We start from the raw sequence: 72,089 nt of genomic DNA on the forward strand, positions 1-72,089 counted from the left end.
AAAATCAAAATAATATCGGTACTCAACATTTTGATAACTCTCTAGTTTCAATTTTGATAGGGCCCTATTTTCAAAGTTCTGGGGAGGATTTTTTTGGACTCATCCAACTTAACAGGTTTTTTAGTTTTTGTTAGTTTTTTCTCACGAACAATACGTTCAACTGTTGCTACCGATACTCCTGTTAAAAAAACAGCGACTAACAGCTTTCGTTAAAAGTAATGTTTTTACGTAGATTATATACCTTTCACATAAATTGTTTTTTTTTGTCTTGTGAGACGGGTCTATGACGTGGATGTCGTGAACTTATACCATTGGTTAAATCTATTTTTATTCTACAAAAAACTGATGGAATATACGGCAAATCGTGTTACTTTAACTTAATCTGTTGTCTTACTTCAAAATAAAATAAAAGACTTCTTAACAAAATAAGTACGAAAATTATTAAGAAAAAGCAATTGAAAACAAAACTGAACACAGCCGATGCTATAACAACAATAAACACTGACTGCAAAAACTGTTCGTATGTTTTAAATAACATTTTTGCCGATTGATTGTTCATTTACCTGTTATGCAAATCCCACTAAGATATTCAGACCATTTAATTTTCAGTAATCAACAAAAATGTAATACAATGACAAGTATGAATTTCACGGTAGTACATCTTCGCTGTCGTAGTACATAATTTACTTGTCGATAACAGTTCTTGGATAACACGAAACATTTTTCAATGATATGTGTGGATTTAAGAAATTTATTCGGTAAAAGCTTTAATCATAGGAAGTCGCATACCTATATTGCCATAATAATAAGGTAAGATCGGGTAATTACGAAATTCACAGAACGACAAAGGCCGAACAGAGACATGATAGAATTAATTTAAAATAAAATAACTTAATTCTAAAAAAATAATGAAATAATTACGCCGCTGTAGGAATTGTATGATTTTACAACATTTACAACATTGACTTCACCAGTGGGCTTTTGTCATATATGTCATAAACAAACAATCGCATTGAGCAATCAACAATGATTAATATTATTAAAAGGATTTTAAATTAAATTGGGTTACTTAGATTTGATTTCTGGGTGCTTAATTAAATCCCGTTACAAAATTAAAAAACACATTTTCTAAAACAAATAAAAGCTGTTTATTATGTCACAATTGCAAACAGCACATGATTTTACACACAATTTAAAATGGACAGTTATGCTGTTATGACTGAATATAATAGAATGTTTGTTATTCATAAAGACCACTCATGCCTTCATTACTTGTTCGACTGATTCGCTCAAGTATTAGAACTCGTTTCATGTAATTAAATTACACTTTCTGTCAATCAATATATTGGAAGTAGTCAACGTTAAATTGCAACTGTAGAGAATCAGAGAAATAAATATGTTTCCAGAATAAAAGTTTGTTCATTTAAGTTGAAAAATATAACGGCAAAGAGTGAGAATGAGAAAATAGTTGTTGTCTTTTACAGAAGAGAAAATATTCAAAAATTCTTCAAAAAACTCGTGGCATATCTGAGAGATCTCCTGATTTGAGAGATAAATAATAAAATAAAAATAAAATACTGCGTGCTTTGACTACGAGTATAGGGGCCGTTCAAAAATATTTGCTTTCCATTTGAGGACTAAGAGATGAGTGTTAAGAATTTTGGGCGTCAATACATGGAGAGGAAGAATTAGAATATTCAGATGAGTGTGAATGATAAGTTGATGGAGGAAGTGAAGTGTGGAGAAGCTACAGTTCCGATATTCCAATATTTAAAGAGATTCGATTTACAGGCCAATTAATCCATTGAGGGAAAAAGTTTGATTACTGTTTTCCACTTTTTGCTTTAAACAGAATATTGTAGATTTTATGCATACCGTGATTATTTTTATGGATAAATCTCCGTAAACTTTCTCTTGTTAGCATTTGTTTCTAAAGATTGCAAGATCTGTTTCACAGATCTCTGTCTTTTTTTTACACGCTTTTGGAAGTGGTTTAGCTTTGAAAGATGATGTTAAAAAAATAATTTCTAAATGAGAACTCTAAATAGGTGGGTATGTCTATTTGTTACATGAAAATTTCTGTCTTCTTCGCTCTCATTTAAAGTATGAATATCGTTACTTTTCAATAATTATTTATTATGTAACTAAAATTAAAGCTGTATGGGAAAAAAGAAGGCCTAGAAGTTGGATATTACTATAGGTAATATACACATTAACCCAAGGGGAAGTTTAGTCTTGGAATATAAGTGTTTGGGAAAGTATTTAGTATTTACTTTTATATTTTACATTTAATATTTTGTTTTACTGTACTATAATATGATCTTATTTAATGGTATATTCTAACCACTTATTTACTTTAAAAGATATTATTTTCTGCTATTCAATAAAATCTCACTGTCAAACTGGTTAGCACATTTAGTCTGTTTTTAAGTTCAAAGAATCTGACTTCCCCTTGTTATTTGGGTCACTTCCCTGCAAACCATAAAAAACGCTGTAAGGTATCATATTACTGTGACCGTTTAGTTGAATTATCGCCATTCAAAGCGCTACACAACAGAGTTGATTTATGGGATGCACTTGCCCTACGAACCGTTGACTACCTCTTAGAAGTTGTAGGATTGTAGAGTTATCTGACCGTTATTAAGAAGTAAGGGTTGAAGAGTTTCTTTATAGGATAATGCTACTGTATTATCCAGGTTAAAAGAGAGTAAATTAGAGTCGGACCAGGCTTTTATTTTAAGAAAATCAGAAGTTACAATTGCATAAAGAGTTTATATTGCAATATTAGAGTTCTTCACAAACAATGTTTTTGTGACTAGTCAGTATCATTTGCTCTAACCAGTTGTTTTCTCTTCTTCAAGTAAGATTGGAACCAATTCAAAGAAATACCTCGAATTCCATAGAAATTTAGTTTTTTTGTCAAAACGTCGTGATTTACACAATCAAAAGCTTTGGCATAGTCACAAAAAACAGTGGCGGTATAAAGAGTATTGTTAAGTGCTTGATAGACTTCATGTAGTACAGAAAACATAGCATCTCTGGTACAGTTATTAGATAAAAGGCCGAACTGACTTGCTGATAAAATTTTGTTTTCAACGAGAAAGGACATAAGTCGGACTTTTATAAGTCTCTCAATCAAATTGGATGGGACCGGTAGTAAGGCAATAGGTCTATAGTTGCAGACATTAGATTTTCCACCACCCTTATAAAGAGGAATAATAATGACTGTCTTTAGGCTCTCTGAAAATATAAATTTTTCACATGAATCGTTAATTAGTGGGACCAGAACTTCCATTAGTACTACAGGAAGATTTGCTTTTGATACCACTGATTGTTTAGATTTATCAACTGGTCTTGTAAAAAATGAATTCGAGACTTTTTTTAGTTGTATAGGAAATAGGATCTTGTCTAGGAAAAAAATTAATGATCTTACTTACATTCCGATAAAAGGATTATTGATAAATGTTTGAAAAAAAAATCGTACAAAAGTCCGTTATATTAATCTGAAGACAGGTGATCATCAGTTTTACTGGACTATTTGACGAATATCGGAAAAGTTTTTGAAGGGAAGAGTGATATTAAAATTAATCCATATATGGATGTCATAGAAATTTAATTTCATTGTTAGCTTCAAGTACATAAGGCACTGAAGATGATCTGATTAAATAGAAAACGTTATGCTGCTACTGTATAAATTTTGACGACACTTGTAAAAGTTTTAAAAAGTTTTAACTACATGTTTATTTTATATAAGTACCTAAATACAATGGTGAAGTGTTTTAACTTCTGTATGTTTTTTTAAACGATGGTATACAGCCAACTACTGGGATTTTCCATTAATTTTTTTTTAAAATGTGTAATTTTAAATACATACAACAAAACATCTGATGAGTTAAACACAAAGAAGGGCTGCGAAGGTATTACTAAATTCACTGCTGAAGCTACAGGTAAATTGTTAATTAATAATAATAATAAGGTATTAACAGATCATCTGTTTATAATATTTTAAAAGAACATCGCCAAAAGAATGGTGAATTTAAACCTCCAAAACCTTACCAAGGATCTAAAAAAGTGCTTGATGAAATTAGCGATGAACATAAGAGCATTCGATGAACAATTCGACGAATTGTTCACAGTTTCTTTTTACCAAATGAGCTTCCAAGGATTCAAAAAACTATGCAAAAAATTTCAGAAAACCTAAACATTCCAAATTTAAAGAAAACTACTTTGAAAAAGTTTTGAAATTAATTAATTTTCGGTGAGTACAATTTTAATACGAACTAAATAATATTAAATCTCATATAAATAATAATAAACTGGCTGAAAGACTTCGCTCGATGGCCTTTTGGTACATAGTATCAATAAAGTATACTTCTCTCTCTAATAATAAACCTTTTATCTGGACTGATTCATTCTTGTTTTAGGTTTAAGAAAAGATGTCGAAATAGTGTTTTAAAGATAAAAAAATTAAATTATATCATGGAGGCGACGATACTTGCAATCCATAAAACAATATATGCAGGAAGGCCATACTATTTATTATTTTAATGAAACTTGAGTGAACGCTGGTCATACTGTTGACAGAGTCTGGACCGATATATCAATCACCAGTGCTCGACAAGCATATGTTGAAGGCCTTTCTATAGGATTGAAACATCCTTCTGGGAAAGACAAACGACTTTCCGTTTGTTTTACATATCGGATCTAAAAATGGATTTGTGGAAAACGGACTACTTTTGTTTGAATCCAAAAAAATGGCGACTACCATGAAGACATGAATTCCAACTTTTGGAAGAGTGGCTGCAAAGGGTTTTACCAACTTTAGCTAAAACGGCAGTTATTGTCCTAAATAATGCATCCTACCATAGCAGAAAATATGAAAAGATACCAACTAGTGCTATGCGAAAAGCTAATATTCAAGAATGGTTGCAAAAAAAAAAATATTATATTTACTGACGACATGGTCAAAGTTGAGATACTAACGCTAGTAAAAAGTCATCTCATAGATAAAAAGTATGTGGTAGATGAAATTATTAAGTCTTTAGGTACATGAGTGCTTCGATTGCCCCCTTATCACTGTGAGCTAAACCCCATCGAGCTAATATGGGCACAAGTAAAGGGTGAAGTTGCAAGAAATACCACATATAAATTAAATGACGTAAAATTACTTTTCAGCGAAGCATTGAATAATGTTACATCGGATTCCTGGAAAAATGCTATCAACCATGTAGATGGCACCATATCCAAGATGTGGGAACTAGATTTTATCGTAGAACAGTAGTTAGAACCACTGATTATTAATTTAGGTGACGACAAATCTTCATCCGAGGACACCGATAGTAATTAATTTATTAATTAAGAATAAAGGTAATTATTCCCAACTTGAAAAAACTCCAATTCAGTCGAATTCGGGCCAAGGCTGAAAAACAATACCTGAAATGCGGGACTTTACTATGAAATCGGGCCATTTTTTTTTTAATATAGAACTTTAATATCATAATTTTATTGAATATTTAACTTGCATTATTTGCGACTTCAAACTGATGACATAAAATAAATTTTTACATAAAATCATATTGAAACGCAACAGATTTTGATTTTGGTTCAAAGCATGTAATGGTTTGGAAATAAATAGTTCGATGGGATTGATTTTAACTAGCGCGAAAGAAATCAAGAAGTTTGTTTACTTAAAATGGTTGACAAAGCCGAAACAAAAACATTGATCAGCAATCATTACACCGTTGTATGCAGTATGCCTCGTAATACAGATGATTAATATGTATACATAAATTGTTATTGTTTTTGAATGGTCTTTTCAGAAGACGATAATTAAAATACAGAAATTTCAATTTGATCTGATTTTTCGGACTAGTCGGTCACACTGTTTATACTACATAATCAATGATAAATTATAAATATCAAAACTTCATTATTACCATGACAAATACAATTAAGTTTTCAATATGTATATTATGTATTTTATCGCATTCACTGCGATAATTGTATCTCTCTTCTTGACATAGTGTAAATCGTGATGTTGAAAACTGCAACTCGTAACCAGCGCATGGTGTTCCCGTGACTATTTCACTGAGTTTTCAAGAAACTCTGTTTCGTTTAGTAAAGTAAATCGACAGACTTTTAGCGAAAATTGAATCACTAGTGGTATTACTATTGATAATTCTATCTATTCGGCGGCCCAACTATAGTATCTGTACCAATTTTGATAAGAATGTATAAATATATTACTAGGAAAAAAACCAAAAAAATGTGTCCAAATATCCCCACTCTAGTATATTGCCCAATAGTTATAACTCACTTTGTATAAGTTAACAGTTTTTCAGAAGCAGTGAAATTAGTTTCATTAAAAGTTTGGTGTTTGTATTTAGCTAACATTCTACAGACCAGTTTTCGAAAATTGTATTTAAAATTTGTGTCAGAAAAGCTGTTATTTTTACTCGTTCAGAATCGCTGGCAATATACATTCATACACACATACTGTTAATTCCTATTTGCCCATAATTAATTAAACATCCTTTTAGAAAGCACTACGTGCTTATGCTAGAAAAAAGTTAAAAGCTTACAGAAGTGGCAAAAACTAATTACTTTCAAAACTCACTTACGAACCGACAGAATCCGAGTCACAAATTCCTACTCATAAATATTTTCTTTGCGAAGCAATTTATCTTGTGCTTATGCATCAATTTAAATACTATCTTATCTGAAAATACACCATACAGAAAACCTGTTACAAACTTCTTGTAATTTTCTATCTTGTCGTCTTCGTAAATTCCTTAAAAGGGCACAGCTGTCGTTTCTAGCTAAACTATTGAGTTGTAATATCGCCGGCGCCTTAATGCCCGTATAGTCTTCTTACTACTCCTTTTTGTCGTGGGATAATAAGTATTCCTATAAACTAGGAAATCTTGAAAATGTTCTTTTCAGGCAGTGCTGTTCACATTAGGTAGTTAGGTATTAAGGGGATAAAATAAACTCGTGAATAAAATCAATAAAAGAACATATTCTTTTCGGGAGATCTTACGAAAAGATACAAGGAAATATTGAGTTTACAAAATTCTAGAAAAATCTATTTGAGGTTTTAAAATGTTTCACGCATAAATGGCTAGTTCATTGCGTTTTTTTTAAGTATTGCACGCCAAGTAGGAGACAAAGCAAATTTAGATAATTACAGACCAATTAGCCTCCTCAGCCATATCATGAAACACGTGTTAGAGAATGGTAAGAGACTCAAATTAAATCGAAACGCAATCGTCTACGTATATTTATATATATATTTGCGGCGATTGCGATTTAATTTGAGTCTCTTACCATTCTCTTACACGTGTTTCTGGGTATACCCGTCATCAGAAAGAGTTTGTAAGAAGGCTCAAACCAAATCAAAACGCACCGACTACTATGGCAATTACGAGAATATGCTACTAGAGACCTCTAGTGAGGAAAGATGAAGTTAAATGTAGATAGCAATTAAAGTAAACTGTATACAGTTAACTTTATACATGAAACTATGCCTACACGAAACCAATTTCAAACAAAATCATAATATTGATCTTAGGGGTTATGAAGGATATCATCACATAAGAACAGAATGTCTCAGAGCAAGTAGAGGAACCTCAATTTTTGTCGAAAAATACGTCTATTCAACACATTTGTCTTTAGTTACCAACCTAGAAGCAATCGCAGTAACAATATGGTGCCCTAAAAGAGTAACTATTTGCTGTATATATATTCCACCGAGTTACATTCCTACTGAAGCTGAACTGGTAGACTTAATCTTTCAACTTTGAGCACCATTTGTAATTGTCGGAGATTTTAATTCCCACAATATTGCATGGGGTTCACAAACCGCGTACCACAGAGGAAAAATTGTAGAGAACGTACTAAACATTACCGACACTTGTTTTCTAAATAATGGTTCCAACACTCATTTCAATATTTCAACAGGAAGTTTCTCAGCGATTGACCTAAGTCTATATGATTCCAAAATATATCCTTTTCTAACATGAAATTTTTTAGATAATCTATATGATAGTAACCATTTTCCCATTCTCATAACAAATAATGAAGAAAAATCACCAGGAATAGTAATAAAGTGAAAGATTTCTAATGCTGATTGGACAAGTTTCAGAACTGCAGTAGACCGACAAGTGAAACAAATTTTCTTCTCTGGAAATATAGATAATGATGTAGATAATTTTAACAAATGCATTATATTCCGCTGCTAACATTTACGTCGGGAAAAGTATAATAACGTCTAAATGAAAATTAACACCTTGGTGGAATGAACGTTGCGCAACTGCTGTAAAAGAATACAACACTACTCTGCATGAGTACCGCCGAAACAAAAGTAACGAAAACTTACTTTGTTTTAAAAAACTTAGAGCCAAGGCGAGATATATCTTAAAACAAAGTAAGAAACTCTCATGGAAAAATTACATTTCCACTTTAACTCATAATACTGTCCCTTCTCAAGTATGGAAGAAAATTAATTAAATGTGGGGAAAAAATACGCACGTATTTTACACGCACATGTAATTTAGTAACCGATGATCAACAACTCGTTAACGTAATCGCCGAAAATTTCTATCAACGATTTAAAAACAAGAATGTACTCAATGAAACAAATCCTCCTGTACAATATCCTTCCCAATCTCACAAATTTGACTCTACTGTCCTAAACACTCCATTTACACTACAAGAACTCTTAAATATTCTTCCAACTTGCAAGAATTTAGCTGCAGGTCCCGATAATGTCCCCTTCATAATCATCAAAAATCTTCCCATATCTTTCGTAAAAAAATTGCTTATACTGTACAACATAATATGGACCAATCAGAAATTTCCAATATTATGGAGGGAATCTATCATTATACCAATCAAGAAACAGGACAAATCCTCAAATAATCCAAATTCCTACCGTCCTATTTCACTGACATGCACCTTGTGTAAGCTGCTAGAAAAACTAATAAACAAAAGACTTATGTGGTATCTAGAAAAACACAAAATTTTAGACTCAGCTCAATCCGGATTCCGTCTATCACTTATGCCTTTCACAATTCACCTCTATGCATACAGGAGAGCTGTACGCCATCCTACAAGCATTAAAAAGCTTATTTAATCAAACTAAAGCCAAGAACACTGCAATATGTACAGATTCGATGTTCTCCATCGACTCAATTAAAAAGACTTTCTCCGAACATCCATTGGTTCATGCCATACATGAAGCAACAAACTGTCTCACTTCTTCTGGAACAAACATAACATTAATCTGGATTCCTTCAAATGTTGGCATTTTAGGTAATGAGACTTCTGATACTGCTGCAAAAGAAGCAATTACAACCAAATCACAGAATCACACATCAAATCTGTTCAACTAGAATCAGATCTGAAACTACTTTTTAGGTCCCAAATTAGAATTAAAAAGTCCTGGCAAATCCAATGGAAGAATTCAACCTCGAAATTACATAAAATACAACCTACCATCGAAATCTAAGAATTGGTCACACACGGCTGACACATAGACACTTGATGGTTTCGGAGAAATCACCTGTTTGTGAAAAGTGTAGTGAATTAGGTATTAATCGTTCAACATATTCTAACGAAATAGCCGATTTGCAGCGGGTTCAAGACTGCAGGTATTGAAGACTGCAGCGGGTTCAAGAAGATACTCCAATAACGACTGAAGACTGTTCTCAACAAGAATGGAGAAGACCCAGAGACATTCCAGTTCCAGTCAGCAAAAGAAGCAGTTTTAACGAAAATAAAAAATGTGTCGCAAATGATTGAAGAAACCTCTAAAAAAAAATGATGATAAATTCGAGAATGTTTCCAGAAGATTCGACGAAGTATGTATTCAGAACAATGAGAAATTCGAAGAAGTTTCTAAAACATTCGATAAAGTAGAAGAGAAGATCAAACAGTTAGAGAGCATGATAACCAATACAAAAGTGCTACTACCAGTTAACACAGTAGCCTTAGATCCGGTAGTGAAAGAAGAATCACCTAGAGACGAAACGACACATATCATATGAGATTCAAATTGCCACCATTTGATGGAAAGTCTTCTTGGTCCATATACCTCAGACAATTTGAAGTTATTGCGACAGCCAATCATTGGACAGAACAAGAAAAAGCTGTTTCCTTGACTGCTGCTTTACGAGGTGATGCTGCAGATATCCTAAGATCGATTCCTAAGGGTCAAGAAAAATGTTACCAGACCTTGTTCACTCGACTAGACAAACGTTACGGAGATGCCCATCTACAACAAGTCTACAAAGTACAAATAAGAAGTAAAATCCAACGAGTAAGTGAGAGTTTGCAAGAATTTAAAGCAGATGTTGCTCGTATAGCGCTGTTGGCCTATCCAAAGGCACCAGACAACATATTGGAAGATTGTCAGAAGCATGCTTGAAGTGATCTTCCGAGAAACCGGCGTACGAATTACTGTGTGTTGTAGACTGTTATTTCTTCTTGAGGGGTTCATGCAAAGCTGGAGAGCTCTGTAGATCCCGCCATCCTGGGCCTACATCTGGAGTTGCTGATCGGGACGCTCAGATCTAAGAGGGGAGCGGTGTAACGAAATAGCCCATCTCCGATACGTCATAATTCTTAGAAGGATAAATCTAGAAAACTCAAGAATTGGCATTTCAATACCACCCGTCTTCGATGCGCTTTCGATGAGACGAATTAGAGGTAGGACTACCCCAGAAGATTCGAGAATAATACTTTTTGGTATACATATGTAACGATATTAGGAGTAGAGTTTAGTTGTCAAGATATTACCGAACTGTAAACTTATATATTTATATAAATTCGAAGCGTTCGTTTAATCTCGCTACAATATTCTTACACAGTGTGTGAAATACGAACAAGAACAAAAAAATACTCTATACATAATCTTACAAATGTTATCCCCAGCCAATTAGAACTTATTCAGAATATACCAGATTTCCTAAATAAAAAACCTAAATATACCTAATGTAATGTAAAATGTATAGTAACAAAATTGGCCCAGTGTCAATAACCTTGTAGTTCAGGCAAAATAAACTAAAAAAAATCTACAAATTTAATTCAATATATTACAATATATTTTACTTAACTCTCTAGTGCCTGTTTTATAATTTAAAGTTTTTTTTATTGTTGTTGATATAATGCATTTGATTGATTTTATATAACACCAATTATATTATTCATATTAAAACTATGTATTAACTATGTATTTTTTATCTTAAAAAAGACATTGATGTCTAATATGTTACAAAGATAATAATGTACATAAATTATGTCTGGAACCGCAACCACATATCCTCTAATTGATTTTGAAAATCAACTTCAGCTTTGTTTTATCGACCGTATGATACAAAAAAAACACGCAAATCATTACCACTAAAGCACAAACATATTAGCCTCACGTGTCAGTCAACATTAGCGTAAAACCTAGTACATCGTTTTGAGCTAACAAAATACAGCGAACTCAACTGCAAATCCCTTTTCTCCAAGTTTCCTAGTTTCACCATTGTTCCTCCAACTTTAAGATTATAGCAGATAAAAACCTCTGTGTTATCGACTTTCCTGTTATCTGCACGAATTTCTGGAATAAAAAACTTGGCTAATAGCGTTTCCTTTGTTTTTGTGCAAATCAAAATTGCAAAAACTGTTTTTCTCCTTTCTAGAGAAATGAAATAGGCTGATTTATGAGAACATAATTTTGTAGTTTCAGCATCGACTTTCGCCTCGGTCTCGATAATTGCCTAATCGATCCGGGCAAAGATAAATAGTTAGAAAAGTTGATAAGCCGAAGTGTTAATGGTGCCAGGTGTACCGTGAAAATAATTATTGGTGTGGGGTCGAAAGTGTTTACTTTCGAAAGTTGCTAACCTATTTATTAAACAAAATCTCAGAACTTTTTGTTTTATTCATTCCTTTGATTTCAAGGAAAATAAATTAAAAAGTGTTCCCTAGTGAAATAAAATATAGATGTCATAGTTTGCTAACAATTAAATTGATTTTATCGTAGCAAGTAAATATAACATTTTTGTTTTAATAATTTTAGAATTGTATTGAAATAATATTTAAAATACACAAAAAATAAGATACAGAAAAATAAAAAAAATTAACATTGTACATTTTTTCTGTTTTCTCTATAAAATTACAATTAAGTTGTGATTATTAATACTGTGTATTACCACCTCTAATGTGAATTACACTCCTCATTCGATTTGGCATTGAATTGATCAAATTCTGGATGTCGTTTTGAGGAAAAGCTTGCCATTCTTCCATGAGCGCCAACCGAAGCTGCTCACGATTTATCGGAGCAGGTATTCTGTTTCTTACCCTTCGTTTGAGTTGGTCCCAAACATGTTCAATCAAGTTCAAATCTGGACTTTGAGCCGGCCAGTTCATTTTTGGCACACCGACAGTTTCCAGATATTGCGTTACCATCCTGGCTACGTGTGGCCGCGCGTTGTCTTGCATAAAAATAAAGTTTTCGCCGACAAACATAGCAAAAGGTATTACATGCTCGTCTATAATTTCGGTAATGTATCGGTGTGCATTCAACGCTCCTCTATCAATAAATACGAGATCAGTACGGCCCTGAGCTTGCCCAAAACATTAGCGAATCTCCTCCAAAAGCAACACGTACTCGTCGAACACAAGCAGTATATCGTTCCCCACGTCTTCTGTATGTTTTGATGCGACCATCTGAGCCATAAAGAACCATCCTGGACTCATCACTAAACAAAACATTTTTCCAATCTTCTATCGTCCAATCCTCGAGGTCTCTAGCAAACTGTAGTCGGCGTTGTCGATGTGCTGTTGTTAACAAAGGTCCTGTTGCTGGACAGCGAGCCCTTAGACCAAATTCCCTTAAACTTCTACTCACGGTAGAAGTGCTTAAAGTCCACCCGTAAGCATTTTGAAAACGGTTTTGGATTGATCTAGCCGTAAAGAACCGATTTTGCAAAGAAGTGCGTTGTAAAGAACGGTCTTCTCTGGCCGTCGTGATTCTTCTCGGGCCTGATCCTGGTCGTCGTTTGTAAGATCCAGTCTCTACGAATCCCTGGTAAATTTTTTGGACCATACAACGACTGACTCCAAGCTATCTGGCCACTTCTCTTTGACTCATTCCATTACCAATCAAAGTAACAATTTGAACAGATCTAGCAAATTTCTCAGCCATAGTTTTTAATTTAAAAATTGCACAAGTTTACTCTTCGAACAACTGTACACTAGTGAAAGGTTTTTTAAAAGCAGAATAGCCATATTCCAAGAAAAATAAGGTACAAACAACTTGTTCTTAAATCAAATTCTTTATCAGCTCTCCTACTACTTTTAAAATTATATGAAAATCCACAGTACTTTAAAAGTCTCGTAAAAGTCTACGCGTGATCTCTTAAGCTATCGTATCATTTTGCTGTCGCTATGACTTTTACAAGGAAGCGTGTCAGTAGCGCAGAATTTATTTTTTATTTAGCGTATGGCATAATACGAACACTTAATACATAAAACAAACGAACATCTAATATATCAATATAATCTAAAACTTTTTGGTCACGTTCAGTAATTCCATCTTCTTAACAAGAGAAGTCATAAGATTTCCTACCTGGCGAAACTGAATTCAAACCTTTACCACTATGCTTTCTACAACTTGCAAAGCAAACAGATTGATCAATTGGTCGGCAAGGGAATCTAAAATATACATTCCACAAGCTTTCATCATGGTCAAAATTCGTAGTGAATTCAGTTTCTGGTACTCCAAACAGAGTAAAGAAATAAAACATAATGACGGTATTAAATTTTAGGCTGTTGTAAGGTCAAGATAATGTCGATGGTCTGCCAATATAAGGTGCTTCTTGGGGATGTTTCAGCGAAACATGTGAAGTTGACTAATTTATTCTGTGGAAATTTAACAGAGTGGTTTATTGTATATGATAGAAACATCAAACGTATATTCATAAACATCCAAGATTTTTATTATTGTTTCGAATTTACTCCTCTATTTAAATTTTTGAAATAAAATATTTAACGAGCATTTCCCGTTTCAAAGGAGTAAAAGAAACTTCAGTTAGTTTAAAAACAGAAATATGAGTTAGTATCATCCATCTTTATTTATTTACTCTCCACTTTACACGAATATTTCTAAGATGTAAAACTTTATAAACCGGATCTCGTAACTTGAAGTGAAAAAGTTTTTTTAAGTTTGGCGTCTTGTTAAATTGTATGAAATCGATACTTTCGGAATGCTGCAAATTTGGGAACCAAATTGAGATTAATGCTACCAAAAGTTTCTACCCAACTTGTTAGTGATGTTATGCACATTTAAATATTTCTATTATAACGTAAGTAATTCGGCAATTTTTATGCGAGAAAAGTATATATGGGGATAATAAAATCGTTCTTGGATTATTTTGTTAAATATTAAAAGTCAAAGCTAGAAGTGAACAATGTTGAAAAATAGATTGTATTGACTCATTGTACACACAGTTACTGAGAGACTTCCAAACTAACTAGAGATTGCAGAAAACAAAGAAATATATTGCAAATTTTGGAATTTTCATTTGGACCCCCATGACTTATTATCGAAGCATAGCATACCTGTAGTGTTCCAACGATGCGCCATCCGCATTTCAATTTTCGTTAGATTCTTCATTACTTACGATATTTTATCTGTGGGTGTAGGCGGACGATAACCGAGTTTTTATAACTATTTTGCGCTAAGAACACTTTACGATTGCTATATTTGTTGCAGTTTCGCAACTATACATAAACATTTATATAACATTAACAGACTTTGTGGTAGTTTTGATTCTCCCGTATTTCAAGATTACAGTTTACAGCCCGTACAAAATACATCTGTCTTAAAAACTTCATATTACGAGACGGACCATCTGCAAATGACACATATGTGTATTTGAGATAAGAATAGTAAGAGTCGAATTTTATCCCTCAAACCATACAGATGTGTGTGTCTGTGGGTTAAGGGTACCTGACACACTTGGTATCGATCTTGTGATCGAGAGAGTCGTCAAATGCAGTATGGTTGCATTATCAATTTTTGTGTGGTTTCTGTACGTCGCTGAAGACGATTTTGCGATAGCGGTGGTGCTATCATTTCATGGGGTAAAGTACACCTTATACTATTTGTTGCCAAAATTACATTGCTGCATATACGTTTACTTGGTATATAGATGTGATATTTGCTTGGAACTTTTTATCAGTTGTGTCGCGATCGCGATTGAACTTTATTCAGAATATTTTATTACCTTTACGTAGATTTGTACATTTTTTGTATTGTAATAATTTCATTCTTTTGTTTTGTATGTATATCACAGCTTTTACGTGATGAGTTTATTAATTGCATTTTATTTTACTATTAATTAATGTGTATTTTATTACCGATTATACTTTTGAATTGAGTTTATTAATATTTGTATTACGTACATATTACATGTAATGTATCACGTAATATATTACAATAATATATTGAATTGTTTGGGATTGCATTTTGTGTGTCTTTATTAACAAGGCTGATTCATTTTACCACCGATTAATTATATGTATCGATGTTTTTATTTTACCAGTTCTGAGATTTTAGTCTTTTGAGTGATTTTCGCTTTTCTTATGTAAATTTATTCTTGGCTACAAATAAATATTGATTTTAACATATTTGTCACGTCGCAATTAATTTGTAGCTCGTTATAGTTTTATTATATTTTACCGTATGTATATTTGTCTTTGGCTTTTATTTAATTGCAAATAGAGTTTTATATAGTCGTCTGACTTTCATTTTTTCTTATTTTATTATACAAAGCTAATGCGAAAGGGGGGAACCAGCGAGTTCTGGATTAAACCGAATATCTTCCCTTCCCTTTCTGATGATCCCAATTGTTCAATTGAGGTCATCGTATGTGCAGAACGCAACAATATTAGCTAGGCTTCCTCCGTATAGATACTATTTAGCGCTTTGTAAAGAGTACTACTATTTTAATTAATACATATAAATTTATGTTTGATTATCATAATAGGTGCTTCTTTCCATTGTGAGAAGAATCGGACACTAAATATAACTTCTATTGCACCGTAAGAAAAATATTAATTTTGGTTGGCAGTTTCCGAGGACTGTGGTGGTTATTCCATAAGGTCTTAGTGCCTTCTTCACAGACTTCTATCCTACGTATCGTATATCTTTTACAATTAGCACCGATGATAAATTACAGTGACAGTTCATCGTATGACTTTTCAACTTACTCGACAATATCAAGAACAATTAAAATCTTCGTCTTGTTGGTGGTCAGTATTCACTCTCTTTCGAGCCTGCGCATCATGACCTGCGCTTTATTGTTTAGAAAAAGAGCTTTGCTGTTTTTCTCTCGTATTGTAGGTATCATGTAATTATCTATCGGAATTTCTGCCGTTTTAAAATACCTGGTAGGTATGTTTGTTGTTGAACACAATTTTCCCATGTCTGCTTTATATGGTATTTCACTTTAAGGCGGGTACACATTTGCGAGCAGAACTGTTCGCGAACCGTTTGTGAACGCTATATTCGTTAATGTGTACGGCAGAAAAAACCGCTTGCGTACTGTTTCATCGTGACTCGTCGCGAACCAAATTGTTGCGGTTTATTCCACGACTTCAAAGGAAGCTCGTCTTTCAGTTTGGACGGCGCTTACTAGACGCAGCGAACATTTTTATTGTCTCATCAAATCGACATTGTGTGAATGACGTGTTCCTTGTAAGAAAACAGTAAACTGATTATTGTACATATTTTTATTTTTGTTAAACAAGCAAAAACAGAAACATAAATCAGTACCCAAATTATAAATAAAATGAATCATTTCGCACATGTGTGTTCGTTGTTGGTTTGTCGCTTTCCATGGATCGAGATAAGTATGCGATCAGTACGATGTAGAATATTTTTCAAGGATCTGTACGCGTACGGTACGTATACCGTTTGGCTCGCATATGTGTACCCGCCTTTATATTTGATCTTTTTTATTAAGTCAATTTCCATACCTTAAGTGCACATAAAATTAAAACTAAATTGAAATCAAAATCTATTCGTAAATAGAAGATTATGTTCAAAAGTTTAGTAATTAAAAAAACACATCCGTAGGCAAAATGACTATTGCAAGATTACACGACAGTTGTGTGCTGGCATCGATAGTGTCCACATCAATTAAGTGCTAATTAGTTTTCAATTTCTAAGCAGTTAAAGTTTAGTTTTTTAAATAGTAAGGAATAATAAAACAAGGTAGGATTGTTCTTTATATTTAAAAATGGATGATTCTTCGGGTGGCGAAAAGCCACCCCCTGATAAAGGTGAAAATATGGAGGCAGTAAGTGCCCGTTTTGATTTAAATAATAGGTATAAATCTTCCGATAAAGGCCCGTTTTTTGTTTTTGTCGAGTCCATCGACCCAAATATTTAAACGTTTATCACCAGTCCGAGTAGGTCATTATTTATTCATTAATAACTTTTTTAAGAAAGATGTTGTCGATATTAAACTCGTTGGTAGAAATAAAGTAAAAGTTATTTTTAATTCTTACACTTGTGCAAATAGTTTAGTCAATCACGATATAATTATTTCTAACAAATTTATTGCTTATATTCCAATTTTTTTAATCACAAAAAAGGAATAATTAGACAAGTTGATACTTTTTTGGACGAAAATTATATGATGAATAATATTATTTCCGATCAAAAAATAACCGAGGTAAGACGTATGAAAAGAAAACTTATTGATTCAGATAATGAAACTATTTTTGTTTCTAGGCAAATGGTAATTTTAACATTTGAAGGAAATATTATTCCTCAATATATTACGTTAGATTTGGTAAGGTTTCAAGTTGAACAATACATATACCCTGTAGTACAGTGTTTAAATTGTTTTAAATTTGGTCATACTCTCAGACAGTGTAAGTCCACTTCCAGCTTATGCAAAAATTGTGGCAAAGAACACGAAGACAACTCCCGTTGTAGTAACTCACAATATTGTCTTCACTGTAAAACAAACGATCATACGACTCTAACGAAACAATGCCCAGCTTATCAACATCAATATAATATTAAAAAAATAATGGCGATTGAGAATACTACATTTAAAGAAGCTGAGTTTTTAGCAAAAAATCCATCCTATGCCAAAATCACGACACATAATAAATTTGAATTGCTTAGTAACTTAAATAACTTTCCCCAACTCCCGACTGCGGCAAATGACCGTACAGTAAACAATTCATTCGTTCCTAAACCTAAACAAACTTCTAATCCTCTTAAACGAAAAGCCATATCCCCGACTCAATGTAAAACTGCCTTACAATTTCCTTCAACTTCTAAAACAAAATCAGTGTCACATCCTATAATTCCTAACCCATATCGTAATGAGTTTATAGCATATAAAGAAAAAATACAATTACAAATTCTACAAGAAATTCCATTTGCTTTAGAAAGAATAATTAAACAAATTGACCCCAAACTAGTCTCAGTTGAATTCCAAAAAGTCACTCAAAATGAAATCAGAAATATACTTTCTTGTTTATCAGACAACGATAGTGATGGGGAATCATAGAACACTTAATATTCTTCAGTGGAACTGCCAATCTATTATAAAACAAAAGACTAATTTGCTTAATTTTCTAGAAAGTCATACAATTGATGTCATTCTTCTGAACGAAACTTGGTTGTCACAAAATAAAAATTTATATATTAAAGGTTTTAATAATGTTAGAGTTGATCGACGTGATGGCTATGGAGGCGTTGCTGTTTTAGTTGCAAACAACATTTCCTTTTCAGATATAAAATTCAAAACAAATTATAATCCAAATATAGAGGTTTGCGGTGTTTTTCTAGAACAAGTAAAATTATCAATACTATGTGTTTACAAACCTCCTAAAATATATGTCTCATCCAAAGATTGGGAAAATTTATTTGGACAAATTAAAGGTAGAGTTTTAATTGGGGGCGACTTTAATAGTCATCACTGTAGGTGGGGTTCCATACAGGATAGTGCACAAGGTAATATTTTAGCTGACGCTTTAGATAATACTAATCTAATTTTACTCAATGACGGAAGACCAACCAAAATATCCAGACCAAACGAACGTCCTTCAATGATAGACTTAACATTAGTATCTCCTCATTTAACAGGCTTTACTACCTGGAATCCTCTAAATGACTCACTAGGTACAATCCACATCCCTATCCAAATCACCCTAGATTTGAAATATTCTCCAAGAACAATCCATACCTCCACAAAATGGAAAGAGTCTTCAGCGAACTGGTCTATATTTGAAAATTACTTAGAAAAATGCCTTCTAGACACTCATTCTATAGATGTTACATCTTTGGAAATGTTTAATAACTTAATAAAAACAATTAGCGAAGCTGCAGACTCTGCTATGATTACTCAAAAATCATTTCAACCAAAATCCGGTCTTCCCGTATGGTGGGACGACGAATGTAAAAATTTAATATCGTGTCGAAAAAAAGCTTTTCGAGAGTATAATATTGTCTCAAATCTTGAAAATTATCTAAAATTTAAACACATCCAAGCCAAATGCAAAGTTGCTTTTATGAAAAAACAAAAAACATCTTGGATCAACTTTGTAAATACTATCAATAAAAATACACCGCTCAACAAAATATGGAAATTTGTTAATAAAATGGCTAACAAAAATTATCATTCAAAGACACAACCAATTTCAACAGAGCTAATAGAAGAGTTACTTGACAAGTTCGCTCCACCATACGTTCAAGACCAATTAAAACACGTATCAATATGCAATTCCAGTAAATTCAAATTACTAGAAAATCCAATAAACATCCAAGAACTGGATGCAGCTATTAAAATATCAAAATCTACTGCGCCCGGGAACGATTATATCACTTATTCCATAATTAACCACCTTCCCGATAAGGCAAAAAATCATTTATTAAAAATATTTAATGATTGGCTTTTGAAAGGAAATTACATTGACAAACTGAAAGAAACAATTATATGTCTTTTTATCAAACCCAACAAAGACAAAACTCTCTCATCGTCTTATCGACCTATTTCTCTATTGTCTTGTATAACAAAAACTTTCGAAAGAATTATCAAAAATCGTCTTAACTGGACAATCGAACACTATAATCTTTTGCCAAGCACTCAATATGGATTTCGATCTGGTCTGGGAACACTAGATGCAATAAGTCACTTAACAACAGATATCCAACTAAATTTTTCAAAAAATAAATATTTAGCATGTTTCTTTCTAGACCTTAAAGGCGCTTACGACTGTGTTAATTTAACAGTAATGCATTCAAAGTTATGCAAACTGGGGTTGTCCACAAATTTATCCGCTAATATAGTTAATCTTTTTAGCAACCGAACTTTATATATCAGAGACCATAGTAATCAGTTATATGGTTCACGAATAACTCATACAGGATTACCACAGGGGTCTGTATTAGGCCCAATTCTCTTTAACATATTTTCGGCAAGTATACATGACATTTTTGTTGATTCCATAAAATGTATACAGTACGCCGATGATATATGTATTTACTCCATCCGTGATTCATATGACGATTGTGTGGAGGTCCTGGAACACATCATGAAACTAGTAGACAATTGGACTAAAGACCACGAACTTACTATATCCCCAGAAAAATCTGCCATTATGATATTTACAAGACATAGGTTACGTACGCCTGATAGTCTACACCTGTCAGGATATGATATACCCGTTGTCACTGAGTATAAATATCTTGGTATAATCCTAGACCCCAAATTACTATGGTCTAAACATGTCCAATATGTAAAAAAAAGATGTGAGAAAGGCATTAATCTCCTTAAATGTGTCACTTGCAGGAAATGGGGTGCTGATCCCAAAGTTGCATTGATGTTTTACAGGACCTACGTGCGATCAATTTTGGATTACGGATGTGTGTTATACGGATCAGCAAGCAAAACACATTTACTAAAAATAGATCGTATTCAGTTTAAAAGTTTGAGATTAACTTTGGGTGCTATGAAATCAACACCATGCCCCCTGTTACTTGCTGAAAGTAATGAAGTGCCATTAGAAAATCGTAGAAATTTATTAGCAACAAAATATGTATTAAAATTAAGGGCTAGAACAAGTGGCCTACTAAATATGCTGTATGAATTATCCATACAAAATCTAATAAACAATTATTGGAGAATAAAAAATTCACCACCATTAGCAGATGCCTTTCTGGAAACTAATGATTTACCGGTTACACTTTCAACAAATTATATTAAACCATCTTATAAATTAGAATTTAATACAATCTTCAAAAAATTAAATATTAAATTTCCGAAATATTCAGATTCACATCAAATAAATAACAAGCTGTTGAATTCCATATTGAGTGAATATACTAAAAAAACTATAATTTACACAGATGGCTCTAAACTGAACGATGGGAAAGTAGGGTCTGCAGTGTATATTCCTTCCAAAAACAAATCACTTAAAATAAAGCTTCCTCCACATTGCTCTATTTACACTGCAGAAGCGGTAGCTATTAGGAAAGCTCTGGATTGGCTAGAGCACGCAAATTTGCAAGATGCTGTGATCATCTCAGACTCTAAGTCAATTCTTAGTGGACTTAATAATACTGAGTTAAACCATAAAACATGTGAGCTGATATGTGACATTAAACAAAAAATGGGAAACAAAGATATAACATTTATTTGGGCAAAAAGTCACTCCGGGATAAAAGGTAATGAAATAGTAGACGAGCTCGCTAAGGATTCTACTCATTCAGGTATACAAGAACATATTTACACAGTATCAGACCTAATCAATTTTTATAATAAAAAAATAAATTTTAACTGGCAAGACAGATGGAAAATATTGGCGAATACTGCAAATAATCATTATTACAAGATCCATCCTACGTTACCATCCCTAACAGAATTACCACACATATTCCATTATAATATATCTAAACGATCAGCAGCAACCATTACAAGATTAAAAACTAGTCACGGTGCTGTTCCTGCTCACCTGGCTAGATTAAACATTATAGAATCAGGAAAGTGTTTATGCGATAATATTTCCCAGTGTGATGTTAATCACATCCTGTTTGGATGTATTAAAAATAAAGCACTCTCATCTACGTTTTGTGAAAACCTAGTTAAAAGTAATGTGCAACTTCCAGTAAACATAACCCACCTACTGTCATTGAATCAGAAATCCATATACGAACTCATATGTAATCACTTATATGCATCCGGATATATAATATAAATTTAGTACAATCAAGTTTTTAATTGATAAACATAACACAAATATTTAAAAATCTGTGGCAAAAGGACTAGTATCCATGCCAAACACACTATCATCATCATCATCATCATCAAGATTACACGAGACAAGCATTATTTGGGAGCAGGTTCTTTTCAATGTTAAGCAGTTACGAGAGTATAAAAACACATCTTTACTTTACATAATCTATATTTATTCTGGCTTGTTAAACGAATATAAAGTGGATTTTTCAAATGACCCTATGATGGCTTACTCAAAATACCCTTGACTTGGATAGTCGTGACATAGGAATATCAAACATAAGCTGATATTTGGATTATACACTTCTTGATCCAATTTAAGTATTAAAATAATATTTTATACTATTTAATTTATATTGTAACATAGTTTAAACCTAGGGTCGCAAACTAAACCATATCATTCAAAAACTGTAGATTTTCAGAAATTGAATAAAACTATATAAAAAATAATTTTATATTACTTGGCTTAGAAACCCAAAGTTCAAAAAAGCTGTAAACTGTTAAAAAATTTAAAAAACAATATATATATATATATATATATATATATATATATATATATATATATATATATATATATATATATATTTACATTGCATTTAGTATGTATGACATATTTACTAGTACCTAGGTCATGCCAACCCATGCCTACGCTTTTGTACTGGTAAGATAGAAATCAAGCCACATAAGTAAGAATTCTGTTCATTTGTGTTCGCTAACACGTTAAATTTATCAATTATGCTATCTCTAGTCTCAAAAAGTATTGTATCAAAACAGTTTTTCTTGCATTAACAGTTGGATCCTTATTCGTTACTCTGCACCCTAATTTTCTTAGCTACATGTCGTATTCTTCCGAATCCTTTTCTTTTTCTCGACGAACTTTGAACAAAAACTCCACCACTGTCACTTTCTTCTGCATGAGAGTCATTCATTTTTGATTAAAATTAATAATACTATTAGCAACACTATCTCAATTTACACTATATACAGTAAACATGTATGATCTTGACTAACTCTGTCAAATAAAACACTGAGACTCGGTGTGACTGTGTGTGGCCTACAGCATTTTCAAAACAGCACTGCTTTAAAATAAGTAAGCGTGATTTTGGTCAGTGACTTGACTCTTTCTCCATGACGCTTGAACTTGATCCTTTCTTTCCGCTAGGGCATTATTTATGATATTAAAAATAGATATGAAGTACTCAGCCAGATCTACCAAAATCCAACAAAAATTTTTTTTATGAAAAATAGCTCTCTACCTCTTCATTTGTACTTTTTCACATAGGTCAACTTGTGTTCTTTATAATGTCTAAAGATTTATAGGAATTAAAAGGTTGAAAATCTAGAAAAGACCGAATATTTAACAACAGAGTAAGAACTAGTGAGAAAGATTCAAATATTTAGGATTCATACTCTCAAAAAATGGAACCACCGAGCAAGAGATAACCAGCAGATTAGCACAGACAAGAACAGAAATGAAAGGGGTACTGTGGGATAGACAGATTAGCAAAAATACAAAGAAGAGAATTTATAACACCTTGGTACGCAGTATAATGACCTATGGAGCAGAAAATTGGGTAATAAATAAACGAAACAGGTCCAAAATCACAGCAACTAAAATGGAGTTAATGAGAAGAAGCTGCAGAGTGACAAAAATGGATCGCATCAGAAATGAGGAGATGAAACGAAGAATGGTAGTAGAACAAGACATACTAAGCTACATCGAAGAAAAACGTTTAATTTGGTATGGACATGTGAGAAGAACAGATCATACAAGGTGAAGAGGAAAGATTTCGGATTGGAGCCCAATAGGAAGGAGGAAAAGAGGTACCCCGAAGATCATGGAGGGATGAAGTGGACGAGGCCATGGAAAGACGAGACCTTAGAGATGGAGAATGGCAAAACAGAAAGGACTGGAGACGTTGGCTGAAAGAAGGAAGGCGGCGACAGCTGTAAAAATCCTTATATAAATAGAGATAGATAGAAAGGTTGAAAAAGTACGCTACTTAAAATCAATGTGAAATAAACATGTATAACTTATGTGCTTGAGTCGGTCGTTGGAGAAAAAATATAAGGACATGTGCATGTACGAAAAGAAAAATCGGTTTTGTTTGACCTATGTGCTTTAGTCTGCCGGCCCCAGATTACAATGTGTAATTTTTATTATATCGGTACCTTCTTTTTTATAAAGCGTTCTCCTGTTATTATTAATGTATAAGATTCTTTTATGATTACTTATCTTAGTTTTTTATCACTTACATTTTCGTTAATTTTTATCATATATAACATTATTCTAGCATTAGTAATCTTTTGTAATATTTAGTAATATTTCTCTCTAAATTAGGATCCCATAATATTTTGTTATCTTCTTCAATAATTATTAACTCCTTTGTTATTCATTTTTTCTTTGCACAGTTCTTAATATGGTTTACATTTCTCCTTTGAAGTATTACATACAGTAAAGCATTTTGCTCATCTTACATACAATAATTTAAATTCATAAAAATGTTAAAATCTCGCAGCTACTTCTTTGACTCCTATTTAAATTTTTGTAAATAACTAAATAACAATGTGTCTTGTATGTGACAAAAGTTTCTTTCTAGTCGAAAAGATGTTAGTGCCGAACACAGTCTCATTTCTTTGAGGACTTTAATATTTTGATGTGAAATAAACCAAATGTTTTGTAATACAATTCATTGTATAACAGCCTGCCTCTGCCCCCCCAGTATTCATTTAAATGAAAGACAGGAAATGATTTGGCATCAAGATAGCTCACCCCATATAACAAAGATATATAGCATACAGCAACTGAATATTCGATTTCTACAAAAAGTATTGTAGACCACTATGATGGCCCCTTCAATTTCCACCCTTCATGCTCGTATTTTTTTGTGCCGGACTATTTAATAGATGTTTTTCTATTGCAGTTAATATAACAAAATAAATATGCTTGAGAAATAAATTAAAATTCGTACATAAATTGTACATTCAAAAATTTAAATACTTAATTGATTGTTTATACACTGGAATGCAAAATTAACTGGACACCCAGATTTTTCCTAAAAACTGATGTTTAAAAATATTGAGCATGTTCCTAATTGAGTGTTTATTAATTAACAAAATTCAAAAGTAACATTTATTACAAAATAATTTAACAATGAAAAAAGGATAAAAAATTAAAAATAATTTAAAAATCTTCAAAAAACTTCAAACTCATTTTTTTATTTTTAAAAATTTTTAATGAAAGATGATATTTAATAGGGTGTATTACCACCATGAGCCCTAATTACGGCTCTCTTCCCAAAAATTGGTCGCATTGCTCTTGTAGTGATCCTGTCCCAAGTTGACATCCTCCTTTTCTAACTTGGCTGCACCGTACTAAAGACGACCAATAGTCAGAAATAGGTATATACGGTTGCCTTCCATCGATATACCTTTTTTTGGTTTTCTGTTTTGCGAGACATGCCAATACATTTTACTTTTATTATTCACTCGCATTATCCTTTTCCGTTTGTTTTAAACGTTTCAACGTTTGGCATTCATTTCTCCAGGTAGCTGTAGCTTCCTCCATGGTTATTGTTAGTTGTTGCCCTGGAAACCATCAGAGTCTTCTAACTCTAATGCCTTAAAATGGACGCATTGCTCCTGTAGTGATCTTTTCCTAAGTTGACATGCTCCTTTTCTAACTTGGCTGCACCGTACTGAAGACGACCAATAGTCAGAAATTTGTATATACGGTTGCCTTCCATCGATATACCTTTTTTAATTTTCTGTTTTGCGAGATATGCCATTACATTTTACTCATATATATATATATATATATATATATATATATATATATATATATATATATATATATATATATATATATATATATATATATATATATATATATATATATAATATCTATATTTAATAATTTTATCTTTTATATATCTCGTCTTCTTTTTACAAATTCTAAGAAGCTATAAAAAAAGAATTTGTTTCTGGTTTAGCACTTATCATCTTATAATTTTTTTCTCTTCAATTTTATTTTTGTTTATGGATTAGCGGGAATGTCTTAAGAACCACCTCCACATCTCTTCCGATTCTGAGCAACGCGACCTCGTTTATTTTGTGTGCCTCGAAACACTGTCCGCCGTTTTGTTGTGTTTCATTACATTTACATCAATTGTTTTTCTACACAAAGGATTATATAAGATATTTAGTGTTTTGGCACAGCACATCGTAACTATTTTTAAACCATAATTATTGGTTCTTATTATCAATAATGAAGCATGTTTAAAATTTCTTTAAATTATTCCCCTTAGAAAATTACTTTCAAGCCACCTATGTCTATATATTTTGCTAGGAACCTTAAAAATAACCCAAAAGTAACGAGTGATTTGTCATGCCTTTTTTAACAACGAAGTAGTTCGCCAAATGTTCCCTGCTTTTTTTATCTTTCATTTGTTAAATAGAAACCCTTCCTCTTAACAAAGAAATTAGTTTCTATTGTCGAGTACCCGGCTTATCTTCTAAGAAAAACGGAGATGTTGGTTTTCGATGAAATAATCTTTCCTGTCGAGAGAAAGTGGTTAGGTTACAAATACGACCACACTAGCCTTGTCATTTAAGTATCATTTTCGCGTGGCACTCTTCGGCCAATACTCCCACTCGTTTTATCCTTAGCTTGTCTAAGATTAGAATTCGAGCTCATTTCCAAGTTGGTTCATGTGGCAAGAAGTTTGTCTTCATCAAACGGCGACGTCTTCCAATTCGAGGACACGAAGTTACTTCTATTTGTCGTATTTACTACTACCTATATTACTACTAGCTGTATTACTACTACCTGTGTTCCTACTACCTGTACTTCTACGTGCTCTTCTTGTTCTTCTGCTTCTCTTTCTTCCCTTTTCTTTCTGCCTACATCAATTTGAGAGATTACAGATTGAAGCCACCGTGTTTCGTTACCGTACCTGAATCATCCACGCCACTTGAGCAGCCTAAATGTACCTGTTACAAGGACAACGTGTCAAGTGCTTTTATTGAGAGCGTTCTATAAAAGAACATCACTACCTGTGCCTACCTGTTGCCTGTTGTATTGTGAGTATCTATATTTTTATTGACTAAAGCTCATCTTCGCTACCTAAATCGTTAGGAGTTGATTTATGACTCCAGTTCAGTTTACCTTACTTATTTATAGTTGTTTACTTTAACTCCAACCGAACGAACTATTATAAGTATAAAACTACGGTATAATATATAAGTACGTATAAATTACGAACGATTTGTTTTATATGTAGGTTATATTTATGATAAATTCTATACACATATTTGAGCTGATCACGATCAAACATTTAGTAACTTCATGTTTACGTATTCTCAAGGAGTAAAATCCCTTATTTGCTTTATTTTAAGTTATCAAATATTGACGTAGATACTATTATAATATTCCTTGCTTTTTTCCTATTCTTGAGAATACTACATTATTCATAATTATTTTTTAAAAGGATATCTTTTGATGTATTCTTTTGCATTTACTTTAACTATACCTAAATATAACTTTGTTGATGAACTATTTGCCTTTTATTTTTTTATTATGAATAAAAATTTATTTTTTGTGCATGGTGTATCTCTTTTTTATCTATCTATCTATCTAATTAGCCTTCTTCGGTCCATCTTTGGACATAGGCCTCCCCAATCCTTTTCCATTCTTCTCTGTCTGTCGCTATAGTCATCCACCTAGAGCCCACGTGCTTCTTGATATCACCTGCCCATCTCATTTGGGGCCTTCCTCTGCTTCGTTTATATTCCCACGGTCTCCAACTTATAAGAATTTTGTTCCATCGGTCTTCTTTTTGTCTTATATTGTGTCCTGCAAATCTCCATTTCAATTTTGCAACTTCTTGTCTAACATCCCTCACTTTTGTTTTCTCTCTTATCCACTCGTTTCTCTTTTTATCCATTAATCTTATGTGCAACATTTGTCTTTCAATTGCTCTTTGGGTTTTGATGCTTTTGTTCATGTTTGCTTTTGTAAATGTCCACGTTTATGCCAGTCTAACTCGTCTTTTCATATCTGCTGTTTGGTTTTCTTTGTTAAGTTTTATAGTTTGACCCAGATATATATAATCCTGAACTTGTTTATAATCCTGAACTTGTTCAAGTATCTCTTTTAGATATTGTTATTGATTTATATTACTATTTGATTTATCATAATAACTTTTCTCTCACGGTTTATTTTGTTCTCGCGTGATTATCTTAGCTGTACCTTACCTTTCCCGCTATCTTATGTTATATGTCGTAGGTTTCCCTGTTCCTCTAAAAATAGGGTGGTGCCCAATAATTTCCCTTCTCTTCATCTTCTAATTTCTCTTCTCTTTATCTTCAGTACTTCTCTAACCGATTCTTTGTATTTGAGCTGTAATAAGCGCCCCGACCAAGAGACCTCTACCAGACTGAAGCCTAGTACCTAGTACCGTTCTTTGTGTAACCTCTACTCTGTCATTAAAGTGGGTACAATAAGATACGCGATTTTTATAGTTTCCACGATATTTCAACACCATTCCATCTTACCGTATGGTTGTTATGGTATATTATTTATACCTCATAGTATTCCACACATCGATATAAGAATAAAAAAATATTAATTCAAAACAATATAAAACCCAAGCTCAATAAATCAACTTAATATTAGGAAATAGTACAAATGCCATCTGCGGTTTATTGGTTCAGTCGAATACCGTTGAATATTGATAGCGTCCGCCGTAAGCCACATTAATGTGTGGTGTTATACGATCAATCTGGACTCGCTCCGGATCTGAAAAATAGAGATACATTCCCTTTGAGCATTTTCTCAAATTAAATGGAATATTACAATTTAACTGCACATGGCACATAACATTTAATAGGATCTATATTATTGGGTAATAAACACATAATTTTAATGATAAATAAAAATGGACCAACCGCTGGCATATTTATAAGCATACAGTATAAGACAGTGAAGAGCTGAGATAGTCAAAAGAGTTAAAAAAAGTTTTAAGGGTTGTTGCCAGATATAGTTTGATAGTTATATGTTTAAGAGAATAGATGTTTTCCAGATATATAGGGAGGGATTCTACAGCTTCTGCCCCATCCTGTAATTCAATCGTCACGTATTTATTTCTCTCCTAGTCAAAACTTTTTTGGCCATCTATGTTCGTCCATGCGTCTCACATGCCCATAACATATCAATTGTCTTGTCTCTATTCTTTCAGCTGTCCCGTGTATTCGATTCGTGCGTCGTCTAACTTTATTCCATAAGTTTTTCACAATTGTTCAACTGCGTTGAATATTACACTCAGTTGAACCTTATATAGTGTAACGTGTCCAAAAGCTGATTGTTCTATCTGGGCTAAGTATTTGCTGAAGAAATCATTCTAATAAAATTCCACACAATACTGCTACCATCCAGTAGCGCAGTGTAATTCTCACCCAAGAATTCTAACATTTTCAGTCAAATTCGGAAACGATATTTTGCCCAAGAAAAGTTCCGTTGACAAAGGTCGATTTTGTCTATCTAGAACGATAATAACCGTCCTTTAATTTATTTAAATATTTTTCTACAGAGAGGCCTACCTTCTCTATTCTATTCACCCCGTTTGAAAACAAGATGTAAGGACATTCGATGTGTATTTCAAGACACCTTTCAGGGGTAAAATTACTTTTGTAGCTTTTGTTTTTTCCGCTTATTTATTTTTGTGTTTTCTCACCTGATTCATGTCCAAAATTATCCCATCGAAAATCAAACCTTCTCTAATTCAGAGGCCATTTTTATCCCATTGAGAGTCCAAGTTTATCCCATCTTAGTCTAAGTTCCTCCTCAATTATCTTCTTCTTCAAGTGCCATCTCCGCGGCGGAGGTCGGCAATCATCATAGCTATTCGGACTTTTGAGACGGCTGCTCTGAAAAATTCATTTGATGTACATCCGTACCACTCTCTCAGGTTGCGCAGCCATGACATTCTACGCCTCCCTATGCTTCTCTTTCCTTGGATCTTTCCCTGCATAATCAGTTGGAGCAAGGTGTATTTCTCTCCACGTGTAATATGTCCGAGATATTCTAATTTCCTTGTTTTTATTGTATTTAAAATTTCCATTTCTTTGTTCATCCTTCCCAGAACCTCTTTGTTTGTGACGTGTTCTGTCCATGATCTTTTCAGAATTCTTCTGTACACCCACAGCTCGAATGATTCCAGTTTTTTCATTGATGTCGCATTCAAGGTCCAAGATTTCATTCCATAAAATAAAGTCGAAAAAACATAGCACCTCGCCAACCTAACTCTTAGTTCCAGTTTTAAATCCCTGGTACATAGCACTCTTCTCATTTTGTTAAAATTTGCTCTAGCCTTTTCTAGTCTTATTTTGATCTCCTGATTGTAATCGTTTGTGGAGTTAATCATTGTTCCCAGGTATGCATATTTGTCCACTTGTTCGACGTTGGTTCCGTTTATTAGAAGATTCTCGTTATTTCTTTGAGTTTTCGATATTCTCATAAATTTCGTCTTCTTGACATTCATTGTTAGACCATACTCTTTTCCATACTCTGCTATTCTGGTCACCAGTCTCTGAAGATCTTCTCACTCGCAGTCATGGTATAAAGCCCCCTTTTACTCAAAATTTGACTGCGTCGAAGGCCACTGATTTATTTCTGATTTACTTGGTAAGTTGAATATTTTTTATATTACATATATTGACATATTTTATTGCAACGCTTTGATTTAATGTAACCTTCTACAAGTCCAATTTCTGTCTATGTAAATCAATATGTTTCCTGTTTTGACGGCACCTATCGTGGGATTGTACAGTGAGTGTCGAATTCATTAACATGGAAATTCAAAATGGATTTGCAACCTTTAATTATATACAAGTAGCTACTTCAGTTGTTATAAACACAGTTATCTTTGACATACTGTATATGGGATACAACTGTATATTCTTAACCAATAGTTATGCTAATGAATAGACTGACGCATCCTGAGAAACTATCGCAAACAGTATGTGTAAATCTGGACCATTTCACTATCAGATGGACTGACGTTAATGAGAATTAGACCCAGCAGGGCTGTGAGGAACTCTGGCAGCGAAGCACAAAATGAAAGGGCCAGAAAGTTATTAAACTTCCTGTTAGAAAACTCCATAATCTCATGAAAATGTAAGAAGGATGATTCACATAAGCGCTCAAATGGAACAATATTATACGGGATGTCCTAAAAATACTTAAGTTATACCACCAGTTATACCACTCTCACTAAGGTTGAAAATAATATAATATTGTTTAATTTAACTACATGAAAAATTGTACTTAAAATAAACAAATCAAAAATGTCTAAGAAAACAATTTTTTTTTCTCATATATACTACAATTTTAATTGGATTTTAAAAAGTCACATACCATTAGAATTCCTGATAAATTAGCAATAAATTCAGCTTAAACTGAAAAGACAGTCAAGATTTGATTTCACGTACAAAGCGTCTATGTATCTGTTTATACGTATTTCGCCCTAATAGGACTCATCAGAACAGATATTCATAGGCGTTCTTAACGTGAAAAATAAATCTTTTCTGTCTTTAAGAAGCATCACTAAAATGGCTTCGAAATGCACGCAATAGCGACATCTGATAACAAATCCGTAAAATAGTTTCGAAACACAATTCAGATTTCTGCCTTAATCTGAGCCATCTAAAAATTGCAAGGCAAAGCAGACGTTGATAAAGATGTTAATAGAGACATGGGGAATCTAAAATTTGCATTCCACCAGTTGAGGAGACATGTCGTGGAATGCAAATTTTAGATGCAAATCTTGACTGTCTTTTCATTTTATTCGGATCTACTCTGTATGAGTACAAGAATCCAATTCGCTAATGATTTCTGCTTAGTTGAGGAGACATGTCGTGGAATGCAAATTTTAGATTCCCTATGTCTCTATTAACATCTATATCAACGTCTGCTTTGCCTTGCAATTTTTAGAAGGCTCAGATTAAGGCAGAAATCTGAATTGTGTTTCGAAACTATTTTACGAAATTCAGCTTAATTTTATTGTACTGCGGTACTGTGGTGTAAGTCAATATAAAATCTAAAAATCAATAAAACATGTATTTAATAATCTGTTTCCTTCAGCAGCAATAATTACAGTTTGACAGCAACTTAGCATGCTTAAAATTTAATTATCAATTTCGTTTTGAGGCAATAGGATCCAGTCATGTTTAAGAAGATCTTGAAGCCCTTGTCTAGTATAAATATTGTGCACATGAGGAGCAATCTGTCTCTGAAGCATATCTCATACATGCTCGATGGGATTGACATCTGACGATTGTCCTGGCGACGGTACAAGTTTAATATCCTCATTATGAAACCAACCTCTTACTGTTGCATTATAACATACCTACATATCATAACTTGTACACCAATATATCGACGAACACCCTGTACATCCTGAGTCTTTTTTTAGACGAGGTCCTCTTTAAACTCTCACTCTTCTTTAATCAAAATAAAGACAAAAGCTAGTTTCATCTGTGAATAACTTCATTCTTGTAGGTCCCACTGCACATATTCTTGTGCCCACCTTAATCTAAGTCCACGATTTCCGTGACGTAATATGGAAACCCTCAGTGAACCTCTGGCGTGCAGGTCATCATCATCATCATCAGCCCATAGTCTCATCATCATAGACATAGGCCTCCTCGAAAAACCTCCATTCAGATCTATCTTGCGCTGCTGCAATCCAGTTGGTACAAATCCTCTTTATGTCGTCAGTCCATCTTGTGGGTGGTCTTCCCGGGTTTCGCCTATCCGCTCTCGGTCTCCACTCCAAGATTTTTTTGGTCCACCTATTATCCTTCATTCTAGCTACGTGTCCTGCCCACCTCCATTTAATTTTGTAAGGACAGGCAGGATACACTGATTAAAGGCTCTTCTTTTTAAGCTGATAGGTATATCACCTGTAAAAATATCACGCAGTCTTCCATATATTGCCCATCCCAGTGTTATTCTTCTTAGCAGCTCAGCAGTTTGATTATCTCTGCTAATTTTTACCGTATGTCCAAGGTATATGTAGCTGTCAACAATTTCAATTTCGACGTCTTCTACCCATAAAGGATGGCTTGGAACTAAATTAGTCATCATTTTTGTCTTTTGGTAGTTAATATTTAGACCTACTTTACGTGCTGCATCGCTGAGTTCATTCATCATATCACTGGCAGCCTTTAGGTCATCTGAAATCAGAACAATATCATCTGCGAATCGTAGATGACTAAGCATCTCACCATCAATATTTATTCCTTTACTTTCCCATTCCAGTGACTTCAAAGCATGTTCAAGTACAATAATAAACAACTTAGGCGACATAGTATCTCCCTGTCGAATACCTCTCCTGATATGTATCTTATTGGTAGGACCGTGCAGATTTATAGTTGTTTTAGCATTTTTGTATATATTTTCTATAATACTGGTGTACCTATGATCAATTCGACACTCTTCCAATGCCTTTAGAAGTGCGGATAGTTCGATAGTATCAAACGCTTTATGAAAGTCTATAAATGTTAGAACTAGAGGTCTATTGTATTCAATTGATTTTTCAATCAAGACTTTTATGCACTGTAGGTGGTCTTGTTCTGTAGGTGGTCATTTGTACCGTAGTTGGGGCGAAAACCAGCCTGTTCTCTTGGCTGATATAGCTCAAATTTTGCTTCCAATCGATTGGTTATTATTCTGGTGTATAGTTTGTATAAATGGTTGAGTAGAGAAATTAGCCTGTAATTATCTAGGTTCATGTTGTGACCCTTCGTGCACTGTCGTGCAGGTCAGTATCATGTAATATGTTCCTCAAAGTTTGGTCACATACAGTAATGTTGTGGGTATTTTCTAAGGTTCCATGTTCCATAGAGTTCACGTGCAGTTATATGGACATCATATCCATAGCACTTACCATTTGAACATGTGTTAAATATCGACGCAATATGACTACTATCTTTGCGTTTAATAATCTTTTTTTAGTAAAATTTTAATGTAAACAGACTATTTTCTTCAATTTGAAGCACTATCTCTGTACAATCTGAAGCAATTAGTCGTACGAATTTGAGGCGCTGGCACTTTTGCCCTAATAAAACAGTGCAATTGACAGATTAAATTACATGGCATATCTTGATTTGTTAAGAACAAGTTTTCAAATCGAATGGTATGTATTAACAAAAAAGTTTTTAAGTTTTTATTAAAAAAGTGGAATAATAATGTGTTACTTAGACATTTTTGATGTGTGTATTAGATTTACTGAAGGATTAAAGTAATAAGGATCTAAGTGCCATTTTCAAAATTTTACGGAAATTGAGTTTTTGTTGTACTTAGTTGGTACTTACTTTTGTTTATTAAAAAGATTTATAAATTAAATTCAATGAATTTTATAGTAGTCTTATGTGTTCTAAAATTAAAAAACACACCAGAAAAAGAAGTCAAAAGCCAGAATATGTAGTTAGTCCCTGTGTCCACAGTATTTGACGTCATATACTCTGTAAGTGCTCTTGATATTTAGATCACTTTTTATGTATGTTCCACTTGTTTTGTCGCTAGTAAAAAAGGGATACTAAAAGGGGAGAAAGACAAAATCGCCCTATATGCGCACACTAATAAGAAACGTATCCTCGGTTGCTCAGTTCAGAAGAGATATGGAAAGTTCTTTAGAAAAGCTATTGATCAGAAAATAACATATGTAATTTTAATATATTTTCAAAACAACGGAATTTTAAGATAGAAGTCTTGGGCACCACCTGAATTTTTAAAGATCTAGTGGGAAACCTAATTAATAATACAAAAAATTTATAATACTACCACACGGTGAAGGAAATTTATTGTATTCTTTACGTAACAACACAATTAACAAATTAATATATCTTATTTATAAATATTCTGGAGAATGTCTTCAGGCAATAAGAAATTACTACATAAGTATTTGAAAGAGACGATACTTATATTAAAAAAAAACGAACCTACTTCTTTAGTTTATTAGTTAATTAATGGAATAGTTAATATTCACCCTTAACTCTAAATTATCTAGAGATAGAGTAAAATGAGCTTATCTTATTTCTTATAACATATATGTTTATAAATAAAACTAAATATGGCAATATATTTACTACACCCTACCGTGGTCAAGCAACTATGCACTATTGTGAATCAAATAAATAAAAAAAATTAATGAAGCGTTTGTTCATATTAACCATTGTCTAAATTAAAAAGACACCCTTCACAGCTTTAGCACGGCAAAATATTTTTTGACCAAACCCAAAAATAAAAATGTAGGCCGCTGGAGAAGTCCACACGGCGAGAAATACTTGGGACCACACCCAAAAATGAAAGCGTAGCCCGCTGGATGAATCTATATTGAAAGAAGACTTATTAGTGGATATGTTTACTTCAATGTCCAGCAAGCAAACAAAAAAATGATCCAAGCATGGTTGGTACTGCTTATGTCTTTTCAGAGATTATTAATAACTTTATCCAGGGCCCAGGGACAAAGGTTAAAGTACGTTTATTGACGTTTCAATTTTCACTTCGGAAATCGTTCTCAAAATACACACATTTGTATTATTTCTATGTGGATTTACATACCCAATGCGAAAGGGGAAAACCAGCGAGTTCTGGATTGAACAGAATATATTCTGTTGGTGTTGATTGGGTTTGATTGCTTTGTCTGTTGTATGACTCATCATTTTCAAGTGGTAGTTGTGTGTTATCTCCAAAAGAACGGCGGTTAGTGCTGAAAGTGACAAGTTATTTTAATTTAAAACAAAATAACATTGGTCAATTCACATCTATTATGGCAGTTCAGAAACGGACATTCCGGAGAATTAACAGCATGAGTGATGATGAAATAAGTAAAGTAAATAAGAAAAATCGGCGACATCCGAAAACTTTAGATTTGCCCCAGTCAATATAGTTAGCAAAAAAATATTATATACGATATGTATAAAGTTAATTAACATGTAACTAAAGAATGTTGTGTTGCAAAAAACAAAGGATAAGAAATTTTCTGATAGTAGGTTAACCAGTTTATCGAGAGTACTGAAACATTTAGGTTTTCGATATAAAAAGTCAAATAATAGACAAGTATTGTGTGAACTCTCTAATGTTGTATCAAAACGATGGTATTTTTTTAAGAAAATACATCAACAATAAAACTTGTGACAATCAAAGTTGTATTTTTAGACGAAACTTGGATTTTCGCTAAAGGAAATACGTCAAAATCATCCTGGCAAGATAGCACCACGAAATGCTATTGCTCTAGCCGTTCCAGTAATGGTAAAAGTTTCATCATATTTCATGTCGGAAATGATGAGGGCCTTATTCCCGAAGCAAGCTTAATTTTTTCGTCCACAAGGAGTACAGACGATTACCACGGAAATATGGATGCGAATATTTTTGAATAATGGTTTAAAGAGAATTTGTTAAACAAAGTAAAGCGACCATCCATTATTGTGCTGGATAATGCATCTTATCACTCAAAAGTAGAAGAGAAAATTCCTTCAAGCGGCGTGACAAAAGAAGAACTAAAGGTGTGGTTAACAGAAAAAAAATTAATCACAGTGACATACTTTTAAAAGCCGATTTACTGCAAAGGTGTAAGCCAACAAAATTCAAAAGAAATTTGTCATCGACCAAATGGCTCTTAAATATGGCCATAAAGTTCTTCGACTTCCGGCCTACCATTGCCACTACAATGCAATTGAGTTGGTTTGGGGCATTGCAAAAAATTACTATGATGAGCATGTATCCACAACAGGTGATGCTAGCGTTCTTAGTTTATGGAAAGAATCGTTAGACAGGACAATGGCAAAATTGTATTAGACACACGGAAGATCTAATCGTTCAGTAAAGTGGAGTATCAGATATTGAATATAAGTATTTTCATTGGGTGACGTTATACGGTAAAGTAACACCTCTAGCCACTCCTACTCAATTCCTATCCTCACCTCCAAGAAGTGTGACCTAATCACACGGGTAAACCCCGGCAAACCTGAGCAACCCTACCGAAAATTGGGTAACCAATCCCAGTGGAAGATAGGGCCAGGGCCGACGAGGAAGGGAGAAATGGTCTCTTAAATGAGTGGAGCTTAAAGAAAATGCCAAATAATACATAGGGAAGTAAAGTTCAAAATATATAAAACCAGGCCAGGTAAAAGCGTTCGTAAACACCCCGCCATTCATCTCCCTTTCTCTCTTTGAACATCCAATAGACAGGACGAAATTTTGTTTGAGTGGTCTCTTGACGAGGTAAGCCGAAAAATTCCTTTTCTGTTTTATATTTTCAAATAAATATTTATGTTAGACCCTTATCAGCTATGGATTTAGATATGTGTTCTAACACATCATCGTCGCCCAATTCTATATATTTTTATGGTGTACATTATATTTCTGCTGCCGATAGATTCAAAGTTCTGAAATCCCAGTTTAATACCTTAAACAGAGACTATTTATTCCTTTTCTGGGATGACGTAACCTTTTAACGTAGAATCTTTTAATAAAATAATAAAGGTTAACTTTGTTTAAAATTTTTCATTTTATTTCTTTGTCTTAGCTCGTTTCCTTATGAGGGTAAACTATAAAGGAATGAATTCATTTTAATTTTAAATATAATACAAACAGCTTGTATATGAATTTTGAAAGAACCACACCCAACCTCTTTCCGACACGAGCAGAAGGGCCTAGATTGTTTGTGTACATAAGTAGATAGTTTGCGTACGTTACACACTTATTAACTAAACAAACTACAACGTAACCAACAAGAGAACTGACAATGATAACCATGTTAGTTAGTGATTTCTTTGTTTCAGAGCACGCTTGAAGTGAGATCCCGTTTAAGGTTACCTGGCTGGCACATATACCGAGCGCATTCTGTTAGCAACTGCTTTAACTATTAGCTGGTTTTAGCACTTAGATCCTATTTCATGTTACTGACATTGTCACATAGATTCCATTTACACTTTAAAGTTGTTTACTTTTGCACTTAATCCCTATTTACTTCAAGCATTTAACTATGGCATTAATAATTTTTACGAATTCCACTGATTGGTACCTCATACGAAGAATGTTAGTAATAAAAAAAACTCTAAAAATGAATCATAAAGGAAATTGCTGTAATGAATATTTTTCAGTTTTTTGAAAAAAACTTATGTAAATATAATTTATAAATTTAAAATTCAATTTACTTTATAAATTAAGTACGTAACTATTAAATAAGGGCTGGACAACAATATTCGATGTTCTACGATCTTTAGTATTTGCGTATCTCTCTTGGAAGTATCTGCAACTTTCACATCTTCACTAATTTGCTAAAGCGTACTTCAGTAAGTTTTAGTTCCAATTCAGGCATGTATGTACATGTATTAGTCAAATATTTAGTTACACTAGGAGTGCACCAATGGGTATTTAACTTGGTAAACTGTAATTATTTATTAACTAATATACACAACATTCTACGCATAATCAAGCTCATTACTGCTATGTTGTTGACCAGAAACTTGACAAGGAATTTTAGGCAAGCCTATATTAATATACATCGTAATAATTAATATTACGATAAATATTTAAAGATAAATAACAAAATAAAAATATATTATTTAATAAGATAGTTTAATTTTTTATCGTTATTACGTGAAGAAACCGAAAAATCCGAAAATAAAGCACTTATCAAGTCAAATCTATTATGGAGCAATATTGGTTATACATAGAAAAATACAGAACCAATGAGGCAAACGTTCCTATTTTACCCAGTATGTACCTTATAAACGGGTCTCAACAGGTCTTCTGGGTGCACTGCATAAGAAAGAAGTTCTCGCAGAACGTGTAAAACTGGGGGGAGATATGATGATATAGTGTTAGGACTATAACACATCAAACGATATACAGTGTTTCGGAAAGTGTAATATGAAGAGATGTGGGTGTGATTCGTTGGATCATTCTTAGTAGCACATAAATAAAAGAAACATTGGCAAGAATAAAAATACTTTTGCTGCCCACAAGTCTTCCAATAGTCACCAAAAGTGTCTCTCGGAAGAAAAATTCGTACATAGAAACGATTTATTTGGTGTTATCAAAACTGCATAAACAAACACGCATAGTATGTCTCTCTGTTCGAAATTCCAGTGTTATTTTTTTAAGGGTTTTTTATAACGCAACTTAACACCTTATACAGGGTCGCATAAAAGTTATTTCTTTCTTAATTAAATAAAATTTATAAAAAATTAAAAGATTTTCAAATCGTTACTTTTAATATGAGGGTAGAGGATAGAAAACAGCGTCATGGTTCATTAGCTATGTCTACGGAACAAAAGCAAGTTGTAATCTAGCTAGAGATATGTGACTAAATATGTGTCCCGAAAATGTGTTGTGAAAGATCTTGAGTTTAACGTGGTTCGAAGTTTAGTGGAAAAATAATGCAACAGTTTGAAAAAACAGAAATTTAAGCATATGGACTATATAATATAAAGGAAAGTAATGTTCGTTATGCATTATTTCGGATCCAATATGCTGCACCTTTGGCCACCACCATACCAATGACGTATATTTAATTGTTAGTTTTACCACCATCTAATAAAATTACCACCAATTAGTATATGTCTGATTTTAAACTCCAAATTTTACATAAAAGCGTCTAGCTACCGTAGTCTACTACATGGTCACCCCTCTGTTGATTATTTTTTCTATCTGCTAATTCCACGTAAGACTCAGGTCTAATATTAACCCAAGATGCTTTATTTAAAACATCAGATTCATCAGGCTAATCCCTCTAAAGTAGGGGTTCCCAACGTTCTAGTATCTGCATATCAAAAGTATATGCGTATCTCTTGAAGGTTTTTAAAGATTTAGGCATACCAATCACCAGATGGTCTGACGTGGCGGTGTAAAGTAGAAAAAAGCTCTCCTGATCCTATATTGTTTATAAAAATATTTTCTATCAGAAACATAGCCATTGTTTATTTTATTTTTATTAAATGAGTAATAAAACTTCATAAATAAAATTCTTGTACCCTTCCATTAACTCTCTTAACATTAAGACAATAAAAAATAAAACAATAATTGTATATCTTTATGACACTTTTATTTAATACACTAAAAACGAGTTATATGATTGGTACAAACAAACAGCTAATAACCCAAATCAACAAAGATTATTGTGTATTTTGGTTAACGTGAAGCTTGTTACAGTTTGACTGTAACGAAATAGTCAATCGCATGAGGAATTACACTTAATTTTATCCTTAACTCTTCTTCAACACTGGTTACTCTGTTTATATATTTTTTGTACTTTGTATTTGATATAATAGTTTGACCTAAATAAAAGATTGAAAGAAACTTCAAGGCCATTTAGTGTTCTTAATCAGTAAAAATCAATTTTATATTAAAAATAGAAAATTTGATAAATCTCCAATGAAAAATATGGGAATATGAAGATATAATTCAATAGAACAATTCATCCACAGTTTTAAAGGCAACAGCTAGTAAAAAACAAGGAAAATTAAAGAAGCCGCTCTTATTTTGTTAAATGAAACTTTAATTCTGAGTCAGGTCAACTTATATTTATTATTCAGTGTTTCATGTCGTCAAATTTAAATTTAAAAAAAATTAGAAAACAATATTTCTTTAAGGTACTATAAGTACAAATCAGAAAATTAGTAAATACATATTTTCAAAAAAACTCAGCTCCTTAGACAAGTAACCACTTTTTAGAAAAAAAAAGTCAAAACATTAATTTTGACATGCAAACATTGGTAGAATAATTGATTTTTTTTAACTTTTTCTTCAACTGTTCGCCATTTTGTTTTTAATTTTAATTTTTTAATACGTGTTAAAAAGTGGAAGGACAGTAGGGAGCTATATCCAGTAAATTTAATGAAGAATTGCAAGAAACTACTAATCAACGAGGTCAGGTGAAGCAGAAACCACAACTCATAAATAAGTATAACGATTTTATGTCGGGGGTAGACCATACTGATTGTTGCGTTCTGCACATACGATGACCTCTATATAACAATTGAGGTCATCAGAAAGCGGAGAAATATATTATGTTCAATCTAGAACTCGCTGGTTTTTCCCTTTCGCTGCGCTTAACCCAATCACATATCTGTGTCCGTTTCCAGATAAAACTCGACTGTCTCATTTGGCGTATGGAACTCATCTCTTAACTCTTACACACACGTCTGTGTCATTTGCATATGGCTCGTCTTGTAATGTGTAGTTTTTAACACAGTTGTATTTTTGTACACGGAACCTTGGAATACGGGGAGAATTAAAACTACCACAAAGTCTGTTAATATTTTATAAATGTTTATATATCGTTGCGAAACTGCAACCTAGACCAAATGTTATCTTACTACAGATGCGAGCATAAAACTCTTATTTAGTATAAGAAAGTTGTTATCCATATCTGTCAAATCATGCTCTTGAATTCTGGTTTCTATATAACGGCACAATAGTTCAAACAAATTAAATGACTACGACTTTCGGCCTGCGGTCATTGAAAAATTACTTGGACCACCACCTGCAGAGCCCATCTCAAGATTTAAAGTATACCATCTGCGAGAATATTGCCCCAAAGGTGTAAGTGGAGAGGCGAAGAGAAGACGATGTCAGGTATGTTGGACTAATGGTAAAGTCAGGAAGGATTCCATTTACTATTGTTTCCAATGTCCTGAAGGTATTTTCCATATTTCATGGAAATATATAGCAGTATGTAGCGGGTAGTTTCAGTTATTTTGTATTAGAATAATGTTTTCGTTTATAATTTTATTATTATCCTGTTGATTACTGTGTCGTTATTTATATTTTTAAAATATATTTTATGATGCATTTTATTTGTACGTTAGTCCTGCGGCACTACAGTTCACAAACATTGTCCAGTGCCGACAACGCGCCTGGCGCGTTTTTTTTCTGTAATATAAATTGTTAAAAACCAATATAAAATACTACTCTGAGAGGTTATAATGAAAAAACTGACAGCTACAGTAAAAAAATAGAACTGGCTCACGGGTATAACTCTCCCGTCCAAGTTGATAATGAATGTGTTAATATCCCGAAATGTTTGTCCGTCAACATTTTCCTCGTGTTTTTCTCTTATTATATTCCGATCATACTTAAAAATATTTATTATCATTGGCAAATTTTCTGACATTCTTAAGTAAATCACGAAGTTGCAGCCTGCTATTTTTCTTCGAATATTTAGCATTGGACAGTAGGCACTAGGGTTATAGAATACACTATATTTATACAAACGTTTATTATAAATTTATATATCTTTGTATTTTCATAGGTATCACAGAAGAAGCGCATATATTATCCCTTACATGGAAAGCACAAAGCTGAAACTATAAATTCAAGAATAACTTGCCACAAAAGTCACTTCTGTTTATATTTACTGGCAAGCAGACGTGCAAAATAAATTTACTATTAGGTAACATTATAATAATACGCGTTCGAAATGTATGTACTACATCGCAAGTTACCTTTGCTTTAATTCATCATTATTAAATATCGTTAAAGGATGAAATACTCCAATATAGTGATTGTTCTCAAAATTGCGTTACGGAGACGTTGTCTTTATGTACCTACCTAAGCTGAATTAGACAGAACAATTAAGCATACATGATTTATGTAACTTGATACATGGCTCAAGCGTTTGCATTTGAGAGAACCACTGATATATAGAGCGCAACATTTGTAAAATACCACGATTTCAAAAGATATATTGCACACAATACACCGAGTTGTGGAATAGGTAATAAACGCCAATTTACCAGTAATTATCTTCCACAACTTTTAGATATCTTTAAGGAATACTAAAAACTACGAAAAATCATTTTACACTGCAACGAGCTATTTCCATGAGAAACTATACCATGTACGTTCTTGTAGATATATATTAGATATTCCTACTACAGTAAACTTCACGAATTTGATACTGTTTTGGATTAGGGATGAAAGCTTCGACTTACTAGGGAGGTTCGATAAGTACTTAACCTACAAAAGAAAAGCGAAAATTTTGGAAAAGTGGCGATTTATTTCTAAAAATAGTCTACTTTTAGCTCGATACACTTGACCCGGCGATGCTTTAACTTCTTTAACCAGTCTGAAAAATACGTTTTCCGTGGCTTCCCTGGCGGCGATCACCTCCTATTTCGACTTAAATTTCTGCAGGGCGAGTGCCTTTTTTAAATTTGGAAACAAAAAGAAGTCACACTGGGCCAAATCTAGAGAATATGGTGGATGGGGCAACAGTTTGTAGCCCAATTCGACGAATTTTACCAAGGTAACGGCGGAGGTATGAGCCGGTCGGTTGTCATGGTAAAAGAGCACTTTTATCTTCGCTAAATGGGGTCGTTTTATCTACAATTTGGCGACGAATCAGCCCAATAATTCGGCGTAGTAGAGCTTTCCCTTCTCCAGGTAGTCGACGTACATTACCCCTTGTGAATCCCAAAAAATGATGGCCATCACCTTTCCGGCCGATACACAGTCTTCGTCTCCGTCGGATCACGTTCGCCGAGTATAGCACAGTTTCGACTGTTTATTGGTCACTGGTGAGTACCAATGAATTCATGTTTCGTCAATGGTTACGAAACGACGTAGAAACTCCTTCGGAATACGCTTAAATAACGTCAAATACTGCTCTGAAATAGAATTACGGTTAAGCTTGTTGTCTGGAGTGCACAAATTCGGCACCTATCGCGCGGACAGCTTTTGTTTGCCCAAAATTTAATACAGGATATTACATACGCGGTCTTTTGAAAATGACGACTGTCTATCTCGCGCACCTTCAATCGACGGTCTTCCAAGTACGGCGAATAGTAAACGCGGCAATAATCGCGTCGAAAGCTTTCTCATGCCCAAAATTTCAAGCAGGATATGACACACTCGGTGTTTTGAGATGCCCACTGTCTCAGTTATCTCGCGTACCTTCAGTCGGCGGTCTGCCAATATGAGATCGTGGATTTTTGTCAAGTTCTATCTCGAAATCGGCTATCCTCCGTGATAGCCGATTTCGAGGCACCTGAGCGTGGCTCATCAAAAACCGACATGCGACCACATTGAAACTCGTTAAACCCATTTTTGCGGGTAACCACCATTACACTTCACACGCATTATAAATAAAACTACGAGTCCAATTTGGCTAAAAATTTGCCAATAGCCGTCTACGAGAATTTATTACATGATAGTAGATTTCTCTTTAGATAGCGGCACCATCGAGCGGTGAGGATAAGTACTTATCGGATTACCTAAGTAAACAGTCCACTGTAGACTTTATAGTACAAGACTTTTTACTTGTTAGAAGTTAATTACATACTTACTTAAAATATCTTTTTTTTTTAATAATGCTTAAACAATTTTAGTTTGACGGATACTACAATTCGTTGGGAAATAGTTCCCTGAGTAATATTTTAAAGTATACCCTTTTTCTGGGTAGAACATTGTGTTCTTGTTTTCATTGAGAACAATTTCTCATGTGTGTTCGAAATTTTTCTGATGGGTGGTTGGTATGTGTTCTTCTTCTTCTTTTTATGTAGATATGACTCTGTTGATGATGTCTGTTTTTCAATGTGCCTCGAGTAAGTTGTCGTTTCATCGTTTTCGTGGTATTCCTACTGATCGTCTTCCTATTGGGGAACCGTCTCTTGCCGTCGTTACTAGTCTATTTGTTTTCATTCGGCTTATATAATTGTTCTATTCTACTCTTCTATTTCTTACCCAGGTCTTAATCTTCTCCACCTTGCATCTCGACGGATATCTGTACCCATAGTGCCTTGCCATCAATTTTTTAAAGTGTTTTCATCTCTGCTGTTTCTAATATCCTTTTCGTTCTCTCTGTGCCAGGTATCTCTGTGCCATTATTGGTCTGATAATTGTTTTGTTAATTCTGCCTTTCATTTCTTTCCCAATATTTTTATTTCTCCATACTGTTTCATTCAGGCAATCTGCGGCTCTGCTCTTTCTATTCACTTGATCTTTCACTTCAGTTTAGAGCTTTTCGTAGCTAGATAATGTGATGCCTAGATATTTAAACTCCATCACTTGTTCTATTATCTGACTTTCCAGCTCCAATTTACATCTTAGTAAATTTGCTGTTTTTTGCTGTTTTGTGTAACCATGCATTTTGTCTTTTTTGGTGAAATTAGCATGTTAAATTTTCTGGCGGTTATATTAAATTGGTGCAGCATACGTTGTAAATCGTCTAGATTTTGAGAGAATAGTATTGCGTCGTCTACACAGCAGATAATTTTAAGTTGTTTTACTCCCATTTGATATCCTTTTTTAGTTCTTACGTTTTTTATTATTTCATCCATAATCAGGTTGCACAATAGAGGACTCAGGGAAACTCCTTGTCTTATCCCATTATCAGCTTCAATATGGTCCGTTAGTTGTTTTTCCACTTTTACTTTTATTGTGTTGGTTTGGTAGTTATTTTCGATCGTTTTCGATATTCCTAAAGGTATTACATACAATATGTGGATAACGTCCTTTAATTTGACCCGGTCAACTGCCTTCTTAAGGTCCACAAAACATAGATATGCCGGTTTATTGTGTTCTAATGATTTCTCTTGCACTTGTCTCAATATAAATATAGCGTCGGTGCATTTTCTTCCCGACCTAAAATCTTTTTGTTCTTCTGCTAGTGTTATAATTTCATTCAGTTTATTTGTTATCACTTTGGTTGTTAATTTTAGTCTTGTGTTTAATCAATTAATTCCTCCGTATTTTTCCGAGTTCGATTTGTCTCCCTTTTTGAAGAGATGTATTAGGATGCTTGATCTCCATTCTTGAAGATCAAGCATCCTGAGAAATTCTGGTTTGTTGTATTATTTTTTGGATTAGTTTTAATAGTTGTTTGGTCACATCTAGTCCTCCGTACGTTAGGAGTTCGTTCGGTATTCTGTCCTCTCCTGGTGATTTTCTATTTTTTAATTTCCTTAATGTTTCCTTTACCTCTTCCTCCTCAATATTTCTTTCTTTTTCTTTTTTGTGTTCGGTAGAAGTCGTGTTCCATCTGTTTTGAGAAGCTCTACCAGTGTTCCTTTTTTATTTGTCTAATTAAAGTATTCGTTTCATTTCTGATTCGTTTATAGTGGTTATTTGTCTGTTGTATTTGTTGTGTTCTGTATTGCAAAAAGGGTTTCTTCTTTTTTTCACATTTTGTCTTCACTTCCCCTCTAAACCATGGTGTTTTCTTTTTTGATAGGTTAATGTTCGTTTACTTTCCTCTCTCCTAATGATTCTGTTTTTCCCAGTTTAGTCCCATTATTCCGTGGATTCCGTATTTATTCCGTATTTACTTTGATTTTTTTTGTGTTGGTGCCGCTCTCTTGGGTGTGAAGTATTTCCGGATAATTCTCATTTTACATAATACTAGGCTATGGTCGCTACCTACATCTGCTAAGTTGAAGCATCTTACTTCGATTATTTTCGATGGATGTATATCACTGTTGGTTATAACATAATCTACCATAGATCTTTGTCCACGGTTGTTATTAAATGTATATTTTTGTTGGTCTTTTTGGTCAAAAAATGTGTTGTTTATTTTTGCAACACTTAAAAAGCAAATTAACAAAAATAACTTTACAAACTCTCATTTTAAAGAATTTTCTATGCTTGTTCAGTCAAATAATGTTACTTTTCTATATAATTTACCGGTCTTCATCTTTAGTATTTAAAATTAAATAGTGATCTTACATTATTTATATATTGTTTATAAGAAAATATGTTTTATTATACATTGTTATAACTAAATTTATAATAGCTCTTGTTAGATACCTGTATCAAAGAGTTTTACGAAAAACGCTTTTCATTTGTTAATGTCTTTGTTCTATTAAGGTAATTGGCTGAAACTGCACCAAATAACAGATTTTCTTAAGGAATCACAACATTTGTTTTGTTTTCGCACGATATGTGAAAGAATTGGTGCTACATAAACTAAAACTTTAAGGATTATCTAAAAGCTCCACGCGATTAATAAATTAGTTATTACTTACTATCTTTTATCTTAAAGGATCAGAAAAGTGTAGGAGACGTAACATTACTTTCCAGTAATTTCAACCCATACCGAATTCTTTTCAGGATACACTCATCAATAAATTCTTTATTACATTTGGGTCGGTGAATTTTTATTCGTGCGTGATTAACGCTTAGTAAGATACTTTTAATGCCGTATCATTTTCCTTCACGCTGAACACGCGACGAAATAGTTACCATCTGCCTTAATTCACAGGAATTTGTTATTTTGATGACCGCTTTCAGACATCTGAACATTTCGGCATAAAAAAGACAGTTCAAGTTCATCTCGTCACACGTTCGGGACAAGTTTTAAGAGTTATTACCGAGAATGAGTAGTAAGGTACGATGGTTGATGTAATCAGGTCAGAGGCATTTGGTCATGTCTTTTATACTTGTACGCTTTCGTAAAAGAATACAACAATAAAAAGAACGATTCCGTGATGTTTCGCGTCTTCTTAAGTAATAAACCGGCTAATGTTTTGTGAGTCATCTCGGATTTCGGAGTGACAGTAAGAAATACAATAATTAAATAAGCGAATAGAGCCATTTTGACCTTTAATAAATTCTGAGTTCTGCATTAGTCGTATGTATTAAAAATCGTTATTAATAGATTTTAGAAGTATTTACCTATTTCTATGACTGTTTCCAAAAAAAGGCAAGTTTTGTAAAGACACAAATAATAAATAGTGGTTCCCTACTAACTAGTTTGTTGCTGGATCAAAAATTCAGTATGGTAACTGGACTTTAGAGGGTTTTCAGACGAGGATACTGTATGCGAGATACTGTATGCGGGATACAGAATTTGCAGTGCAGTGTGGTTATATTATTGGATTATGGATGTAGAAGAGTGTGTTATGCTGTGGTACATATTAAATAAAAAGAAAAAGAAACTGAAAAGACGACGTAATTTGTGGGTTCATCCTATTGTAGAATTAAGAGAAACCAGGGGAACGTAGAATTTGCTGTATCAAGATTTATTGCAATATCCATCAAAGTTTTTTAATTATTTTCGAATGTCTGTGAAGTCGTTTGAAGAACTTCATAAAATTTTGGAAATTCAATTGAGTAAAAAAGACACAACTATGCGTAAAAGTATTTCATCAAAAGAACGGCTTTCTATGACTTTAAGTTAAAGTTAAAGTCTATCACTTAAATTTAAAATAAATCTGTGTACTTTTCTCCAATTTGTAAATTGTTTACCTCGCCCTAAATAAAAAATGACCGTATTCCTTTCACAATAATGTAGTTTTATATTCGTTAAATAATCAATATTCCAATCAGCAAACTTTTAAAACTAAACTGTATACGTATGAAACAAAATACCTATGTATTTATAATAAAAACATGTTTATTTCTTACCATATTCATTTTGCTGTACTGCAGTCATGGCCTCAAAATTGTCGCACATTTGCTTAGAAATTTCGACCCAGCACTGCTGCTTTTTATTTCTATTGCAGTAATCTGGCGATGCTGTATCCCATAGACAGGGATTTGATTGTACCAAACAAATAAATTTGTCATTATCAAATACAGCACGCTCCATTATTTAACTATATTCAGAAAACACCTTCTTTCTTTCGTTGCTCATCCACAATTATTCGACAGAAAATCGCGCGTCTATGGAATGTGGTGCAAAAGTATTCGTGTCTGAAAGCGTTCATTTAACGTAATGTTTCTTCTGTATCTGGCATACGCATTCAGTCGCCGGCGACAGGAAGGTCCGAGATACTGAATTCGGTATCTCGCATACTGTATCCCTCGCGCGTCCCATGTGAAAAGCTCCATTTGAGTCTATGTAATATCTGCGTCTCGGATACGCGTATCTCGGATACAGTATCCTCGTCTGAAAGGGGGCTTACCTTACAAACTATACATTGAATTTTTCTTTGTTTCACTAAACTTTGACAGCAGACTTTAAGGGTTCTTTTAATAAAGAATAACTGGGTGAACTGCATCTCAGAACTGGTTCCAGACCAAAGTAGAGTTCCTTCATGATTTGGTGGACACTATAATACAGAAACAGGATGGACACAATAACAGATTTCTCAAAATTAAAACACAAAAACGTTGACAAAGCGGTGTTCTTGTAGGAGACAATCCCAATAGGAACCCTTTGCACTATTTTATACAACTATAGCAGGCAATCGTGCAACAAAGCATCGTAGCGGGATCGTTAGTTAATTCCTTTTACCCTATGACGGCCGATATACTCAATTAAGAATGAGCAAGCGAATTAAGATATGAGCAGTGGGCATTAAACAAATTAAATGAATATAACGTGTATATACAGGGCGTGTTAAAAGAAGTGGGACAGAATGTTCCGAATACTCGAAATTATTTTTTGACAACATCAAATGTTCATCAAGGTCTCTATAAGTCTCTATTTTGCGTAAAGTTGAAATTATACGAATGGTTTTGCATGCAGTAACATTGGAAAATACTTGCCAAATTGCTGTTATATTCAAATTTGAATAAAATACATCCAAGACTTTACTTGAAACAAATTGGCACTAAATCACTTTCGAGTTTTCAGCAAAACAAAAGGTTGAAACACGTGTAGTCCAGTAATTAATATCAAAGCTGTTGAGAGTATGCAGTCCAGTAATTAGACCGAAAGTACTTTATCGTTTAATTAAAATACACCAAAAAGTCCGAATTGAACACTTTTTTGTTATTTCTTTTTAGCAAACGATTTGTCCTATTCACTGTCTGATATTTCACTATCAGAGTCGTCCCTATCTGAAGTGTCTATCCGAGTAATTAGAGGCCGGACCTCATCTATAACTCGCTTGGTTTGAAAAGACTGAACGATTATTTCTTCCGTATGTCTAATACAAATTTGCCATTGTTCTGACTTTATTTGTTCTAGCGATTCTTTCCATAAACTAAGAACGTTAGCGTCATCTGTTGTTTTGGATGCATGTTTATCATAAAAATTTTTGGCTATACCCCAAACTAACTAAATTGCATTATAGTGGCAATGGTAGGGCGGAACTCGAAGAACTTCATTGTCAAAATTAAGAGCCATTTGGCCAGTAACAAATTTCTTTTGAAGTAAATCGACTTTTAAAAATATGTCACTGTGATCAATTTTCTTTTCTATCAATCACAATTTTATTTCTTCTTTTGTCCAGTTGCTTAAAGGAAATCTCTCTTCTACTCTTGAGTGGTAAAGATGCATTATTCAACAATTTTTTTTAACAAATTTTCTTCAAACCATTCTTCAAAAACATTTGCATCTATATTTCCATGGTAATCACCTGTATTCTTTGTGGACGAAAAAACTAAACTAACGTCAGGAATAAAACCCTCATCATTTCCAGCATGAACATTTCATGGTGACATCTTGCCAGGATGATTTTGACATATTTCCTTTAGCGAAAATCCAAGTTTCATCTAAAAATACAACTTGTCTCGGACTATCAGATATTTTATTTTTCATGTATTTTCTTAAAAAATGCCACTGTTTTGAAACAACATTAGAGTTCACACAATACTTGTCTATTATTTGTCTTTTATGTCGAAAACCTAGAAACCTGAAATGTTTCAGCCATGGACCTATAAAGATCTTTATTTATACGTCCATGGTTTCAGTACTCTCCACAAACTTGTTAAACTAATATCACACAGTTTCTTGTCTTTTATTTTTGTAACACAGTACTAATTGTTACAGGTTCTTTGGCTTTATACATATATATAATATTTTTAATTGCAAATTTAATTGACTGGTGCAAATCTAAAATTTTTGGATGTTGACGATTTCTCTTTCCTGGCGATGTTTCTGAACTGCCACAACAGATGTTAATGGACCCATATTATTTCTTTCCAAATTGAAATAACTTTCGACTTTCAGAACTAAACGCCGTTCTTCTGGAGATAACACTCTACGTGTCGACTATATTTTATTTTCTTCCAAATTACTCATTTTACTTTACCGCTTCACTACACTACTATAAAAAAAAATAGGTACTTATATAAAACTACTCCACCCTTAAAAGGACGAGGGTTGTACAAGAGACGAAACAATCGAACACAAATGATTTAATAACCCATGCTAAATAATAGAAAAACAAACAAAACAAAAAGAACGCAGAAAGAAAAAGGAAGCAAAAATTCAAAAACCGAAGAGGATTAAGAAACGAGATGAAACTTTTAGTAGCTCAGAATCGAAAGAAGATTGGGTAGAATATGTTGACTCTGAAGATGATTTACATCCTGAAATATTTAAAGAAAACGAGCAAATAATTGAGAAATAAATGTCAACAGTTGGAGAGTTGGGAAAGACCCAAATCGCGCTGGGTATTTGGGTTGTTGTAGAGTACACATCTAAAAAACATATTAAACATTTTATTGGAAGAATTGATAACAAGATTGAAAATTATTGGAAAATTTGCTTTTTATGGTATCAAAAGAGTAGTAACACCTTTCTTTGCCTGATATAGAAGACACGGATATGATAGTTGAAGACGATATCTTAAAATTTTTACCAGAACCCGTTAACGACATAAGGGATCATTGACGTAAATTTTGTCGAATTGAACCTTTAAATTTTAAAAAGTTTGTAACTTGCTTAAAAATAAATAAATTAAATTTTTTTAAACACTAAAAAATTCGTGTTTTCTTGCAATTTTAAATTATTTAAAATTTCCCCAAAAATAACACACGCTGTTGTAAGCTAAAGTCCATTATCACGAAGCATGTTTAAAATTTCTTTAAATTATTCCCAGTAGAAACTTTACTTCACGCCGCCTATGTGTAAATATTTTGTTAAAAGCCGTAAAAATAACCCAACATCAACGAGCAATTTGTTACGCTCTTTTTTAACAAGGAAATAACTTTGCCAAATGTTCCCTGTTTTCTTTATCTAGTCTTTCCTAAATAGAAATCTTTTCTAGTAACAAAGGAATCAGTACCTATTGTGAAATCTCCGTTTTATCTTCTCAGAAAAACAGAAGAGTTGTTTTTCGGAGAAAGTATAATCCCTGTCGGGAGAGGGTGATTATGTTACAAAAATGATCACAGTAGCCCTGTTACTGAATTACAATTTCGCGTGGCACCCAGTAGCAATACTCCCACCCCGTTTTTATCTTTTGCTCGCTCAAGTTCAGAATTCATTTTCATTTTCGAGTTGGTTCCAGTAGCAGGCGGTTTGTCTCCATCACACGGCGGTCAGTGTATTTTCAATTCACCCTTATCTCCATAAAATATCTTTACACAATGAGTCCTATACTAACTATTTTCTCTTTTGTCCAACAGACATGTTCCAATTCAAAGGAACGAGGTCACTTCTGTTTGCCGATTAACCATTAGCCATTAACGATTAGCCATTAGCCATTACTCAATATTCACTATTCATTGTGCATTATTCATCATTCATCTCTGCTACCGATTACTACCTGTGCTGTTCTTGTTTGGCTGTTTACCTTCTCGTCTGCCGAAATAAAACCGAGGGATTACGGATTAAAAACCGTAATTCGTTGCTGTACTTACCTGTTGCCAGGACCAAGTGTCAAGTGACTTTATTGAAGGCCTAACGCCACTATCTGTATCTTAAATAAATTTTATTGACTAATCTGTAAATTTTATTGACTAAAGCTCAACTTTGATACCTAAACCGTAAGAATTTGATTTATAACGTTCAGTTTAGTGACCTTGCTGTTTATGGTTAAATGGAACGAACTATTATGAGTTTGAACCTACGATATAATATATGTATAAATTACGGACCATTTCTTTTATATTAATGTAGGGTATATTTATGTTAAATTTCATATATAGATTTGAGGTGATCACATTCAATAAAAAATTTTTTGGTAAACGTTTAAGTGTTTTCAAGGCATAATAATAATTTTTTTGACGAATATTGACTATTATAATGTTCCTTGTTTTCTTCTATTCTTGAGAATACTACATCATACAGAATTATTTTCCAAAAAAAGATATTTTTTGTTTTTATTCGATAATAAATTAATCAATCACTTATCTCGTGTCATCTAACTGTGCCGTAAAGATTGTTATAGTGTATTTTTGTTATATACCTCAATATAATTTTGTTAACGAACTTTTTGCTTTTTATTTTTATTGTTATGATATGAATATATATTATTGTGCATGGTGTATCTCTGATTTTTACTGATTTATATTATTTGTTTTATCGTATAATTAGTGTATATGTGTCGAAATATTAAGTGTGTACCGCACAATAAAAAAATACCTTTTCTCTCACGGTTTATTTTATTCTCGCGTATCTTAACTGTATCTTATCTTTCTCGTTGTCGTATTCTCTATGTCTTAAGGTTTCCCTGTTCCTCTAAAAATAGGGTGGTGCCCAAATAATTCCCTTCTCTTATCTTCTAACTTCTCGTCTCTTATCTTCTAACTTCTCGTCTCTTATCTTCTAACTTCTCGTCTCTTATCTTCTAACTTCTCGTCTCTTATCTTCTAACTTCTCGTCTCTGTATCTTCAGTACTTCTCTAACTGATTCTTTATATTTGAGCTGTAATAAGAGCCCTGACCAAGATACCTCTACCAGACTGAAGCCCGAGCCTAGTACCGTTCTTTGTGTAACCTCTAATCTGTCATCAAAGAGGATACAATCACACTTACCCCAAATTGACGGGAAAGTGTGAACCATGGATAAAAAAATCCTGATCTGATGTTACGAACATGCCCAAATTTAAGTATATGTAGTGAAGTCCGTAAGCATTCTAGGAAAAAAATATCATGACTTAAAACATCTTCTAAATATTGCAAAATAGGTCATAAAAATCATCTAACTGAAAACTAGTTCACACTTCGACGATTTCACCTAATTGTTAGATATTAGAATTAATAATATATGAGATGTCTCAAGAAATTAGAAAAATAAAGAGAAAATAAATAAATTGAAACAAGGAAGCTTTGTGACAGGTTACAACTATATTAGTTATATTGATTTATGGATTAATGAGTAATTTAGGTTTTAGGATTTTGAACGGCGAAATAGGTGTACAACCTAATGCCAAAAATTAAAAATATTAAAAATGAAAAACCATGAAACCAAAATCTTTACGTAATAATAATACTATAAATAATAATAGTTTAGTTTTGATGATAAATATTTTACGTAGGTAATTTAGTAGAAAAAGTACTATTGCAATAATGTTATTAAATGAACCGAAAATTGAATTATTAGAATCTTACCAAAATTCAACCCAGTGACCTACAATAAACATGATAAAATTAATGATTATCTAGACAAGGGTTAACCTGGGTAAAAACTTAGATCTAAGGTCGGCACAGGTTTCTGCCATCTGTGACAACTGGCTGGTATTATTTATCCTAATTTGCATATTTTCGGAATAAACCTCAACAAATTTTGTGAGAAATGCGAATTTCTAAAATGGAAATAGTTGACCCTTGAAAACCATTTAGTTTCAGTAGTCATCTTGAATTACAGAACGTTCCGTTTATTGTTCGCAGTTTCTGCCGTATTAAGAAACATTATTTAGCAGACGTGACCTAAAAACAATTCAAAATTTATACCAAAGAGAAGTCTGAAAGTTTTCAATAGTTGGTAGTGTGAAAATAAAACTGAACTTTAAAATAAATGGGAAAAATACTACTATAGGTAACACTTAATTGTTTGTCTACTTCAGATAATATTTCTTTGATTATTTATTAAGGAAAATTCCAGTAAAATTTATTATATTAATATACGCATACTTCACCGTTAGGTGAAGGATGCGTTGAAAATTTTAATATCTAATAAATTTAGTCTAGAAATAGAAATAGTCTAGAATCCCAGTCTTTTTACAATTTTATTATTTACAAGCTAATTTTTCTTAAGTCGCTTCATTTTGACCAGACACCCAACTTTTGATCTTGCAAAAATTTTCGTTTGTGGTAATTATATAATAAAATGTATTGCTAACAGGTTTTTTTGGTAATTCTTAAAATAATTATCTAAATTTACCGAAAAATACAAGGTTTTATCAAAGAGTCCCCTTTTTCCAATATGTATCATTAACGAGGTTATAAAAAATAATTACTTACCACCTGATTTTGGTCTGTTGATTATTTCTATTTACCTAGTTGTAATATTATTTTATAACGTGGTTGTTTATACACCAGAATAAATCTTGTATCCACACTAAGTTTCCTGTATCAAAATATGATAAATCAAAGAGATAATAGCCAAATAAAAAAAGTTTTATTTTAATACAATTGCTTTTTTTCTTAGATCCAAAGACTCAAAGAAACAAACAAAAATAAAGAGTGTAAAGAAAAAATAAACAACAAACTCGAAAACAGAATAACACATGAAAACCTAAATAAAGAGTGGGAAGAATGCAGAGACATCATAAAAGAGGCAGCTAAAGAAGTACTAGGCATAAAAGGTAGAGAAAGAAAAACAAGAACGAATGACTGGTTTGACGAAGAATGTCAGATCATCACAGACAAAAAAAACAGAGCATATTTACTGATGCAACAGGGGCACAGAACCCGACAAGCAGAGGAAGAATATAAACGACTACGCAAAGAAGAAAAGAAAACTCACCGAAGAAAAAAGAGAGAATATATGAACAAAGAACTTCAAGAACTACAAGAACTAAGTAAATCAACAGAGACAAGAAAATTTTATCAGAGACTAAACAAAAGCAGAAAAGACTTCAAACCGAGAACAACGATGTGTAGAGATAAGGAAGGTAATATATTGACAGAACAGCAAGAGATACTAAGTAGATGGACAGAACATTTTACGGAAAAGTTTGAAGGAGATCGGAGAGAGACGACCCCTGACATACCATTAGACCAAGCAGACAACAGAGAAAAGACTCCACCAACAATAGCCGAGATTAGAGCAGCAGTAGAAAAATTAAAGAACAATAAAGCACCGGGATCGGATCAAATAGCATCGGAGTTACTAAAGGAAGGAGGAGACGCACTACAAAAAACAATACATGAATTGATAACAAAGATATGGTCGAATAAACAGCTACCAACGGAGTGGAATAGCGGTATTATTGTACCACTACATAAAAAAGGAAATCAGTTAGAATGTGGAAACTACCGTGGAATCACGCTGCTGAATGCAGCATACAAAATAATGTCCAATGTCATTTATGAAAGACTTAGACCACACGCTGAAAAAATAGTTGGCAAATACCAAAGTGGCTTCTGTAGACAGAAGTCAACAATAGACCAGATATTTGTTCTGCGACAGATCCTCGAAAAAACAAGTGAATATAACATCGACACCCATCATCTCTTCATAGACTTTGAAAGCGCATATGACAATATAAACCGATAATTCTTAATAAAAGCAATGAAAGAATTTAATATACCAACACAACTAATAGAACTGATAAAAGAATCTCTAAAAGTAGAAAGTAGAATCCGGATACAAAATGAATTAACGGAAACAATAGATGTGAAAAAGGGACTACGCGAGGGAGACGCTCTATCATGCATCTTGTTCAACATCGTGCTCGAGAAAATACTGAGGGACACAACAGTCAATACACGAGGAACAATCATTAATAAAAGCGTGCAAATACTAGCATTTGCAGATGATGTTGACATAATCGCAAGATCAAGAAGAGAAATGATAGAGGCATACAACCAAATAGAACGAGCTGCACAAAATAGTGGTCTTAAAATCAATCAGACCAAAACAAAATATATGCAGGTAAGAAAAAACGCAGAAATAAGGCAGCCACAAAATATAACAATAGGAGAATACAACATAGAGGAGGTAAAAAACTTTATATACTTGGAATCCCTAGTCACGTCTGATAGTAACGTTGCGGAGGAAGTGAAGAGGTGAATATTTATTGCAAATAAATGTTACCATGGCTTTATTAGACACCTAAGATCAGATAACGTCGCAAGAAAGACAAAATGCCAAATATATAAAACCCTAATAAGACCGGTACTCACATATGGCTCAGAAACCTGGACACTTACTAAAAGAGAGGAAACGTTGTTAGCCACCTTCGAAAGAAAAATCTTGCGACACATATACAAGGGCACAAAAGAAAACGGAATATGGCGAAGACGATACAACTCTGAACTATACAAAATATACCAGGATCCGGATATTATAACATTCATCAAAATAGGACGGCTGCGTTGGATAGGACATGTAGAAAGAATGGAAGAAGGCGAAATACCAAACAAAATATTCAAACAGATGCCAGTAGGAAAAAGAACAAGAGGAAGACCGAAGCTGAGATACTTAGAACAAATAGAAAATGATATAACAACCTTAAAAATAAAAAACTGGAGAAAAAAAGCACGAAACAGATCGGAATGGAGAAGAATCCTAGAACAGGCCAAGACCCAAAAAGGGTTGTCGAGCCAGTGATGATGATGATGAGTCCAGAATTCCAGTATTTTTACCATTTATTACTTACAAGCTAATTTTTCTTAAGTCGCTTCATTTTGACCAGACACCCAACTTTTGTTCTTGCAAAAATTTTCGTTTGTGGTAATTATATAATAAAATGTATTGGTAACAGGTTTTTTTTGGTAATTCTTAAAATAATTATCTAAATTTACCGAAAAATACAAGGTTTTATCAAAGAGTCCCCTTTTTCCAATATGTAACATTAACGAGGTTATGAAAAATAATTACTTACCACCTGATTTTGGTCTGTTGATTATTTCTATTTACCTAGTTGTAATATTATTTTATAACGTGGTTGTTTATACACCAGAATAACTGTTGTATCCACACTAAGTTTCCTGTATCAAAATATGATAAATCAAAGAGATAATAGCCAAATAAAAAAAGTTTTATTTTAATACAATTGCTTTTTTCTTAGATCCATTTTATTTATTCCTTAACATAAACATGATGTATAAAGTTTTGTCAATCTAGTGATAAATTGTTACATATTTCTTCCTGAAATATATGAGATATGTTATATGAGACTTATGGGACTTTAAATTAGTTTACAAGAAATTTCATTGCATTTTGTGGAAATTATAGTAAAACAAATATGTATAAGGAAACTGAATAATATAGTTTATGACTGTTACAGACATTTTATGACTGTTACAGACATTTTATGACTGTTACGTACATATTTGCTTTGTTATATTTTAAGATACATACAATACAGAGTTTTGTATTAGGTTAACGCAATCATTAGACAAATTATCTTAATGCAGTGAAATGCCAAATTAGAAACATTCCTGAAAATTAAGAAGACTTAAAAAAGAACTTAATTAAATTAAGACCAGATTGCTTAATTTGCATAATATGATATTTTCAAGATAGTTTCTTATAAAATATCATTCCTAAAAATTTTAAATGTTCCACATAAATTAAGTTGTTTTCATATATCTAAAGATCTGGATTTGTAGAGTGACGTTTTTGAAAAGAAAATACATTTGGTTTTGGTTGTAGAAAATTGTAATCCCACCGATTTTGACCAGTTATCAAGGTGATTTATTGCACATTGAAAGCTTTTCTGTATAAAAATAATATTTTTTCCTCTTGAATATATAACCAAATCATCAGCATATAATCTCGCCTTAACAAGTTTTGGATAGTTTTCTAAGATTTTGTTTATCGCTACTAAGAATACTGTTGAACTAATAACGGATAATAACTGGATATTGTACCATTTATCTTAATTTTAAATTGTCTCTTGTTAAAAAAATTATAAATAAAATACAGCATATTACCTTTGATACCCAATGACTAAGTATGTTAAGAATGTCGTATCTCCACGTCATGTCAAACGTTTTTGTTATATCGAAAAAGACAGCAAGAGATTCCTGTCCAATTGTAAATAATTCATGTATTTCGGACTCCGGATCTATCAAATTATCTACGGTGAATCTACGGTGATTATTAATTAATTATTTTCCAAAAAGCATCTTAGTCAATAATTCACCATTTTTCACCATAAGATTTTGCACATTGTATTGGTAAGATAAATTGGTCTATAGGAATCAGGATCAGTTCGTGATTTATTTGGTAATTGAGTTATTATCGCCTGGATACATTTTGTGGGAAACTCATTATTTGTCCAAATTCCTTTGTATAGGTTAAGAAGATATGTTTTCCATTATCTGGTAGATTTTGTAAGAAACTAACAGGAATATTTTTTGCTGGTACTTAAGGAGTGATTAAGGTATTCCATGGTAAGTGTTATATTAAGAGGATTATCTTCAATGTAATAAAAATATATTAATTGATTTTCCGAAATCATCTTAGTTTTGATAAACTTTTTAGAAAAGTTGTAATTGCTGGAGTTCATTTCAAATTGTTTTGTAAAAGGTTGATTATTAAGAAATATAGTTTGGTTTAGAGGAAGGTTGTGTCGTGTAAAGAGATATACTGCTGATTTGGCAATTGATAAATTTAAACTGTTCTCTAAGAACCATAAGAAGAGGCGGCGAAGACAGTGGCGCACCCAGGGGGGTTTGGGGGGGGGGGGTTTGGGGGGGGGGGTTGGGGGGGGTTAACCCCCCCACGGGCGGAGAACTGCATACTCTACTTATTTTTTGCATACCGTTTTCAGGTTTCTTGCCTCCCGTATAGACACAAAAGTCATCTGCATATTATATTATTGTAAATGGGATATTGTTTATTTGTATATTATGTATGTCAGAGGTGTACAGATTGAATAAGATTGGCGATAATACTAATAAGTATTTTAAAATATAGCCTCTAATTTATTCACGTTTTATTACAAAAAGAATTTTAATTATGATTATTTATTTTTAATATTATTATTACGCTTTTATACTTCATAATAATACCCATTAATTGCACTATTGGAAAAACGTCAAATTTGAGAAAAAACGGGAATAAAAGAGATTAACTAAACGATCGTGAAATCTGATTTAATCTTCCGTGTCAAGCGGTCAAATCTAAAACCTGCCGCAGACTGGGATTCCTCATTATAATTTTACAATTTGAAAGAACTTAATTGGAAGCTTATTTACGGCGTCAAAATTAGACAAATTAGGATAAAAAATGAAAAGCGTGAAAATCGATTTAAAAATAGGACAAAAAGATAAAAATTAGGTATTTTTATGGACGGAAGAGTAATATTGGATGGCTTATAAAGAAATGTTCAAATAAATAAAAGATATAAGAATACGAAAGAGCTAATTAATTAACTTCTCTCTTTTATATAGGTACATATTTTGGATGTAACTATTCAACACGTCCATTAGGAAACTCGATATAGTAGGATGGCAATACCTGTAGCAGATATTCTCTTGAAACAAAAGAGTTAAAGTTGAATACATTGCTCAAAAGAATAGCTATAGGATAAGGAGGAGAAAATAGGGGACTTTTAAAGCGAAGCTTATATACTAGCGTATACACAAAAAATGGAAGCAAGGCTCTCAACAAAGTATCCACATGGATTAAAAAAAATATAAATTGGTACTCATCATCATTTAGCCTATATTTGTCCACTGCTGAACGTAGGCCTCCAGTGAAATTTTGATATCATCCGTCCATCTAGTCGGTGGTCGTCCTCTGCTTCGATATGCCTCTTGCCTTGGTCGCCATTCCAGAATCTTTCTGGTCCATCTATCATCCGTTAATCTGGCAACATGTCCGGCCCAAGCCCATTTAGCCATGGCTATTTTTTCAACTGCATCTGTGACTCCTGTTCTTCTTCTTATTTCTAGGTTTGGTACTTTATCTCTGATGGTAATACCTAATATTGATCTTATTTTATCTATTGTTCTTTTTGTCAGAGTCAGTGTTTCTGCACCATATGTAAGAACCGGTAAAACGCACTGGTTAAAAACCTTTCTTGTTAAACAAACTGGGACAACATACTTGATAATGTTATACAATCTACCAAAGGCAGCCCATGTGAGACCTATCCTTCTTTGTATTTCAGTTGTCTGATTATCTCGGCCTAAGCGAATCTCATGCCCTAGATATTTGTAAGCTATTACTTGATCGATGCTATGGCTCCCAATCAGAATTTTACCGCTGACTACAAGGTTGGTCATAAATTTTGTCTTTGAGGTGTTAATTTTAAGACCAATTGTTTTTGACACTTTATAGAGCGTGTGCAGCATTTTTGTAGCTTCATCAACTCATTAGGCTTAATTTGTCCGTTACACAAAAAGGGAAACCAACTGGAATGCAATAATTACCGCGGAATAACTCTCCTAAATACAGCATACAAGATATTATCAAATATTTTGCACGAGAGAATAAATCTTATACTGAAATGTTTCTAGGAGAACATCAGGCAGGATTCAGGCGTGGACGTTCAACCATTAACCAGATCTTTACACTACAATAGATCCTCGAAAAAGCGCAAGAGTTTAACATAGATATGTATCATATTTTTGTCGATTTTAAAGCGGCATATGATAGTGTCTTAAGACCAAGTCTTTACAACGCTATGAATGAGTTAGGAATTCCAAAAAAACTCATATGTTTGATAAAAGTGACAATGGCGAAGATGCTATCAGCAGTAGAATTTCAAAACGACTCGTCAACCCCATTTCCATTACATAGGGGGTTAAGGCAGGGAGATGCGCTGGCGTGTCAGCTTTTTAATGTTGCCTTAGAAAAAGTTGTACGAGACGCTAATTTGGATAGCAGGGGAACAATATTTAAAAGATCAGTTCAGATTCTAGCATATGCAGATGACGTGGACATTATAACAAGAACTAGGGCGAGAACTGCGGAAATCCTAACCGAGCTAGTAGCAGCAGCAGCAAAACGAATGATGTTACAGATAAATCAAAATAAAACCAAATTCATGGCGACTAACACAAACACAAGAGCTGGAAATGTTGACACAAATTTAATCATCAATGACCAAAACTTCGAAGCAGTCAAAGAGTTCATATATCTAGGGACATCGGTTAACCCCAATAATAACACATCTGAGGAAATAAAAAGGTGAATAATAATTGCAAACAGATGTTATCATGGTCTATCAAAGTACTTAGCTAACAAACGTCTGTCTCAAAAAACTCGTATAAGGCTGTATAGAACACTGATAGTCCCCGTTCTCACATATGGATCAGAGGCATGGACGCTAACGAAAACAGATGAATCCGCTCTATCCATTTTTGAAAGAAAGGTGCTACGCAAGATATTCGGAGCGGTCTGTGAGAACGGAATATGGAGGCGTAGATATAACTTTGAACTGCAGAAAATCTACAAGCATACGTTTGGTGGTAAAAATATTACCACTATAATTAAGCGAAACCGCCTTCAGTGGGCAGGACATGTAGCCCGGGCCCCTGAGTCAAACATGATAAAAAAGATTCTAACAGCGCAACCCGTGGGAATGAGAAGACGGGGTAGGCCAAAGCTGAGGTGGATGGACGGGGTAACACAAGATGCCGAGAAGATCGGAGTCGGCAACTGGAAAATGCAAGCAAGGGACAGAATAGAATGGCGTAGAAAGCTTGAGAAGGTCGAGGCACTCTAAGGGCTGTAGCACCAAGATGATGATGATGATCAGAAAGAGCCAGAAATATGGAAAACCTACATATTCGAATGTTTTTCTGATGAACTTGATAGAACAATTAGGTGGCAAGTTAGACAGGCCTGACATACTTAAAGAAGAATTAGTTAAAGCTTTGGAAGAAACTAAAAACAAAAAAGCTTCTGATCCAGATAATTTAAGTGCTGAAGTCCTAAAACTGCTACTGGACGTGGAAAGTAAACTTATACTTACGTTATAAGTAGACAATTTCTCCAATCTACATTTGCCATGCTACATGATTTTCCCGTTATTTTCTCGTTATTTATTCGTTTTAACACCTGAACAACTGTGTTTCTCTTTATTCATGAAATCCCAAGACAGGATTTGGATTTTGTTTGAACATAAATTTATATTCTTGTTGCTATGCATTTTATACCCATTCCGGCGTATCATTTTTAAAAACGCTTTTAGCAGTATTTAATTTAACTGTTCCGTGATTTTCTCAAATTGATGTCATACTCTAAAGAATGGAATTTAATCAAACATTTACACACTAACTATTCTGTATAATACCATTAGGTATCTCAACGTAACAAATCTGAAATGTTAACGTATTTCATGTCAGCATTGGTCATTTATGTACTGACATCAAACGACAATATTTTAATTAAATAAACCTGATCCTGTACAGACACAACCACAGTAGCCACAGCAATTCGCTGTCTCACTGAGTTAACCGCGATTAAGTCCCGTTACAAATGTTTTGATAGTTGAGTTGTAAGTATATGCCGGAATACAGTAGTGAGTAGTGGGAGCCCTGTGATCGTACTCTTGATCTATATAAAACTGAGTGTAGACGTGTAGAGCGTTCCCACAGTCGGAATATGCATCCATTATTGTGGTGTAGACATATTTCATGGAATTTTATTTGTGTAGGAACAGGTCCCCTTTGTGTCGTGAAGTGCCGGCAAAAGACCATGACTGACGACAACGTTGTCAGTTTGTTCTACAAAGTACACAGTGGATACACGAATATTATACTTGAATCGATGTCAACAAAATCGTTCTGAGTCATGAAAACCATTTTTGCGGAAAACTGAAAAAACTGTATAAATCTGTAGAAGTCATTTAAATAAATACCACTAAATTTGGGAGTGTTTTTGACACTATTAGATGTAATGTTTAATATTTCTTAGTGCAAAATATAAATGTTTATTATAATGATATAAATATTCAAACTTTGTCGACTTAGAACTTTTTTGTTTGCATCCTAAGATGGCACAAAAAAACCTTCATTTTGTTCAAGAAAAATATATGTAACCTACAAAAATACAATTTTAAGTAAAGATTTTAAATCCAAATGTTCAGTCATTTTTTGAATGCTTGAAAATGCCATGTTTCCTCCTACTGGATGTCGTGTTCATCTTCTTCAGCATTGGGATTATCAGATGTTGGCCACTCCATTAATTAGTCATAAAACTGATACTACCATTTATATCAGGTAACAGCTTACCAATATCTTGGAGTTTCACTTTTTTAAGTGGTAGTTTAATAATAACAAATTATTGTGAGAAATTCAATTAATTGATTGTTGACTTGAGAAAGTTTGTTTCATGAGCCAATTAGTAAAAGAAATTCAAACAATCACACCTTTAGCTGTTCCATACGTAAAGTGCATAAAGGAACTTATTCCAGAAGATATCTTATCCTTAACAGGAACACGCTTTCCTCTTGTTAGTACATTTTCTGTGCTAACTCCTTCGACTGTAAACTTATTTATCATATTGTAACCGTTTCAAAACTGTATTATTATAATTCCTACAAGTAAAGTAGTAAAGTAAAGTAAAGTAGTAGTAAATATTCAAATTATTGTTGTTTACGCCATCTATCCGCTCAGCGCGAAAGCATCTAAATTACCTCACGAATCCAACTGTAGTGCCTAATAGCTCCGACCTTGGCCTCAAAATCCTAGCGTTCGTAAACTCCGCGAAATTCATCTTCTCTTTCTCTCTTTGAACGTCTAGCAGACAGGACAAATTTTGTTGGAGTGGTCTCTTGACGAGGTAAGGTTCTATTTTTTTAAATTCGGGAGAAATGTAAGGCTTATTTTGCTTCAAAGTCGCTGCAACTATCAAACTTTTCGCTTTCAGTACATTACATAGTTCTACGGATATGTACGAATTATCGCAAGAAATATTTTTATTTGTACCTTCAATAAGTGTTATTATAAGTTTTAGAACAGTTTGAGTTCTTCTTCTTCTTTTTCTTCCTCTTTATAAGCAATTCTGCTTGTTCATTGGCGGATTAATACCTCTATGAAAGGTTGCCACTCCATCTTTTGCACGGTCGTCCGATACTTCTTCTGCCGATTGGTGACTTATGTAATGCTATTTTGACAACACGGGTCTCCTCCATTCTGCGGTGGTTATTCCATTCTTTTTTTCTATTTTGTGTGCATTTTGTGTCTTCATTTCTCTTTCGATCTCTCAGCATATTTCCTGTAATTGTTCTCAGTACTCTCATCTCTGCCGTTTCCAGTAGCCTTTGCGTTGTGGCTGTGTCGGGTCTTGTTTCTGAGGCATATGTCATTATTGGTCTTACACTGGCTTTATAAATTCTCTGTTTCATTTGTGTTAATTTGTTTGTTTTGCCATATTGCGTTATTAAGGCATCCTGCTAGTCTATTTGCATTTTGTACTTGATCTCTCACTTCTTTATCCAGGTCTCCATAGCTAGACAGTGTAATTCCCAGATATTTTATTTCCATTACTTGTTTAATAGTGTAGCCATCAATTTCTATTTTTCATCTAGTTTGTTCTTTGCTAACTACTATTGTTTTAGTTTTATGAGATGAGATTGTCATATTAAATTATTTTGGTCTTATGTTTAATCTGTGGACCAGTCTTTGCAGACTATCTTCATTTTGGTCTATCAATAACTAACAGTTTGAGTTGGAATGTCAGTCATAGCATCTCTGTTTGTGTACACAAGGATCCTTAAGCTAGCGGGAACAAATGAGCGGAATCCAATTTAACCTACGTAATATTTTTTCACCCGTTTTTCACTAATTTATTATCACCCTAATAATTTTTCACCACCAAAAATGTAAGAAATATTAAAATTGAAATAATTTTATTATGTCTATTACATTAATTATTTAATTGTAAAGGAGGGTCGGTACACCTTGCGCACCTATTGTTAAAAGATTAAAAGACTTGTATTTATTGGGTACATCCATTGGGTACAGTCTTAATCGGATTTTAGATTGATACCGCCATCTCCACTATTATTTAAATTGGCAATACATTGCAAATATAGCATCTCGTTACTGTCCCTGAGTACGTTTTATTCTGAGTACAATAGTTTTTGAGTAATTTTTAATAGTAAACACCAGTGTACATTCATCTACGCACGATCAAGTCTATAGTTGATTTTTAACTTTTAAAATATGAAAACGTGCATTTTTTTATACCGGACGAAAAAGTACGACTTTACGCCCCCAAAATTAAAACGTAAAGTGCGGAATTTATGCCCAGTGTGTTAGGTAAAAAATATGAAGATAGCAAAAAATAGTATCAGGTTGAAGTAAAAGTACAATACAAAAAAAAACATTAAAACTACCTTTTATAATTTTGTTTTCTCAGTTCCAAATTCAACCTAGCAGAATTATTGGCTTCTTATGGAGGGGTGAACGATTGTAAAGGTGGTAAATGAATTACAAAAGCTTTGTAGCATACAGCGGTATTTAAAAATTACCTTTTTTTACTTTAACCTAAGCTACCACGGGTTAGTGACAGGCGAAAATCGAGCAGAATCATGTGGTATTTCAAAATTTTTATTTGAATTAGCTAGCTTAATATTCGAGCTTCCGGTTAAAAGCTTAATATTGATTTTCCACAAGGAGTAGTTAAGTGAAAAATTAATAGGGTGATAATAAATTTGTAAAAACCTATCAAAACACTGTGGTACTTCACAAATATATATTTTTTAATTCTGCTGGCTCGAATATTTAGCTAGCGGGAACGTTTGCAAATAAAATTGCTTTAGTGGTGGAAAATTCTAAGGGTGGTGAAAGTCTAGCAAAAACTTAAAAGAAAACATTTTTAATTTAAATTATAAGTCAAGTAAGTAGAATATAAAAATATATATATATATATAGTATAAAAAAATATTGATTCATAGAGTACAGTAAAATTGTAAAAATAGATTTTTCATCACCTTAAATTTTAACCTAAGAATTATTGACTCTCCACATGGGTTAGTTGAGGGTGAAAAATTACTAGGGTTGGAATAAATTTGTAAAAACCTAGCAGAACACTGTGGTATTTCAAAAATAATTTTTATTAATTCCACTGGCTCGAATATTAAGCTAGCAGGAAAAAAGTACCATTCTCTCTCCTGTTGCCGACCATAATGTAGCTTCGCCTATTTTAAATAATTTTAAACTGTTTTTCCTTGTGTAGTGTAGTGTTATTTACAATTTTATGTTTATGACATTCTGTGATTGTTGGATAGGCCAAAATTGACGAAATGTCCCTGAAGATATTATAGAAAGCGAAAGTACTTGGGCAAGATTCAATTAATAAAACTCTGCTCGACATCTGCCTTTCATTTGATCAAAGTTCACTTATTCGAGTATTCAAAATCATATCAATATATCTTAATAGACGATGCAAAGCAAAAAAATTGAGTACATACATCAAATAAAGCGGAAGAAATAGAATTGTTTTTGTGACTACCTAAACAAGTCACTTGTTAGGACATGAAGGGCGGAACAATCAAAGACAAGATACTGCGATAACATGTTCCTGAGAGAAGACAACCATTAAAAGAATACACAACAGGTTATTATATAAGAAGATACAAAATGAAGAACTTTTTATCATATTTTATACAAACAGATAAATTGAAGAGATACTTAGTAACTATATACAGCACTTGAAACGATTTATTCTGAGCTATAAAGAAAAATATATTTTCACTCATCTGGATTTGCATATTAAAACATGGACGTTGAAATAAAACTGTCACCATTTAAACCGAAAATACTGCAACAAATCATAACCATTATTACAAAACATGTACGCTATGCGACAGAGGTCAACTACTGCTATAATTCATTTAAAGAGTAAAACCCCCAGGACAAGAGCTGATACTGACGGATATATTCAGATACGATATACAGGGCGCCTCGAGAAGTATTGAATATCAACTAGATTTCTAAAGATGAGGTTAGTTGATAAATTCGACATGCTTTCAAAATTAATTTTATAAAGAAGTAAGGATATTTATTTCAGAAAATATGACGATACTTATACTACTATCGCTGCTGTTTAAATGCAATAAAAGCTAACAGTTTTTCAGTCTTTTTCATTCGAATTAAAAAGTATAAACTTTCGCTGCATATAATCAATAATTATTAAATTTTGTAAGACGAATTTTAGTACACATTTAACCAAACCAGGCATGTAAGTTTTAAACAACACACCAAGGCAGTGTTAAAAATTTTAAAACTAATTCAGTGATACATGCATCACATTATCTTTGGCACGTAATTGCATAAGAATTGCCATCGTATCGCACACATCTGGGTCTAATATATATCAAATAGATACCAAAATAACAATTTCGGAAAGTAAACAAACCATAATAGTTTCATTATAAAACGTACAATTAAAATTAACCAATTACCCTTTACTACTCTATTGTTCTATGAAATCAATATTAGCCAAAAAACCGAATTTTTGTCAAAAGTTAAATGAGTGGATGGACAATTAAATGACTGTGTTGTAGTTCATTAACATCCTGCAGAATTCAGTTTCCTAATTGGTCCTCGGTGATTTATTTCCACGAATTTAACTTTTTGGACATCTCTACTAAAACAAAAAATGAATGTTCCTGTTCTCGAAATTTGTGCAATTTATCGGATACTTTCAAGCTTGTTAAATTTTTAGCTAGTTGAATTTGTGGACGGAAAAGTTAAAAACAAATACAGATAAACTATGTTCATTATAAGTGCTTGGATATACGAATATACGCTGTAGATTTGAGAACACATTAGGTTTGTTTCTGCAGTGGTTTGTTTACCGTTTGTAAACTATGCGCTTTGCGCAGTCGTGAAATTAAGACTGTTTCCTGACCGTAGTCAAAATTTATGTTGCACGAACGAATTGCTGATTGTCGAAATTAAATTAATCTAACCTAACCTTTTTCGTTAATATCTTAAAATATTTAACATTTTTATTTCGTTAATATTTAACATTTTTGGTTAATATCGAGATTCATAATTTTTTAATCAAACAAATGTATTTATAATATGGAAGGTAAGTACTAATTATTTTTTTCAAAACAGTACCTTTGTCGAAAGAGCCATACGGCTCACACTCCCTCTAAGGGGAGTGTGAGCCGTATGGCTAAATCAGTCATAAAATTCACTCATCTCAGATACCTACGGTATCAAAAGGATTGAGCTCTGGTGGGACTATTTCCGTGTTATCGAGCCCTAGGTGATTTGGTATGCTGGAGTATCTCCCAAAAATTTTCGTACACATCTGGACGTTGAGAGCAGTACAGTTTTCTGCATAGTCTTATAGAGATGTTCATTCACACCTAGCTTTTTATGTTTTCTAGGAGCTTCTTCGGAATGACTCCAGTAGTAGAGAGAATAATAGGTATTCTCCTCTTCTTTCTTCCTCCATAAATTCAGTTTGGTTGTTATAGAAAGAATTGCTGCCACAGCATTGTTTGAAATATCAAGCTTAAAAAACTTTTTACAGACCCTCACTTTTTTGACATTTAACAGGAAACGGTAAGCCTTAGCAATTTAACGTTTACGGTAGCTATCTTTATTGTTAGGTGAAATAGGAGTCATATATTTTAATATGTAATCTGTCTGGCGAGTATTGTCCCCCAACTCATGAAATTTTCTTAGCATTGATTCCCTATGCTCTTCATTTATTTTTTATGGCCAGCACCTCGTTGTTGGTTCCGTGCTCTATTCAAGAGATCTTCAGCATCCTTCGAAAAACTTACATCTCAAACGCTTCTACACGTCTCATACTGGTGACTCCGAGAGTCCATGTTTCCACTCCGTATAGAAATATGGAATAAATGAATGTTTTTACAAATTGGTATCGGATATCCAACGATAAGGTAAAGTTTATTAGGAATTTCTTTTTTTGAAAAGCGGACCTAGCATACTCTATACGAGCACGTATTTCAACTTAGTAGTCAAGATCGTTTGTTATCCAGCAACCAAGATACTGGAATTTTGGTACGGGTTCTATCTATTTGTTGTAGATACGAATATTAATGTCGGCATTTGGTGCACGTGTAGCGTCCATTACTTTTGTTTTATTTGTGTTTATATTCAGCTCTAAGCTATCTCCCTCTCTGGTTATGGCAAGATATCACAGTGTCGCTGTAACATCGAAAATAATTTGAAGTCACAATTTCGTTGAACACTGAGATATCTCACTGTTTAACTGTTATTGTTTTCACTGTTTATTAACTTTAAAAGGGACATAGTGGTTTAATCACTGCAGAGCAAAATTTTGTGTAGTTATACATATTTCCGTGTTACCAGTATAGAGTGCAAGACATTCTATGTAAACAGTGTACTTAAAAAAAAGTGAAAGTTGGGACTTATCTCGCTGTTGCTTTGAGGTATCGAAATGTTGAGGGTAAAAACGGTATTCCACGTTGCATTGGTTTCCGTCTTTATATTTTGTCTTTTAAGTATTTTCTATTTCGCTTCACCGATGAAGAACACCGCTTCACGTTCTGTCATATCTCGGCTTTAATATTTACAAAATATGTCCACCTAAAACCATTATTTGTAGCATTTTTAAATTCTTTGGTATATATTGAAATCACCCCGTATGTATTAAAACACCGAAATATTCTTTCAATCCTTTTTGCGTCGACGAGTTGATAATATACAAATTTTAAAGTTTGTTTATATATCACAGACGTATATTCTTTGTTATTTACTTTGATCGTTTTCCGCTTAATATTGCGTTTCAAATAAACATATATTTAGATCGCTGAGAAAGTATTGCTGGGAAGAGAATTACATCACTCTCCGTAAAGCCGCTGTCAAGCGCAGTTGGTTTGGTTGTAGTCCGAATCTTTCTAGTCTAGCTGTCATATTATTTGTTCTGTTTTAAAATTTAATATTGACATAATATGATAGTTAGCACTTATTTTGACATTTGGTAAATACCTAATCATAATAGAGATGTTGTTTTTGTTCTTTAAAGAAGGTTAACCTCTATGCATAGTTTCACTTAAAGATAATTTTTTATTTGTAATAATTTATTTCTGCTACAAATTATCGCCGGTGACAACTGTAAGTTTTGTAGTATCTCCAACTTCTAGAGTTTGTAAACGGATAGGACGTAGTAAGTCTGTTTTTGATATTTTGTATTTTATTGTTATTATCACTATTTATAACTGTTTTGTTGTGAGCCAACAATAAATGTGTAATTTTTTTCCCCTCACCATTTTGTTTATTTATTTTAAAAAACTTCTAACCTCTTTTGTGTTTTTAGGAAGGAAGAACCTTTTCTTTCATCCAGCAGGAAGATTTTTCAAAGCGGAGTCCAGTTTAAATAGCTTTGAGAACCTTCTTGGGTTTTATTTGTCCAGAAGACTCATGTAAGTACCCCTTTTGTTTCATTTTTGGTAGTTTTCCCATTTCAGTCCCTTAGTCATTCACTTATCCACAACCCAGTTCTCCAAATAAACCCTGAGTTGCCGCTCGCAACGTTTAGGTTTGTTTTGCTTGCTCTATCTCCACCCCAGTAATTTCTGTCCCCAATTTTCAACCCCCATAGTAATAATAGTAAGTCATAAAGAACAGAACGTACCGTTCGCGTCATAAAAAACTGGTACAACTCTTATTACCGAAAATCATGTTTTTCAAGTTGTGTAAGTTGATCTTGTCACATGTGTCATTCTAATTTCTAGGGCATTGTTGCCAGTTCAACGAAAATATTATATGAAATCAGCTAAAAGCAGGGCTGTGTGACAGACCACCAGTTTTGAGCATTCTAAAAACTAAAACATCGAGCATTCTCGATCAGTCAGTCACATTAAATTTGTTTAAACATGCATCCTAAAAAATTCTCATATTATCTCAATTAAGTACTCATACCTTGATTTGTGTTTTATTATAATTTATGAAAATATTTCAATTCAAATATAGTGATAGATAAAATCAATCTAGACATAACTTTAAATTATTATAATAAAACATTACAGTGAGGTATTGGATCTGTCACTTTATAATCTACGTAGGATAA

This window comes from Diabrotica undecimpunctata, chromosome 6, assembly GCF_040954645.1.
Source record: "Diabrotica undecimpunctata isolate CICGRU chromosome 6, icDiaUnde3, whole genome shotgun sequence".
NCBI lineage: Eukaryota > Metazoa > Arthropoda > Insecta > Coleoptera > Chrysomelidae > Diabrotica > Diabrotica undecimpunctata.